Source organism: Bicyclus anynana, chromosome 13, assembly GCF_947172395.1.
Source record: "Bicyclus anynana chromosome 13, ilBicAnyn1.1, whole genome shotgun sequence".
Classification (NCBI taxonomy): Eukaryota; Metazoa; Arthropoda; class Insecta; order Lepidoptera; family Nymphalidae; genus Bicyclus; species Bicyclus anynana.
In genome coordinates this window covers 8,077,845-8,149,933 of record NC_069095.1, presented here as the reverse complement: position 1 = coordinate 8,149,933, position 72,089 = coordinate 8,077,845, and the positions used below count along the sequence as shown (strand labels likewise).

Below are 72,089 nucleotides of genomic sequence, written 5' to 3'. Positions count from 1 at the left end.
ATCAAAAGCAACATCTACTAGTAACATTTTACATAATTTTGGCTGGTGAGAGGCTTCGGCCGTGGTTAGTTAGTTACTACCCTACCGGCAAAGACGTACCGCTAAGCGACTTAGCGTTCCGGTACGACGTCGTGTATAAACCGAAGGGAGTGTGGATTTTCATCCTCCTCCTAACAAGTTAGCCCGCTTCCATCTTAGATTGCATCATCACTAACCTTCAGGTGAGATTGGTAATCAAGGGCGAACTTGTAAAGAATAATAAAAAAAAACATTTTCATCTAGAAACAATATGTGTAACACTTATTTAATGTGCGAAATGGAATTTTGACGAAGGTAAGCCGTCCCAAAGAAAACGAAATTCATACCGCTTGATACAAACATCGATTTCTCATACATCCGTACAAATATATCCATTACACTAATGATTATGAATGTGTGAGTTTTTAAAAGGTAACCCGGCGGGAATCGGCCTGTATGAGCTCTTCGCCGCTGATGGTGGTAACATAGACTATAAGTACAGGTGTATATTTTTAACTTAACAATATTTAATTTAATAAAAATTACTCATAACTTTTTTTCTTAAAGAATGATATAAGTTATTAAAACGAAAATTAGCAACTGACTTACAAAGGATTCTAACGAAGCTGCGTTGATAATTTCAAGTACAATAAAAGAGATTAATTAAAACAAATTCTAAAGACAAACTTTTCATTGACTCGAACAAAATTATCTTTCAGTGATTCAAAGCAAATTTTATCAACATAAATCATTACAATATTTTAATGAAGTCAAAGACAGATTCAAATGGGTTGTAGATACAATTAATATAAAGTCATATCCACATTATCAGAGCATCACTCAATGACTGATAAACACTTCAGTCATGACTGTTTGATGGCCTCCGTGGCGCAGTGGTGTGCGCGGTGGTTTTACAAGACGGAGGTCCTGGGTTCGATCCTCAGCTGGGCCGATTGAGGTTTTCTTAATTGGTCCAGTTCTGGCTGGAGGCTTTGGCCGTGGCTAGTTACCACCCTACCGACAAAGGCGTATCGCCAAGCGATTTAGCGTTCCGGTACGATGTCGTGTAGAAACCGAAAGGGGTGTGGATTTTCATCCTCCTCCTAACAAGTTCGCCCGCTTCCATCTTAGATTGCATCATCACTTACTTAATGTATCCGCATAGGTCATCATCATCATCATCATCATTATAAATCCATATTTGGCTCACTGCTGAGCTCGAGTCTCCTCTCAGAATGAGAGGGATTAGGCCAATAGTCCACTACGCTGGCCCAATGCAGATTGGCAGACTTCACACACGCAGAGAATTAAGAAAATTCTCTGGTATGCAGGTTGAAGGAAAAGTTGGAGGTGCATGCCGGACCGAATTCGAACCCACACCCTGCGGAATCGGAGGCAGAGGTCATATCCGGCTATCACGGTTTTCAGGTTGTATAGAGAACTTAAAACAAGGATTTACGTAGGACACTTAGTATATAAGCTTAGAGTAGCTTGAGAAAAGAGAGACCTTTTCCAAGGCCGGGCTTGTAGAGTTAGCTAGGTTTGGACTTTTAACAGTGAATATACATTCGTATAAGCATTACCTATATGAAAACGTTTTTGGTGGGAAACATACTTTTAAAAATATTTTTAATGTATTAATAACTTAATGTGTATGGCATTTAAATGTCATATTTTCAAAATCAGTGCAATGTGGTTTAAATTTTGGCCAATTATAAATTGCACAAAAACAAATGGCGGTGAACATAATATAATCTGCTCTACTTTTATGCAATTTCTTTATAAAGAGCACGTTAAATGTCACGATTGTTTTAATATGACCTGATTTTTTAAGTATTATCCATATGACATTATTAAAATTAATGTAAGTTCGTAATAACTTTATATGCTCCACATATTTCTGTGGTAAAGTTCACGAGCGTCTTAATTAACAGTAACTTTGTTGTTGTGACATGCATATAATAATATTGCAGTTAATAAATAATATTTCTTAGCTTATTGGTATTTAAAGTTTGACGACATCTTTTGGTAGTGCTGTGGTTTTCATTAGAGAGGTCCTGGGTTTGACCTAGCTCGGGTTTGTTTAGGATTCATATTTTTTTTGCTCTATTTACATCTAATATAACTAATATGACAGTTCTGGGATGTTTATATCAGTGACATACAGCACTAGCATATTGGGAGCACGCTACTATCTTCTACTACTATGTGTCGTATCAGTGGCGTGCATAAGGTTGTTGATCAGGGTATGCACTAGTCATACAATTTAACCAAACTGACAAAATGTGCATTGGATAAGCATAAACAAATAATTTGTTAGGGTATGCAGTGCTTAAGCCCTCAATCGCACGAGAGTTTTTTAACGGAGGTTAAAAAAGCGTTCAATTATAGTTTGAGGTTAAATGAAAGTCTATTTCCAACGTCCAAAATTGAAAATGCAACACTGCTTAAAAAAAAGCGTCGTGTGAACTTATACTTGGTAATGCATTTGTTGTATTTGAACGCTTTCTTAACGTCCGTTAAAAAAGCTCTCGTGCGAATGAGGGCTTAATGAATGTATGAAGGGCACGCCAAAGCTTCATATGTATAGTATAATACTAGTATGTATCTATTTGTCTCTAACTCGAACTGGTTCTGAGAGAATGTATCGCTCGTAATAAATTTAGTCAATGACCGCTATGAGCTCAGCCTCGCAGGATACGAAGTTATCAATCAATCAATCTATCTCCGCAATGGAGTCTGGTGTCGAAAACGATCGGTAGTCCTAGTTCATTACTCACTAATAAAGACTGTTTGAAGTAGGGTCGCCATTAAAGGAGATTTTATATTTATTGTTTGGTATTTTTTGTTAGTCGGTGTTGGTCGGATGACAATTATTTAATGGATGGGGATCGAACCCCTGAACTCTCGCTGTTGAGTTTGGTTACCATGGAGTTTTTGAGAGTTAATATTTACGGAGGTCCTCTGTTCGATCCCCGGCTAGGCTGATTCAGGTTTTCTTAATTGGACCTAGTCTAGCTGGTGGGAGCTTCCATGGCTAGTTACCACCCTACCGGCAAAGACGTACCGCCAAGCGATTTAGCGGTACGATGTCGTAAGGGGTGTGGATTTTATATCCTACTCCTAATAAGTTAGCTCCCCGCTTCCATCTTGGATTGCGTCATTATTTACCATCAGGTGTGTATTCAAGGGCTAATTTGTGAAGAATAATAAAAAAAATATAATAAAATCTTAAAGAAGTATTGAACAAAGTTGCGTAAATATCGCTTCGAAATCAGCTCGCTAACATATTAGACTGCATTGTCACTTATCATCAAGACAAGTGTTTAGTTATTAAATATTTATTAGACAAAGTCAAATAAAAAAAAAAATAAAGCTGTCTTCTAAAAATTTTTTTTTTTATTTTTCATTCGTAAAATTTTGTTATGTAGTAAAGGTAAATAGAGTAGCCAGTAACAGCAATTCTGCTTTGATGTTGTGCTTACTTCCTCTTTCTCCTCGTAAAATGCCAGATAATATAATAATACGCTCCGAAGGTATGCAGTGGGGTCTTATGTAACGGTACTAACAATTTATGAGTATGAGTACATAGCTGACATATATCTTGCCACATCATTATGACATTCTTGCAATAAAGTATTTCATTACAACATATTCTACATTTTTAGGGCAGAAAGATCTGATAAATGACCCGTGATAGACCTCTGCCTCCGATTCCGGATGGTGTGGGTTCGAATCCGGTCCGGGGCCTGCACCTCCAACTTTTCAGTTGTGTGCATTTTAAGAAATTAAATATAACGTGTCACAATCAGTGAAGGAAAACATCGTGAGGAAACCGGCATACCAGAGAATTTTCTTAATTCTCTGCGTGTTTGAAGTCTGCTAATCCGTATTGGGCCAGCGTGGTGGACTTTTGGCCTAATCCCTCTCATTCTGAGAGGAGACTCGAGCTCAGCAATGAGCCGAATATGGGTTGATGACGACGATCTGATAAACCCTGACTTTTAGACTTTTAAAAGAAACATTTTCTATTATTTAGTGATCGTTTTGGCTAAGAAAATATTTTTTTTATAAGTCTAACTGAAGTAGTTATTAAAATGGGTCTTGAGTAATCTTTGCTATGCTATTACGAATATGGCAATTTGAACCCCAACATAAAAAGTCATTTAGATAATATAAAATTGAAAAACCCTGGAATGTCATGAAATTATTGATTACACTTTCGATCTAGTCGTCAATATTCTCTTTCAGTGCGCTTTCATTTGAGACTCGAGTATATTTGCAGACATTCGGTTGTTCTTCCCCACTTTCACCCCCCACAATTTTTTATCGGCTCAACCAATCTTCATCTAATATGTCTAAGAACACTCGCCTGTAAGTCACCACAGTTTTAATACAAAAAAAACTAAATTGAAATCACTTCATCCATTCGGGAGCTATGGCGCTACAGACAGACAGACAGACACGCCAAACTTCTAACACCTCTCTTTTAGCGTTGGGGGTTAAAAATGGACTTGGTGAAAAATTTAAGTAGATATACTAATTCTATCTACTTGAATTTTTCATCAATTACATTTAAATTCACATTTCAAATAAAAGTTTAAGTCGTGTTTACCTAAAAGGATCGAACCATTTAGAGAACAGTATGGCATAGTTTTTATTAGGTAGTTAACTGAATTAATTATACTATAATGTAAAAATTGAGTCACATATAAGTTAGTATACACGGCATTACCACCCACGCGTATAAATAAATGTCGAGGTAGCCTAATGATCTCTATTAGGAACGCAATGTAAACGTTTAGTAACGAGGTCCCACGCGATATTAATACAACAGATTAAAATTTACCACAGAACATTCTACTAACTTTCAGTTTAATCTGTGACATACGCAGTTTTGCTTATAATTTATTGTCACAGGTTTTTCAAAGGATATTAAAAAAAAATGTTGAATAAGTAACTGACTAACTGAATTTAAATTAAAAAAACTAACGCTTTTAAAAAAACAATACTTTACTGGAAAAGCAGGACCTTTATGAGTTTGACTTGCACATCGCGGGTTCCATACGTAAGATAAACACTTTAGAAATCGAATTGCGCAGTTTTTGCCGAGCAGTTTCCAAAATTCAGTAAATATAGGGTATATTTACTGAATGTCAGACAGACATACGGACAGACAAACAAGTTCCTTTTGAGGTACGAAAACCTAAAAATATCGCTGTAGTACTTCCCCGGGAGAGCTTCCACACAAAAAGCTCTATTAGTTACTTTAATAGTTGCTATAATGGTTGAGCAATTAATAATTAGCCAAATCTGCCAGCCGTAGTGCAAAATACAAGGCCATCTTTGCAGTGTGAATAACAGTACACAATTTTTAAATCACCGACAAAGCGCTAAAATTTCATCATCCCGTTTATCATGACTTCTCAAAGCGACCAGTAGTTTCGCAAGCTGGGCATGGTCGTGCGTACAGACATACGCGTTTATCTAAATCTAGATCGAGACTTTTGTGGCGAAAGGTCAACGAACCCGATCTTTTGCAATCCCAGACCACTGTGAAATTGATCGGGATAGCGTATCGAAAGGAAGTTACAAAAGAACACATATAGTATCAATTAGCTACGGTTGAGTCTTGCGTGAACTATCTTTACAATGCAGGGTAAGTGGTCATTGATGTACAATGGCGGGCACTAATTACAATAATTAATGTATTTTTTTAGTTAGTCCTTGACTGCGATATCATCTGATAGTAAGTGACGATGGAGTCTAAGATGGAAGAGGGAGTAATTTGGAAAAGATACAGGTATATACTGTCTGTACCAGTGTACCCATACTTTTGATGATTTATTCGTGGCATCGTACCAAAACGCTAAGTAACTTGGCGATACGGCTTTGTCTGTAGAGTGATAACTAGCCACGGCCGAATCGTAACACCAGACCTGAGCCAATTTAGAAAATATAAAATCCTAAATTGAATTGTGCTGGGTATCGAACTCGGGACCTCTTTGGTAAGAATCATAACACTGCCTATTGTGTCAGAGAGGTCGTCAAAAGGTTATCTATCAATTACATAGTAACATAGTTAGCAGAGTATCTATGCGTCAAGGAGCCTCTGAAATTCTGATAAAAGCAAACGTCAGGCATTATTGTCTCACTAATAATTTACTTAATAAATAACTCTCAAAACTTACTTATTCTGAACCAACAAAGTTAATGCTGATATCTCTCATTGAAGTATTAATTAATAGTGGTAATAAATGTCTATCAGTGAAAGTTTCCAAGTAAAAGATTTTAAATATTTTTGGTCAACTATGTTGGCTTAAAACGTCTTTCATCATCATCATCATTAACATCCAATGGACATCCACTGCTGGACATAGGCCTCTTGCATGGACCTCCAAACAAAACGTTCTCGAGCCGCCAGCATCCAGCGGCTCCCTGCAACCCGCTTGATGTCTTCGCCGTGCCCATTGCCAGTTCAGCTTCGCGACTCGCTGTTCATCTGCGGATCTCCTCATTTGTGATTCGATCATGCAAAGAAACTCCAAGCATAGCTCGTTCCATCGCCCGCTGAGCTACTTTGAGCCTTTTATGAGGGCGTTAACGTCTATAATAACGCAATAATAAGTCCATAGCATCACGAAATCGTGACTGGTTACATGAGATGCATTACATAAGCTGCATCATTGATGTAATGATGCATCCTAAGATGCGCGAGCGCAGAGTTCACTGGTCAATGGCATTACCACAAAGTTCAAGGTTTAACGTCTTCATTCACTAAATATATGTTTAGTCTAAACTTGAAACTGATATTATAAAGAGGTAGTTGATGTTTGATGTTTGTTTGTTAATATTTAACTCAAAAACTACTCGTCCGATTATAAAATATACTAATATTATAAAGCGGTAAAGTTTGTATTGTAAGGGGTAAACTATGTATCTACTAAACCGATTTTGAAAGTTCTTTTATCATTTGTAAACCACGTTACTTGCAATTCTTATAGGTTATATTTTATCTCCGTAATCTCACGGGAACGGGTACTATGCGGGTGAAACCGCGATGGATTGTATTTTATAACCTGACTAGCTGACGCCGCGCGGTTTCACCCGCGTGGTTCCCGTTTCCGTAGGAACACGGGGACAATATAACTAAAAGCTAGCCTTCCCCGATAAATGGGCTAACTAACATTGCAATTTTTTTTCAAATAGGAATAGTAGTTCCTGAGATTAACGCGTTCAAACAAACTCTTCAGCTTTATAATATTAGTATAGATTAAGTATAATATAATAATGTAAATATACATAAATTCGTCGCAGATGTGTTGGCCATTGCGTAGGTTAACCGTTAGAACATCATAGCGAGATTAGAGCACGTGACCCAATAGACGGTTCAAGGTGAAGTTTACTCATCTTACCTACACGTAGTAAATTTGAACTTCTAGCGGTTGATGACCGGTAATTTGTATTTTTGTGAAGTGCCACGTTGTGAGTTCACTTGCCTTACTTATTTCGCAATTGTATCAGAGTTGGATTATTAACACAAGCTTGTACATATGTTTTCTGTGACATAAATAACTCGGAAAGGCGGATCGGATTTGGATGAAATTTGGCACTGGGGTACATTATAGACTAGTATAGCATTTTTTTTTATTCTTTACAAGTTAGCCCTTGACTACAATCTCACCAGATGGTAAGTGATGATGCAATTTAAAATGGAAGCGGGCTAACTTGTTAGGAGGAGAATGAAAATCCATACTCCTTTCGGTTTCTACACGGCATCGTACTGGAATGCTAAATTGCTTGGCGGTACGTCTTTGCCGGTAGGGTGGTGACTAGCCACGGCCAAAGCCTCCCACCAGCCAAACCTGGGCCAATTAAAAAAATCTCAATCGGCCCAGCCGGGATCGAACTCAGGACCTCCTAAATCCACTGCGCATACCACTGCGCCACGGAGGTCTTAAAAAACATACAGTGTTTTTATTCCAATATTCCCACGGGATCTTCTAGTAAAGATATATCGACCGAGCACAAAACAAAACTTAATAAAAACGGAATATGGGTTGATAATGATGATGAAATATAATATGGCTTATAAATAACTTGACTTAAGTACTGTCTCTTGTAGAATAAATGAATGGAAGTTTAATGCGAGATGAAAGATATCCGGAGAAGTTATTTATAATTGCCACTGGGAGAACTAAAATTTTATTTACTCGTATGAAATCTATACTAATATCTATACTAATCTATACTAATATTATAAAGCTGAAGAGTTTGTTTGTTTGATTGAACGCGCTAATCTCAGGAACTACTGGTCCGATTTGAAAATTTATTTCAGCGTTAGATAGCACATTTATCGAGGAAGGCTATAGGCTATATATTATCCCTGTATTCCTACGGGAACGGGAACCACGCGGGTGAAACCGCGCGGCGGCAGCTAGTAAGTAATAATTGCTCACCGGTTATTTTAGGAAATAAGGCTTGGCTAAGCTAACAAGCCTAGCTATACCATTAAGTCACTCGAACACATATCATGCTGAAATTTTTGATATAAATCTTGATTTATAGCACTTGCTAATTAGTCATTGTGAGAATTCCATGCCAAGGCCTACTCGGTGACGTGGACTGAAATATTATATTTTAAATTGGTCATTCATTACTTATATTATGATCTTTATCTTAATTGATATTTACAAATCATCAACGTACGTCGGTGAAGGATTTACGTGACGTAATAAAATAAGAAACTATCAAATTGTCTAACGATCTATTGCCTATGATGATAAATATGTACTTACTCGAGCGTCGTGGTGATCTTAGATTTGGTAGATTAGATGATAGGAATTATTATATTCTATTATAAATATTATATTCTATTTCACTGTTTGGAAAAATATATTTCAAACACAATATATTTATTAGTACGGCTTGTCGAAATCGTCAGACGATGTATTTTTTGTTGAGGAAATATATTCTTCAAAATAAAAAAAATCGTTTCTGGCTCTAGAACATATAAATATATCCGTTATTTTATTTTGCTTATTTGTAATAGTTGAAATTGTCAGATTTTCGAAATACACACTTCTTAGATCATATTACGTGCTGGTGAAATATATTACTCATCATCATCATCATTATCAACCCATATTCGGCTCACTGTTGAGCTCGAGTCAATAGTCCACCACGCTGGCAAAATGCGGATTGGCAGACTTCACACACGCAGGGAATTAAGAAAATTCACTGGTATGTTAGAATGCAGTTTTCCTCACGATGTTTTCCCTTCACTGAGACACGTGATATTTAATATCTTAAAATACACACAACTGAAAAGTTGGAGGTGCATGCCCCGGACTCGAACCCACACCCTCCGGAATCGGAGGCAGAGGTCATATCCACTGGGCTATCACGAGTCATACTAATGTATTAATATTTCTGTGAAGTTCCTTTGTCTTTCTGTCTAATATTTGTATGAAGGAGAAAGAAAAATCTCCTCGGCTCTCACACTATGACAATCAATTACGTAATCAAGGCTAATGTTATCACTACCATCTTAATGATCGTAACTTATACTTATTATTGATTATGGTAAATAAAAGTTAGTGTGTCAGCTAAGTTCGGAAAAGAAAACGACCAAATGGTTTTGCAATATCGTTTCGCATGACCGATTTGTAAAATAGGCTTATATGAGTTATACATATATTTAAATTCATTCATACAAACTCATTTTTTATTGCCAAAAAGTGTTGTAAATTCTATAAACATCCGACGCAGTGTGGATGTTTACATAATTATATAATTAATATTCATACGAGTATATATAAATATATATATATAAATATATATATAAGTAGATTACAGGAAATGAAATGACGAAAGTCTTAAAAATATGTCTATACTTGTTTAAAATAAATCTTAAACTCGCTAAATATTTTGTAACAGTGATAGAAAATAGACTTTTATGAGGGTCACCATACTTAATTACGCTGAATTAGGATTGCATTTTATTTTGAAAATTGCTTGTTCAAGTAAACTTTAATTTGCATAATAATTTGAGTGTGGAAATGCAGCCAGTATTCTGGCAACCATTCGACGTGGGCATGATATGTATATATAGGATAAGTTAGCATAAGTATATTTCTAAAAAAAAAAATTGAGCGTTATCAAACTTAACACTTTTAATATGTTTTTCTTGATTATTTAATACATATTCTAGGAAATATTCTGCCTTTCAAACTCAAATCAAATGTTAGAAATCTTTCTTGCATTCTCAAAATTCTCTCGCATTTTGCAAAGCTCTTATTTTACCTAAACCATTTTATTTATTTACCACCACTTATTTATTTATCACCACTTATTTATTTATGTTATATTTTTGTTATGTTATATGTTTGGACCCCTAAAACTTATATTTTATGAAAGTTTAAACAAATTAATGTCTTAAAGTATAGAACTGATTTCTCCAAAGTGTCTCATATTATAGAAATAATCCAACGAGGAAAGTACTTCATGGTCACCCTATTCTTTATTGACAATAGTGGTGGCTGTTAATCTCTGGTGCTGTTGCAACTCGATCTTAAGGCCGCGCAAATGTTAACCGGTCAAGTTTCGCTTGATGGATGCTTGCGTAATATCCACACTGATTATAATTCGCGACGAAAACGCCTAGATTTCCTCAAATTGGAGCAGTGGGAACGGATTTGGTTACAAAATACGTCTTTTTTTCTCCATTCATACCTATTATTAGTGTAAACGAGACTGGCGACCCAGTTGCAAATAAATAAACACCGGATGGTAACTAATAGTATAGAGACTATAGAACAGGTTCGCGCAACCTTTCCATTCAATGTTTAAATGTTTGTAATTTAGAGCCTCAATAGCTCAACGGTAAAGCGGTCGAATTCGGACTCATCACCGAGGGGTGGTGCTTCGATCCCCGTCCCCGACAATAGCCCGGGCTTACAGCATCGTACCGGAACGCTTAATCACTTGGCGGTACGTCTTTGCCGTTAAGGTAACTAGTTATGGCCGAAGCCTCCCACCAGCCGAAAGTAAAATTGGTTGCTGATGTGCTATACAATGTGCATTGTGCGTAGGCATCTCTACCAAATTCACAAATTAAAGTTTACTTATTCATCATCATTATTTTATCATCAGGCTTTCTGGTGGTACTTCCTATAACCACGATTGTCGATATCGAATGAATACGTTGATGATACACTCGAGCTATTATTCTGTGGTTATATATCACTAGGTACTTTGAACCCCGACGTATAAAATGGTGTTAACAGTTTGACGTGTCTTTTGCGTGTCTTTCTGTGGCATCGCAATTTAACGATCAATTAATTTTTTTTTGGTTAATAGCTTGTATTTGTTATTAAAAGGAATTTCTGATCTATAGTCGTTCCAGCTAATAATCCAGTCAAATAAGACTTTGAAGGTTACTATAATTCCCATAGAGCTTTTAAGAATTAATTGGACTGCACTATGAATTCATGAATGTCGGATTTTTTCAACATTTTATGTTAATAATATTGAAAGTATGATAAACTTTGACATTGTGCTAGCCACTCATGTCAGTGGCTGACTTTAAGTAGTAGAGACATCCGAAGTCAGCGAAAACTCAAGCCAACTTTAGATAACTTGTAAGCTTTGGTAGACCCTAAAGTTGATAATGGTTTAAGCCTATAATCATAGCGGAGCGAAACGACTACATTCAAGACTCTATCTGAATATTAATTCGAATAGAAAATCATCAATTTCGTCGTTTTCCTTAAGAAAAGTTTTAACGAAGGAGGAAGTTCAAGTTAATAATTGCCGACCTTTGTGTAAACCATTTCTGATTCCTTCGATTCAAATCGGGAACCATATAATTTTGTCGATAAAAAATGTTCATTCTATAACTTTTGCTTGAGTTAAGTTAGCCTGTTAGTGTTTTTATGCTAAGTATAAACATCAGTATTTTTTTAATTTCATTTTACCTACAGTAATTTATTTCTTTAATTACCCACAGTAATTAATTCCTTCAATTACCTACAGTAATTAATTTCTTCATTAATCAACCTTTTTCTAAAGATTAAGAAAGAAAAACGAAGAGAAAACTCTGTCTCCATAAAGCATATCTCCTCATTTCTGTATCGATCTCGATAGCTCGCTCCATCGCCCGTTGATTCATTTTTAGCCTTCTTATCTTAGTCACAGTTAGCGACCAAGTCTCGGATCCAAAAGTTATTACTGGCAACACGCACTATTCGAAAATTTTCGTCTTCAGGCACTGAGGATTTTTTTTCAACATAACAATTGAATCGACTTCAAAGACGTTTCAGTTTCATTTTAACTTCCTCGTTTTTTTGGAGTCGGTTAAAAATGCCTGCCTGTGAATACCTACTGCATACGAAATCTTTGTGTACATTTCCCTTAGCCCTTTAAAACACTGGTCGGTTTCAAAATCACGAAATAGTACGAGCACCTTTCACTGTGACTCAGTTATTCCTGCAAGTGTTATTTATTAACTGGTGAGTAGGTTACTGGGCGGAGTCGTGTGTTGGGCCTATTATATGGCGGAAACTTACTAGAAGCTTCGTTAGTGTTTAGAGTCTGCACAGTGTAATACTGTAACAATAATGGCTTGCAAGGGCTTTTAACAAAGGCGTAGCCAGACCAAATGAATCAAGCCCAATCACAAGGTATCTAGTGTAAACAGTTAAGGAGTTCCATTAACTGCCCCTTGTTTTCATCATCAGACTCCTAATGACGGTCACAACGTGCAAAGTCCTCATGAATACAAATTGTTAAGCCCAATTACAAGGTAGCTACTGTAAATCGTTAAAGACTTCCCTCGTCTGTGTTTCGGCTCCACCATCAGATCGACTCCTTCATCAAGTTGTAGTGGTTTAAAATGTTTAATGGAATAATAAAAATTTTAATAAAAAAAATACAACCGACTTCAAAACCTAAAAACGTACCCACTAAACTAAAAAGCGAAAAATAACATCATAATATGTTCTACCTGCTGATCAGTATGAAGGCGGTGCTAAGCCGGTGATGTATTAATTCATATCTTTATTTTGCAGACAATGTTGTTTCATGTGGTCCTGTCAGAAATGGCTTAAATTAAGACAACACCGGCTAAGCACCGACTTCATACTGATCAGCAGGTAGAACATATTATGATGTTATTTTTCGCTTTTTAGTTTAGTGGGTACGTTTTTTGGTTTTGAAGTCGGTTGTATTTTTTTTATTAAAATTTTTATTATTTTTCAATTTTTAGTGTAAAATTTCATCTCAAACGAATACATCAGACTCCTAATGACAGTCACAACCCATCTTGGTACAAAATTCTCAGCAATACAAATTAATCAAGCCCAAGCACAAGGTAGCTACCGTAAACCGTCAAGGGGTTCCCTTCATTGACCTTGGTCTTCATCATCAGACCCCTAATAACAGACACAACTCATCTAGGTAGAAAGTTCTCTGCAATACGAATTAATCAAGGCCAAACACAAGGTAGTTACTGTTAACTGTTAAGGAGTTCCCTTAATTGTCCTTGGTCTTCATCACCAAACCCCTAAATGACAGTCACAACCTATCTATGTGGAAAGTTCTCATTAAGACAAATTAATCAAGCCCAAACACAAGGTAACTGCTGTAAATCGCCAAGGAGTTCCCTCGTCTGTTTTATGACTCCATCATCAGATCGATTTTAAACCTTCATAATTTTGTATTTCTTAAAGGCACTAAATGGAAAAGTTCACGAACACACTAGACACCGATATAATTTTCGAAAGTTCTCCTCAATTTATCCAGGATTCCATCATCAGATCATGTCATGATGGCAATGGGACCAAATGGGGACTATACTGTTTCAAACAAAAAAAGAATTTTTGAAATCGGTCCAGGCGTCTTTGAGTAATCGGTGTACATACATAAAAAAAAAAAAAAAAATACCGACCGAATTGAGAACCTCCTCCTTTTTGAAGTCGGTTAAAAATAGGACTACCTCAGGAGTACATACTCTTTCAAACAAAATAAGAATTATTCAAATCTGTTCAGCCGTTTTCTAGTTATGAGGTTATTACATACAAAAAAAGAGACTCGAATTGAGAAACTCCTCCTTTTTTAAGTCGGTTAAAAATATTTATTGTGGGCTCTTCTCAGACCAAGGGGCTTTGGAAGTCTTGTAACTTTAATTTTAAGTTTCTTTTTAAATTATTATCACCATTATAAAATTATATCTATTATTACCTGACGTTTCGAAAGTGCTTGTAAACTAAGCCTTATTGAAATAAATGAATATTGACTTTCAGTTTGACTTTGACTTATCAGCCTATTTTTAATGGCACACACTACATGGCTACGATCCCTTCCTTATAGGAGAGGGGATTTGGAGCTTTTACCCACCACGCTCCAATACCGATTCACGAGCTTAAGAAACATTTGACTCTGTTACGACCGAAATAAAAAGAACCGTGTTGGATGTTGATGCGATTAATGCAGTTGATGCATTTTATTGTTTTGAATCTAGGTAAAAAAATCCAAAATAATAAATGAACATAAATTTGGCGCTGACGTTGAAAATCGTCGCCAAAATAAGGACGTTGGGTTCCATAATACAGTTTTGCACACTTTATATTACTTTATGTAGGTTAGTAGGTATTCTTATGTGTGTAAAATTCTGAATACCATAATATATAATTTATTATTGTACTAGCAGACGTCGCGCGATTTTTCCCGCGTGGTTCACGTTCCCATAGGAATACGGGGATAAAAAAATATAACCTATAGTAGGAACTCGGGGATAGTGCAGCTTCCAGTGTGTGTCAACAGTGAAAGAATTTTTGAAATCGGTTTAGTAGTTTCAGCCTACTCAATGCAAACACAAACAAATAGACGAAATAAAATTTTTATTTTGCTCTCTAATACTATAATATTACTGTTACTGATTAACCGACAAAAATAAATCTACTTGTGGGTTCTTATATACAACAAACTTCGCGTCTACGTTCCGCCGTTAAAAAATATTAAATTCACGAGTTCAGAAAGCCATAAAGAATTATAGTACCCGCAGACTTCACTGCACGGTTGCATTTCCCGATATGAGAGTGCAGACTCAATTCTGTCTCTAATGTAGAAAAATATCAGCTCCGATAACTTAATCCCGCATAACGAAGGATCTGGCTCAACGCCAATTCCTTATAGCGCAAGAGCTCGTGGCAGTTTTAAAGTAGGCTCATTTCAGTCAAATCTTTAGTTGTATTGGTTTTTTAGTTTAACATTACAGAAGTGTAAGACTGCTTTTGGAATTCAACGTTTCTTTATTTGTACAAATATAACGCAAGTCCAAACAATAAAATTAAACAAAAATAAGTAAGTAAGTAAAGAAATAAATATTAACTATTTCCAGCTCAAGATTAATTGATAATAACAGTTGAACTTTTGGCAGTACTGATTTATTGACAAAGAAAAAGTGTAACAATTAAAATAATAAAACTCTTTCTTCCTTTTGTTCACTGTTTTTTCGTCTGTTAGTAGTAGATACAAATTTAGGATGTTGAAAATATAAATGTATTCTTAAATCGACAAATATTAGTAGTTAGGTAAAAGTAAAAGTTCTTTTATATTCGTGTAGAAAAATACACGAATATTTTATCTAATATTATGCAAACTTTTTATATAAAATATTTGGTATATTTTTAATAAAAATATTTGTTAAACAATATTTACCTATTCAATTTAGTACATAGAAAAATGTTGTTTTTTGTTTAACCGTCTATGTTTTTTTTTTGTTAAACAGCGTAGACGTGCATGACAGACAGTTCATTAAATCACTTCGAGTTTCTGCCACTGGGTCCTCAACTATAAAATGTCAAACGTCGGTGAGGCATAGCTTACGGTTTCCGCTTCCTGTTACAGATTTTCTTGTTTTGATAGTATTAACAGGTAGCATAGAGCCCCAAAATATTATATTTCCACATTTCTCCCGGGTCGCTGGCTCCAATAAGTTTTATGCCCTTTTATTTATTGTCGTGAGCCGAGACATTTTAATAAGGTCGACTCACACGAGCCACATAAAACCATTATTTCGTAACTGACGATATTTGGATAATTATTTTCACACAATTAGGCACTTCGAAAAATGAGAAGCTTCTCAATTCAATACGTATGTTTTTTTTTTTAGTTTTTTACATCATAACTTCGTCATTTATTAACCAATTTTAAAAATTCTTTTTTTGTTTGAATGAGTAAAGTTTTTGGTACAATTTCATTTTCATGAAAATTGGTTTAGTAATTCTGTGTTAAAGTCAAAATAACTGAAATATGTCTTTAAAGTCGGTTCCATTTTTATGTTTAAAAGATATTGTGTTTGTTGTTATTATTAGGTTTTGTGTTTTATAATAATGACATATTGCTTCGTCATACAAGTAAAACAAAATGTATGAAGATAGGAAACACATAATATTGTTTCGCAAAGTTTACAGCTATAAACAATGTACTCATACCATGTAATTTATATTTACTAGTAGACGCAGCGCGGTTTCACCCGCGTGGTTCCTGTTCCCGTAGGAATACGGGGATAAAATATAACCTATAACCTTCCTCAATAAATGGGCTATCTAACACTGAAAGAATTTTTTAAATCGGACTAGTAGTTTCTGAGATTAGCGCGTTCAAACAAACAAATTCTTCAGCTTTATAATATTTGTATAGATTTTAATTAAACAAAAACGTCTACATCACCACTTAACACAATTCTCCACGTTATATAAATAGATACAAAATAAAAAAATAATGTTTTATTTTGTAATCTTATACATAGTTATTGTAAATCAAGGCCTTTATCTATTTAATAAAAAAAAAAAAAAATTTATTTCAGGCATACACCCATATTAAGAAAAACAAAAATCGAAAATAAAATTAAAAAGTCAAAATAGTATAGGTAAAATGTCAGAATAATATGAAATGTCAGTAAAAAACAGTATGGTCATTATTATTAAATCCGTTAGGTTAAGTTACAATTTCCGTATCGGCATGGGCACTGTAATATGTCTGTCACAGCAGTGACGGACATAAATACAGTCGAGCCTTGCCGCGATAGCTCTATGAATGAAATGATAATGATAGTATAAAATGTGACCCGTCTGAGTTTACTTTTATCTTTTGCGACCTAGTTGTTTCTCTAGCAGAAAGAAGAACAAGGAATTCCAAGAAGTGCGTGTATTGGCAATAAGTAAAAGAAAAATAGGCAGAAATAGAAAAAAATATGTATATAAAATATATAAAAATTTTAATGAAAAAAATTCAACCGACTTCCAACTCAAAAACTAACTTTAACTAAAAAGCAAAAAATAACATCTTACCTATGTGCTACCTTCTGATCAGTTTGAAGGCGGGGCCAAGCCAGTGATGTTTTAATTAAATACGTTTAAACTACAAAATTTCTGTGGTTATTCCAGAAACAGCTTTAATTAAAACACGACACTGACTTGGCACCGCCTTCAAACTGATCAGAAGGTAGCACATAGGTAAGATGTTATTTTTTGCTTTTTAGTTAAAGTTAGTTTTTGAGTTGGAAGTCGGTTGAATTTTTTTCATTAAAATTTTTATTTTTTTATTTTTAGTGTTAGCATACCTACTGCGTGTGTACAGTCACAACCTATCTAAGTGGAAAGTTCTTATCAATACAAAATTATCAAGTCCATACACAAGGTAGCTACTGTGAGCCGTCGAGGAGTTCTCTTCACTGTGCTTCGTCTTCATCACCAGATCCTTAATACAGTCGCAATCCATCTAGGTGGAAAGTTCTCATCAATACAAATTTATCAAGTCCAAATACAAGGTAGCTACTGTGAACCGTCGAGGAGTTCTCTTCACTGTCCCTCGTCTTCATCATCAGACCCTTAATACAGTCACAATCCATCTAGGTGGAAAGTTCTCATCAATACAAATTTATCAAGTCCAAACACAAGGTAGCTACTGTGAACCGTCGAGGAGTTCTCTTCACTGTCCCTCGTCTTCATCACCAGACTCTTAATACAGTCACAACCCATATAGGTGGAAAGTACTCATCAATACAAATTAATCAAGCCCAAACAAAAGGTGACAGCTGTAAATCCTTGACGAGTTCCATCGTCTGTGTTTCGGCTCCATCATCAGACCAACTCCAAACCTTCATAAAGTTGTAGTGGTTTAAAATACCTTATGGAAACACTAACAAACGTACTAGCCGTCTCTACAACTTTCGAAAGTTCCCCTCAATTTCTCCAGGATGCCATCATCAGATCCTGACATGAAAAAAATGGGACCACCCTGGAAGTAAACCCTACAAAACAAAAAAAGAATTTTCAAAATCGGTCCATAATTGACGGAATTATCGCTGGACATACATAAAAAAAAAAAAAAAAAAAAAAAAAAAAAAAAAAAAAAAAAAAAAAAAAAAAAAAAAAAAAAAAAACATACATACAGCCGAACGTAGAACCTCCTCCTTTTTGGAAGTCGGTTAATAAAATGAATATTGCTTTTCAAATAAATCGTATTGGTATAGACAATGAAAACAACGTATATCTATACTAATATTATAAAGCTGAAGAGTGTGTTTGTTTGTTTGATTGAACGCACTAATCTCAGGAACTACTGATCCGATTTGAAAAATTGTTTCAGTGTTAGATAGCCCATTTATTGAGGAAGGCTATATATTATCCCCGTATTCCTACGGGAACGGGAACCACGCAGATGAAACTGCGCGGCGTCAGCTAGTTTGTTATAAAATATCTGCTGCAAAAGTTTCCGGCGATTTGAGAACCTCCCCTTGTTTTGAAGCCATTAAAATGTGTTTTTTCAACAGATGAAAAAAAAACTATACATAAAAACACACAAACATATTTATCAGTCGAGCCTCTTTACTTTGAAAGTAGTTAAAAAATGATTTGTAGAACCTAGATTATAAAATAGTTGAGGAATATTATGGCAGGCATAGGTAGAGAAATAAAAAGTTAATTAAGATTTATTAGCGTATTTTATCTTAATGTTAATTGTTAGTCGAGCCGTGATAGCCCAGTGGATATGACCTCTGCCTCCGATTCCGGAGGGTGTGGGTTCGAATCCGGTCCGGGGCGTGCACCTCCAACTTTTCCGTTGTGTGAATTTTAAGTGTGCAAAATATCACGTGTCTCAAACAGTGAAGGAATCAGATAATTTCATTAATTCTCTGCATATGTGAAGTCTGCCAATCCGCATTGGGCCAGCGTGGTGGACTATCGGCCTAGCCCCTCTCACTCTGACAGGAGACTCGAGCTCTGCAGTGAGCCGAATATGGGTTGATACCGATGTTAAGTATAATATAATATTAGATTGTGGATTAAACTGTAATGAATTAAGTCTTTATTTTATTATTATGTAAATATAACTAATTAGCATAAATTTCATATTAAAATTTGACCATAAGGTGTTGAACCATTCTAGGCCACACGTGTTTATTTGCAACTGTGTTGTATTCACAAATCACGGACACCCACTCTATTGGGGTAATGTATACTTACAGGTTTAAGTACATGTAATATTTTTAGACATATTTTGCACTAATTTAAAGGCGTACACAAGGATTTAACTAGGCATTATACGTACAAAAAGGTAAAATTTCTCAAATCTGCCCTTGTAGCCAAGTGGCACGTCGATTCTCTTTCTACGATAGCAAACGCTTCGAAAACTAGAAAAATGTATGTGAATGACATTTGATATCTACAGGTCACGTGATCAAGATCTGTCTTTCCCATATATTTGTAACCGACTTCAAAATAAAAAATTTTAATAAAAAAAAAACCGACTTCAAAATCACATAAATGTATCCACTACACTAAAAAGCAATAAATAATATTGTATGTGCTACCTTTTGATCAATTTGAAAACTTGATCCGCAGACTAACCACACCACCTTCAAGTTCTTACTCAGCCAAGTTTTTATAGCTTGATGGCTGCGCGCTGCCATATAATCGCTTCAGCGTAAAGCGACCATAGCAAAATCTTCTCAAGAAATTTTTGCTCTGTTATTAGAATGCGTTTTCGATACAATATTCATAGCTAACTTTAAATAAAAATCGTGTGAAGCCCTGATCAGTTACATCGCAGTACTTGTGAACTTTACAAGTGTACACATTGGATTACTGATAAACTACTAGTCTAGACTACGAGTCGCAGGGACTCGCTGGATGCAGGTGGCTCAGTATCGTGAAGTTTGGAAGTCCCCACAAAAGGTCTATGTCCTGCAGTAGATGTCCATCGGACCATGATATGATGATAATGAAGTGGTTAAAGAATTTCAAAACAATTTCAAAGTCTGTAGCTCCAGAGACTCCTGTAACACTACGAATTTTACCTCTTTATAATATTAGTATAGATTAACATAAACAATTTGATGTAGGAGAAAGTCGAAGTCTCGTTTTACCTTTTTCCAGCAGTAGGTGCGATATAAGTTGATAATTTTTTTCATCATACCTAATATATACTCAGAGGCACAATTATTCGCCCACTTTAATGTGACGCGAGTATATTAAAGTGGGTGGATAATTGTGCCTCTGAGTAAATTTATTTAATTAACCAATGGCCCACCCGACTTCGCAGTCATACGGGCTGAATCAGTGGGAGGGCTGACCCGGTACTTTCACTTCGCGTGTTCCCAGGAATACCAGTAAGGAACATCGATTAAAATATTGCTTTAATTGTTATGGTAAAATATAAAGAAAAAAATAAACAACAAAATGTCTACAACAGATTTATTAAATACAATATAGGATTTCTTAAAACTTTATTTCATAAACTATAGTTATCTGACCATCTAGTACTTATACAACAATATTACCTAAGTTATATTATATTTAATTTAAATCTAAATAGATATTATAGAGATATCTTAAGTTTAAAATCTCAAACATCAAATAAAAACAATTGTCAATCTCAATAGTTAATAAATTATTATTATTCTTATAGGAACCTTTCTATATATTTCTATTATATAATATTCTTACAATAAACTAAAAAAATCTACATCTGTATATAATATTTTACGATCGAACTTATAAATTATATGCAAAAAATGGATTAAAAAAATTAAATCAATCTATACTTAGGTATAATAAATCTGTAGAGAGGTCAATTCTGCATATGAAATATATTTCCAAAATAACTATCAGGGGGTGATTAGTGATCGATACTGATACCAAAAATACAATCAGTAAAATTTTTGTCTGTCTGTATGTTCTTTATAGAAACAAAAACTACTCGACGGATTTTAACGAAACTTGCTATAATTATTCTTCATACTCGTAGGCAGGTTATAGTATACTTTTCATCACGCTACGATCGATACAAGCAGAGCAGTAAAGGGAAATGTTATGAAAACGGGAGAAGTTACTCCATTTTTTAAGCTTCCGTCGCCGTCGCATGATCCCTACCATAGGGGTAGTTGGATAGGGGTAGGGTAGGGGTATGGTAGGGGTAGGGTAGGGGTAGGGGTAGGCGTAGCAGTAGGGTTTCACGCAGACGAAGTCACGGGCGTCCGCTAGTATAATATAAAACTTGTAATGAAACGATATATTGATAGTGGAATATAATATAATGTAAACGCAAAAGTTTCATATTTGAAAATTGTTATATATTTTGACTCTTTGAATATTCATTATAATATTATGCGTCAGCAAGAAAGGACACTGATGAAATTTGTTTGAAATTATAATATTACAAATAAGACCTTTAGAGAATTACATCGAATTTTTGCGAAAGGTGAACAATGAATAGTTAATTTACTATAATTTTAATATTATAGAGATATAGTTTATATAGGTATATCGGAATTTTTTTCAGGCGACATATTCTGTTTTTTAAAAGTTTAATGTTGACGTGCTTTATATAAATAAACAAATAAATAAATACGTAATGTACAAGGTCAAAGCACAAAACTCCTTAATCGTAGTAGGCATAATCTTTATCGTATTTTGTGCTAGTAGGCAACGTTAGATCGACATCGCTCATGTTATGATCCAGACTTGATTCACTTTCCATGTACGTGAAATGGTAATCACCAACTGTCGCGGTCGTCTCGAGGGGGTGGCGGCGGTCTGGAAAAATAATATATGAATTATAAAAAAATACAATATTTATTTTAATTTTGTAATTTAAAAAGTCAAAAAAAAAAGCAATATAGCACATCACTATAAACGTTTCGCAACACTATAAGCCGCGGCGCCCGCGCGTCGTGCATAGTAAGTCAGTAGTAGTTCCTATAAATGGCGCCCAACGTGGGGCGCCATTTATAGGAACTAACCACGTACATTATTACGTACTAATCAAGCACGTTATCACGGAGCACGAAAGGCTATATTTTATTCTCTCACATTCCCATGGGAATAAGAACTACGTGGGTGAAACTTGTACACTTTGTAGCATGAAGCTATTTCTATAATATATCAGAAGAGTTTCTCGATAGGTGGGCCTGAAAATGAACATGACCAAAACAAAAATAATGTGTAATGCTCATGTATCGCATCGCACCACCCAGTTATGTTCGAGAACGCTGCACTCGAAATTGTCACCGACATAGCTCAACGAGTTGCGAAGCTGAAATGGCAATGGGCGGGGCACATAGTTCGAAGAGCCGATGGACGTTGGGGTCCCAAAATGCTGGAATGACTACCCCGCACTAGTAAGCGCAGTGTTGGTCGACCCCCCACTAGGTGGACTGACGACATCAAGCGAGTCACAGCGATTCGCTGGATGCAGGCCGCTCAGTATCGTGATGTTTAGAAGTCCCTACAAAAGGCCTATGTTCTGCAGTGGACGTCCATCGGCTGATATGATGATGATGACGATTTTTATAAGAAGGAAAAAAAACATGAATAGTTGACTAACCCGGGTGTGTTCCAATTGGTGTCGTCGCAGGTGGCTGTCGCCGGTGTACCGGGTTCCTGTCTGTGACAAATTGATTTCAATTCGATAATAAGCTTTACCTCTGACCTCTGCCTCCGATTCCAGAGGTTGTGGGTTCCAATCCGGGGTATGCACCTCCAACTTTTCAGTTGTGTGCATTTTAAGAAATTAAATATCATGTGTCTCTTCCCTGCGTGTGTAAAGTCTGCCAATCCGCATTGGGCCAGCGTGGTGGACTATTGGCCTTACCCCTCTCATTCTGAAAGGAAACTCGAGCTCAGCAGTGAGCCGAATATGGGTTGATAACAAGTCTCAATAGCGTGGAGCCGTGATAGCCCAGTAGGTATGAACTCTGCCTCCGATTCCAGAGGGTGTAGGTTCGAATCCGGTCCGGGCATGCACCTGCAACTTTTCAGTTGTGTGCATTTTAAGAAATTAAATATCACGAGTCTCGTCGAGGAAAAACATCGTGAGGAAACCTGCATACCAGAGAATTTTGTTAATTCTCTGCGTGTGTGAAACTGCCAATCCGCATTGGGCCAGCGTGTTGAACTATTTGCCTTAACACTCTCATTCTGAAAGGAGACTCGAGCTCAGCAGTGAGCCAAATATGGGTTGATGGTGAAGTCTCAATAGCTTCATGGTAAAGGCCGGCTTTGACGTAGCACAGCCAGGTCACGGCTTCGATTTCCGCCGTTGGACTATTGTAATCTTAGAATTAAATATAAATTAGAATAAGAATTCTCTCCGGAAGTTTTTGACGGCCTCCGTGGCGCAGTGGTGTGCGCGGTGGATTTACAAGACGGAGGTCCTGGGTTTGATCCCCGGCTGGGCCGATTGAGATTTTTTTAATTGGTCCAGGTCTGGCTGGTAGGAGGTTTCGGCCGTGGTTAGTTATCACCCTACCGGCAAAAACGAACCGAATAGCGATTTAGCGTTCCGGTACGATGCCGTGTAGAAACCCAAAAGGAATGTGGATTTTCATTCTCCCCCTAACAAGTTAACCCGCTTCCATCTTAGATTGCATCATCACATTCCATCAGGTGAGATTGTAGTCAAGGACTTGTAAAGAATAATAATAAAAAAAATGTTTGATAAATTAAACGATTAACTCACCCTATGTTAGTTAATGTCAACGTATCCATAGCCCTCAATCTATTGGCGTAAGACCTCCAAAGCTTGACACACAGTGGAGTGAAAACCGTGCACCAGATGAACCCCAAGAAGAAGCCGCAGAACCACCATCCGTGCTGCAAAAATCATCATCATTAACAACCGTATTCGGCTCATTGTTGAGCACGAGTCTCCTCTTAGAATGAGAGGTGTTAGGCTAATGTACACGTCCAAGTCATGTCTAAGTCCACCAAACTGGCCCAATGCAGATTGGCAGACTTCAAACACGATGGGGATTAAGAAAAGGTATGCAGGATTCCTCACGATATATTTCCTTTACCGTTTGAGATACGTGATATTTAATTTCTTAAAATGCACATAACTGAAAGTTCTAGGTCCGGATTAGAACTTACACCGTCCGAGTCGAAGGCAGAGGTCATATCCACTGGGCTATCCCGACCTTTAAAATACCGTCTTTAAAAATACCGTACTCTAAGCCTTCATTCGCACGAGAGCTTTTTTAACGGAGGTCAAAAAAGCGTTCAAATACAACAAATGCATTCCCATATATATGTTAACACGATAGCGTTTTTAAAACGCGACGCTTTTCTTCGAGCAGTGTTGCATTTTTCACTTTTGGGTGTGCGGCATAAACCTCCATTTAACTTCATACTACGAGTATATTTGAAAGCTTTTTTAACGGAAATGAGGGCTAATGAATCTTGGACTATGGACAATAGGTGCTCATGCATGTGTGAATACACCAATAATTCAAAATAATTTACCAGTAACGTTTCTTGAAATTCGTTATGTGCCCTCATTCGCACGAGAATTTTTTAACGGACGTTAAAAAAGCGTGTACATATACTTGGTAATGCATTTGTTGTATTTGAACGCTTCTTAACGTCTGTTAAAAAACTCTCATGCGAATGAGGGATAACGGATGCATTTAATAATATGTCTAAAACCTAATAACAGAATAACTGATTTTTTTATTGTTAACACAAAGGCCGAAATAAGCGTTGTTAGCGGTGCATACCTAATAGCAAAATGTTCACAGTTTCATTAAATTTCATTTACGATATTATAATGCTTTTATCCTGGGTTCGATCCCTGGCTGGGCAGATTGAGATTTTCTTAATTGGTCCTTGTCTGGCTGGTGGGAGGCTTTGGCCGTGGCTAGTTACTACCCTACCGACAAAGATGTACCGCCAAGCAATTTAGCGTTCCGGTACGATGTCGTGTAGAAACCAAAAGGGGTGTGGATTTTCATCCTCCTCCTAACAAATTAGCCCGCTTTTATCTTAGACTGCATCATCATTTACCATCAGGTGAGATTGTAGTCAAGGGCTAAATTGTAAAGAATAAAAAAAAAATCCAGAGTAAGATCTATTTTCGTTCCAAATTCCTTCAGAATGGCATAAAAAACATTGTCTGCGTGTCCGCATTTCCTCACGATGTTTTTCCTCCACCGTTTCGGACATGTGATATTTAATTTCTTAAACATGATTAATAAATAATGAAAATTGTGGGTACAAAGAAAAAAATCTTAGTTGAGCTAGTAAACAAATCGGCAAAAAGTATAATGATTTCTTTTCGTTAATCCTTACCAATGAGGAGACATATTTGGTACAGACAAGGGTCCTGAGGGCCGCAAATACAGTGAAGAGCGGGCCACATCTGGCCGCATGTTCACGTGCCGCCGTGAGCACGTGTAGCATGTAGAGCTATAGTACGCGCGTTAACAACTGAGTCTTAGGGCCATAAATCATTTCTCTATATCTATCTCGCTTGCACTTATGGGTCTTATGGAGCCGTCTAGTGAAGGGTGTAACAATGAAAGACATATTATCGATAAGTAAAGTTTATTATCGTATCTTGTTCACAAAATTAAAAAAATTAACAATATTTGATTTAATATAATACATATTTCATATTATATAATTATTAACTAAATAAAATTAATCTTCATCTGAGTCTTCATCATCAGAATCTTCGTCTTCTGCCAAATTTATTATAAGCGGCGCGTGATCTCTAATTAGAGCTTTTTGTAAATCTTTGTTTTGAAGTTCTTCGGCATGCCTAACACATTTGGCCCAGTCTTCTCGTGTGACATTTTCTATGGCTCGGTGGAGGTGATTTTCGACATCTGCTATCTTGAAGGTATTATTATTCTTCGCAACTTCTCCCTTTACTTGTGCCCAAATTAATTCTATTGGGTTATATTGACAGTGATATGGAGGGAGCCTTATTACTTCATGACCTCGTTCATTTGCCAGATGGTCTAAAGCGTAGACCTTCTGCGGGTTACTGGCTTTTACTTTTCTTATTAATTCTTCAATAATTTCGTTGCTGGAATATGGAATCTTTTTCTTTGTCAACCATTCTTGAATTTCAGCTTTCCTCGTGTTTCTTGTGGGTATCTTTTCCAACTGTATCGAATGATAGCTTGCGTTATCGACAATTATAACTGAGGGCTCTTCAAGTAGATTCAGGAATTCGGAAAACCATGCCATATATGTTTCGCCATCCATTTCTGTGTGGTAATCAGCATCCTTTGATTTCACCGCTTTAAATATTAGCTTCGCATCTGGAACGAAGCCAGTCCTTGCAGAACCCGCATGGCAAACTATTAATCTTTGGCCTTTTAATTTAGAGAAGCCACTTTATTCGGATCACTTTTCAATTCATTGAGAAACAGGAATACGTTGTGAATCAGTGTTCGAGCTTGAGGGCTAATATCGCCATGTAATTTCTTCAGATCAACGTTAGAAAATAAAGTATCCATAGTGCGCAACGAGTAACACATGAATGTATTTATTTAATTGCAGTAAACACATTTATAGCAAAAAAAATACGCAATGCAATTACATTAGAAACCGACCAATCAGAATCGTCCAAATCATTATTGACTCATCATTAGCACGTGCGCAGGTAGCCGTTTATCGATAATTAGGGTGCGCAGGTAGGCGCGCTGCACATTCCTATCTTTTTTGACTTTTATGACCGGACGACTCAGATGATAACGCGCATACTATAGTAAGTAAATCGACAAAAGTCAAGTACCTATAATGATTTTTTCTTTTCATTAATCCTTACCAAAGAGGAGACATATTTGGTAAAGACAAGAGTTCTGAGGGCCGCAAACACCGTGAAGAGCGGGCCACATCTGGCCGCATGTTCACTTGCCGCCGTGAGCACGTGTTGCATGTAGATCTAGTAAGTAAATCGACCAAAGGCAAGTATAATGATTTATTCTTATCGTTAATCCTTACCAAAGAGGAGACATATTTGGTACAGACAAGGGTCCTGAGGGCCGCAAACACCGTGAAGAGTGGGCCACATCTGGCCGCATGTTCACTTGCCGCCGTGAGCACGTGCGTGCGCCAGCCGGCCGTGTGCGACACCAAGCGGGATATGAAAGTTGACAGCTTCTATAAATCATAATCAAAGTTCATTTATTTCAAGTAGGTAAGCTTAATTTACAAGCACTTTTGAAACGTCAAGTTGGACGTTTCAAAAGTGCTTGTAAATTAAGAAAGACTTTAAAAGATTGAAAGACTCTACCACCAGTTTGGAAGAAGAGAAGTGCTGAGAAGAGCCGGCAATAGACTTGACAATTATGACACATTATTAAAATTTTAATTGTTAAAATCATTAAAAATTGTACTTATACCTCCTTGAAGGTGGAAGCTGATCCAATGGCCTCCAAGCATCTTTATCATCAGAAATTCATCAATTGTGTTACTCCACAATTGACGAATTCCATAATGATAATGATGTTACTACATCAACTTGGTAGGCAGTAAATGTTTTCGATACTTATGCATACCTAAGTTTGAGCAATTTAAACTTAATTTTTTTTTAGTTTTATTTAAACTTTATTTCCAGTGTGTGGTACCTATGTGGTGTGAGTAAGTCGTATATTCTTCAGTTTAATGATTGCCATAACACAATCTATACGCTTACTTTGGTTACATGCCGATTTATGTGATGATAAACAGTGCAGTTCGAACATTGCTATTTGTTTGCTTAAGGAGAATATTAATAATTTAGTTAAAAATGTGTCTATTATTAAACACCAGGTATAATTTTATTAAACACCAGATAGAAATATTTTCTAGCTATAAACGCCGGTGAGGTAAATAATATACTTTTTATTAACCCATTTGGCACTTAGCTCGGTCACGTCCAAGCCACATAAACACAGAGTACACATGAAGCAATTAACTTGCTACGTGGATTCCATTACTTGAGTCCGCTATGACTTTTAATTTTGCTGGAGTAATAAGCAAATATTATGTAAAATTACTTTGTAGTGCAAATTCAAAATGCGTCTTTATTGCTTTGGATCTATTATTAAAGGAGGTTGGCGAAAGTGGGAGTCACATTCTGAAGTGTCGTAAACTAATACATTAATTAATATTAATTAAAACTATACAAATACACCATATTAATGACTAATTTTTTGCAATTTATTATTTTACTTATCTTTGACATACCCTACATAAACTGACATTATATTGACGTAAAGGCATCATTAGAATTATTGTTTTGCATGGTTTATTCTTTAAAATATTCAATGTACCTACTAATTAATTAATCACTATACAAATAAGTGTGTGAATGGATTATTGTAAATTACAATGTTTTTTATAATGATATTGCAAGCTGTAAGGCGGAATTTGGTGTTTGTTTCAATAAGATCTGACTGTAACCTGAATTCGCAATAAATAAATTTTGATTTGATTTGATTTAAGATGCTTGTAAAAAAACATTGATATTTTACATAACGGGAACCAAAAGAAAAAAAAAAGTGCATTATATTAACAAAACAAGTCGTTCTCAAAAGCGCCTTGTCGTATTTATGAAGCAATCACGCAGTTGTATGTCAGTGGCTGTGTTTTTCACATTTATGTATAGATAGGGTACCTACTAATAATTTAAGGTATATCTTTTCTCCCTGCTTTTCAAGACTGCTTACCATTTAATTTATTCTTAATTTAATCACGATAAACAACTATTTATAGGTTTCCATTATGCACGCTACCTCTATTAGCTAGTCCAGTCTCCTTTTGTAAGTACATTTACTTCCTATCTATTATTATTAAGGGCATAGAATACCACAGCAGCTCTAGCTGCAGCTTTATGCTGACCTTTATTTGGACAGTGTGTTTTCTTTTTTTTTTGGGCTTTACCTTTTGGGCGATGACGTCCCCTTGATTGTCGATGTAAAACTGCGCTGTATGTATGTGACTGAGCGAGATGTTCAATTTCCTACGGAAAGGCATCATCTGTAGTTCCAACTCCGTCAATTTGAAGACCAACTCTGTCCGCAACTGTTCCAGAGGCTTGATGTTTGACAGATGTATTCTTTGGGTTCTTGTTGCTGAAATAACAAAAATACTTTGGCTCAATTACTACGGTAAGTACATATTATATATATATTTTTAACTAGCGGACGCCCACGAATTGTGCCGCATGGAATTCAGTTTTTCACAAATCCCGCGGGAACCATGGGGTTTTCCGGTATGAATATCCTGGATGTAAATCAGAGTAAAAACTATTTCCATTCCAAATTTCAGCCAAATCGCTTCAGTAGCCGCAGTGTAAAAGAGGAACAAACATACTTACACACTTACACATTTTCACACTTGCACACTTACACACTAACTTTCACCTTTATAATATTAGTATGATAACCATTGACATACCAAGCAGATGGATGGATGGTGGTTAAAAAATCATCACCTATAAACAGAGCAACAATTCACAGAGCATGAAAGAGATACTAACTACCACAAAGCGCCGCCCTGTAGCTATCAAACTGAAGTTATTACAGTTCCTTTCGTGTTGGTGCGGGTGACAGTTCGTTTACTCTTGAAAGTTTGCCGCGATTCACGATAATAGTACCTACTTATTATAAACGTCATACAGGCGACTGTCACCGTACCCATGCTATTTGAAAAACATTTTAAGTCTCATGTGCCTATTAATTAGACCAGCAACCATACCTTTGAGTCAGAAATACAGTATTGCTATGTTGGTGGTAGAGATAGTATGGTAGACCTTACCTGTACGAGCTTTGTACGAAAATCTCTACCACTAAAAAATAGTGCCTCGAGTCTAAGTTTATTACCGAGTTATGTCATTTTATATTAAGTAGGTTTGTTTCTGATTTATTCTGTTACTTTTCTGGTCATAGATTTCCAATGAAATATTTGATTACTTTAAAGATTTTTTATTTTTTTGTAGAAGATACAAGCAAAGGACACTAAATTAGAAATAAACAAGGCAGCGCAAAGGAAGGGGCGCTACTAAACTTATCTAGCAAGTTTACTTCCAAGAGACTCTTAGAAGCTTTCAGATTAATACGGAAGCTCCTATCTATTAAAACTTTTAATGTAGGGTGCCTGGTATTACAGCTAAAATGGATATTTAGTTTGAGAAATTTCTTCTTTATTTTCTTGAATTACTGTATGTGAAAGTATTTTAAATGACATAATCAGTATAAATATTACAGGTAATAAAAATAGTAAACATAAAATTGAAAATTTTTAAAACCTCCGAAGGTCATGAAATTATTAATTACAATCTCGATCAAGTCATCAATATTCTCTTTCAGTGCGATTTCATTTGACACCCTACTTGAGTATATTTGCAGACATTCGGTTATTATTCCCCACTTTCACCCCCCAGAACTTTTAAACGGCTCAACTGTGTCATTTTCATCGAACAAGTCTAAGAACACTCGCACATAAGTCACCTTTCATACAAAACAAACTAAATTGAAATCGCTTCATTGACAAGCTCTTTTAAAAATTAAGGATTAAGTCATAATTTAATTTAATCTAATGGTGGTAGTAATAGTCGAAAACTTAAAATTAAAGTTACGAGGGTTCCAAACGTGCTTTGGTCCGAGAAGAGCCCACAACAAACTCAGCCAAGGTTTATTTTTTTGTTTACCACCATTTTACAAACTTATTTAAAACTAAGCACACAGTTGTATAATATAGTGTAACACCAAGCTTTTTTATCATTTATAAAATCATTAACACTATAAAAAGACTTTCCTAAAAGCTTGCGTTTAATAAATACTTTGTACTTTTTGTGATATGATATTTACCTAAACTTTCTAACCTTCCAGCGGTGTTCAAATCGCTCACTTGAACTGCAACGTTCTCCAGTTGATCCACAAACGATGGCAAATCCTTACCCAAAACTGGTCCATTGTATTCCATTCTGAAAAACAAAACGTTGCCATCAAAAAGTTTTAATTTAAATTAATAATCGTTTACCGTTTAATAGCATAATCGTTTAGTACTAACTGAATCGATTAATCCAAAATAACTTTTCAAAAGTTTGTTGTTTTCAAATTAAACTATCAAAAGCTCAATTTGTATAACTACTGTGCCATCTTGAAGTGCTTGCAGGCAGTGATCAATAATATTTAATAATTAATTGGTCGTTTTATTTAACATAATAAAATATAGAGATTTGAATGTTTAAGTTACATCAAACTCATTACGTTTTTAGGATAACGGGACCTACTCTTTCCAAAACTTCAATAATGTCCAATAAATTATTAACCCTTCACAGAATCTTACAACCCTTACTTAGTGCTGGCAAGCCAAAAGAAAACAAAATATTAAGTTATTTCCGTGCACAATTGCACATACTGTTATTGTTTTCTAGATTCATTTTTTCAAACATGTGTCACGTAATTTAATTGCAAGATAGAAAATGTATGTTGAAGATAGTTTCACACATAACATATTATTTTGTTACCTGTATGTTGTCAAATTAACATCAGACACAAAAAGTATTCTATTTAGCAACTTGTTGAAATTGTCCGATATTGTCTTTAGAAAGCCGACATCGATGGACTTTGTTAATCTTTTTAAATCATCTTGCAAATCGTCCCACTCGAAGTAAGACGTTTCTTTATTTACGTCTAATATTTTGTCCAGCTGAAACACAATGTACGCAGGCTCATTTTTTTCACATTCTCTGGAAATAAAACATTGAATAACAATTACTAAAATCGTCAAATCAAATAATGTTATGATGTTGAACGTTTAAATATTCTACGGTCTATCCGATATAGCAGAACGGCAAACTCTAATTTTACTCACATAATTCTGATATATGGCATCTATTAAATTTGGCATAAATTTCTCGGTAGTTTATAATCTAGATTAGTTAATATATTATATTGTTGTAAATTGTAAAAGAGCCTCAATAGCTCAACGGTAAGAGCGGTCGGACTCATCACCGAGGGGTGGTGGTTCGATCCTCGCCCTGGCAGAAATACAGTCTTTCCTGACTAGTTGGAGGGGAATGGGAATGAGCTTATAAAAAAACATACATACAGCCGAACGTAGAACCTCCTCCTTTTTGGAAGTCGGTTAAAAACGGCAATTATGGCAAACCAAAACATGACCTTTTCTGAAAATTTAACAATTTGAGCTGATTTTCAACTTTACCACTACGTAAACTACTTGATTAATTTAATTTTGAAAACGTCAATATCAAATGGCAATACGATAAGTACTTTTCGTTCAATGAGAACGTTATTGTATGAAACTATTAGTAAAATAGGATCTTCTAAAATGTATTGTAATAAAAGTAATTGATATAAATCGTTACACAAAAAAAGCTTTTTTGTAACAAATTGTATTTACGCTAAAAGCTTTTTTTTGTACAAGAATAACTTTTTTGTTACATAATTTGTTACTTCAAAGGCTTAAAGAATATTTGTTAAGCGTATCGTGTACATTTTATTGGGTCTTTGTTAATGTAATTTATCTTGCCAGACGTTTCCCTTTGTAAAGTTCTCCAGAATCTGGTGAAATCTACACTTGTTACACAAAGTTATACTGTATCATATCTCTTTTGTATTATTTAATTTTAAGGTAAATTAAGCCTTAACTGGGAGTTCACCTGATGTTATGTTCGAACCAATCATGATATTAGCGAGCTAATTTGAAATGGGCCTTCTTAGCCCTGCCAAATTGCTTGCTTCTTACCAGTAAAAATGATTGTTTCTACATGGCATAGACAATAAAAAAACCCATTACCAAATGAAGCTCTTTCGCACTAACTTTTAAGTAGTTTTTTATCATATTTATAGCTTTTTCCTATTTGCTACAATGCTATTAAAAATGGTTTGTTGGATTCAAAAATTGTGTAGTTTGTAGTTTAAGAATCCGTAAAGCTACTGTTACACATGCTCATTTCAAGCACGAAAGCATGCTACTATTGCAGTTGCTACTTATTAGCATGTGTATCGCAACATTGCTAATAAAAAGCATGCTTATTTCGAGCTTGCTCGATAATCAGCATGCTCATTCGTGCGATCACAGTCGTGTGCATCATCAACAGTCGTGCAATTTATGAGCATGTTATTTGCTGCGTGGGTGGAAGGGTATTGAGTATGCTAGTCGATCAGCATTGTTATTCTGTATTCTCTTTATCTTCATCACTCCCTGTCTAACACGATACTATAGACAGAGAGCGATAGATACAAATTAGCATGTGTAATTGGAATGTTTGCTTTGAGCATGCATATTCAGGAGCATACTTAAAAATAGCATGCTTATTGCTAGCAAATATAAACTGATGATAAGCATGCTCGTATAGAGCATACTTAATAGCACGTTTTTAGCATGCTATTTTAGAGCATGTGTAACAGTACCTTAAAGTAAAAACAAATTATCTATCATGTAATAATTACTATAATTAATTTTTTATCTACTTATTTAAAAAACAAACGCACTTTTTTCATTGAGAAATATTTCTTCATGGTTTAATATAATAATATCCAAATTTCATATACCTAATATTATTACGATAATGCTAAGAATATTATACTTTATCCGAATTTCTTTACGTAAAAGCTTTTTGTTGTCGCTTTTAACTTTTAAGGATATTATGTTTAACCTAATATATCCTATTACTTTATGCCTTTACACAAAAGCGTTGTACACTAAGAGCAGGTGGTAGCCAGATATACTTCATTTTAAAAAGGCTGTAGGTTTGTTAGCCTATGTTTTTTTAATAAAGAACAAACTCGCGCTATACTCTGGCAAATCGTTGACGACACACCCATGATATGCGGGCGACGGAGGAAAAGACTGTGCGGGTGTGAAATCGTGCGGGAAAGTGAGGTGCAACAGTCGTGGGTTTTTCTTTTATAACTACACGCCCCCCGGCCCGCGCGGACCATCCGGAGCGTTACGATCGAAGTTGCCAAGCAAGACAACGATCTGGTGCTAAGTGTAGATGTTGCCTCTGGTGGAACGCGCTTGCCTATTCACTGTCATCTTAAAGATTGCTGGTGGGAGGCTTAGGCAGTGGCTAGTTACCAGCCTATCGACAAGCAATTTAGCGTTCCGGTACGATGTCGTGTTGAAACCGAAAGGGGTGTGGATTTTCATCCTACTCCTAACAAGTTAGCCCGCTTCCGTCTTAGATTGCATCATTACCTACCATCAGGTGACATTGCAGTCAAGGGTTAATTTGTAAAAAAATGCCCAGGTTGTAAGAATTAAGAAATACTGACTTCGGGAGAAAATTCCATACCCTAGCCATGCGTATAAGAAACAAAGAAGCAGTTTTCTGTTATGTGCATTTTAAAAAATTAAATATCAAGTAGGTATCTCAAACGAGAATCCTGAGAATTTTCTTAATTCTTTGCTTGTGTGAAGTCTGCTAATACGCATCAGATCCGCGTGGTGGACCATTAGACTAACCCCGCTCATTCTGAGAGGAGACTCATTCTGAGTATCGGTTGTTAATGTTGACAGCCTATCTAAAATGAGGTATGTGTGGCTATTGCAGGCGCTCTGTCTAATCAATCTTTATCCAAAAGCGTTTTACCTTAAAACATTTTTGATAGGTACTTCCACGGTCACATTGTATAGATCCTTGAACAAGACATCAAAAATCCCATCACTATTAGATAGAAGAGGGGATGGCCGATCCAGAAGTGTTGATAAGGTTTGATATTGCTCCTCCCATAAAATTTGACATGCATAAACCTAAAATACAAATTATTTTATAGACAATCCTACTAATATTATAAACCCGGATGTTTGGATGTCTGTTACTCTTTTCCGCCTCTACTACTGAAGTGATTTGGCTGAAGTTTTGAATGGAAACAGATTTTACTCTGAATTAACACATAGGCTACTTTTTATCCCGGAAAATCCATGGTTTCCCGAGATTTGCGAAAACTGATGATTTTGATGATATGAATGTTTGTTACGCTTCCACGCCTCGGCTACCTGAACCGAATTAGCTGAAATTTGGTATTGAGATATATTATAGCATGGATTAACACATAGGCTATTTTTCATCCCGGAAAAATTCATGGTTTCCGAGGGATTTGTGAAAAACTAAATTCCACTCGGACAAAATTAGCATTTAGCATTAGCATTCCGTAATTCAAAGAAAATTTATCAATTAAGGTATTTTTAGACTGTTCGAAAATAAACTAAAATCTGCTTTTGATATTACTGTTACATGAAATATTCTTTCCATATTCATTTATTTCTAATAACCGTTATATAACAGTCATTGTTTAATTTACGTTTAACAAAATTGATGTTTTGGATAATTTAAAACTTAACTCAATTTTAGAAAACACAACTAATGTACTCTTAATGCAATTCCACCTATCCTCGACAACCCATAACTCCTCCCAAAGATCGGGACGCCAACGTCATTTAAGTACATAACTTATTTGATGAGAAAAGTTTTGTTCAAAGGAAGTTATAAAAATTGTAGGTAAGTAGTTAAACATCAGAGAAAGAATTGAAGTATCCCCTACTTGGAAACAAACATTATTTTCGAGTTCCTACTAAACAAGGAAGAGCATAAAACGACGTACAACAAATTGCTATTATTTTTTTTTGGTGCATCAAGGAAATAAACCTAATTTAAGTTAAGTCAACAGTTTTTAAAGAAACAGACAACTAAGCCTTTTTTTATTTAAGAATAGAAATTGAATAACATAATAGATGTTATTCAATTTCTATTCTATACATTTAATATTATTATTAAAGATTGTTTCAGCAGATAGTAAGTTGTAAGCTCAACTTATTAGTAGATTATGACAATATTTTGTTTGTACCAGTGGAGCTACAAAAAATATATAATTAAGTGGGTTCCTAAATGTATTACAATTCGTTAAATCTCGTTATCGAACACTTTTGTCTAAAAAACCGTGAAAGCCAGACCTTCGTTAATTTATAAAAAGCTTTGTTGTAAACTCGTACTTCTACCACAGATAAAAAGAGGTAAAGTTTGTGGTGTTGTGGGGATAATCTTTGAATCCACTGAACCGATTCTTTTACCACTGGAAAGCCACGTTATTTGTGAATTTTGCATGGTTTATTTTATCCCCGTTTTCTCAAGGAAATGTATAAGGCACACTTTTTATACTACTAGTATTATAAACGTAAAATTTTGTATGGATGTTTGTTACTCTTTGACGCCGCAACTACTGAACCGATTTGGCCGAAATTTGGAATGGAAATAGATTTTACTCTGGATTAACACATAGACTTACATTTCATCCCGGAAAAATCCATGGTTTCCGAGGGATTTGCGAAAAACCAAATTTCACGCGGATGTAGTCGCGGGCGCCTGCCTTTGCCTATGGTAGGAGCATGGGCTAACAAACATTCAGCTTATATAAAATGACACAGGTCTGGCCTCCACAGGCTCCCGCTTGATTTATCGAAGTAAGTCATAGCTGATGTACCTATTGACAGTTAATGAGTGACAGTTCAAGGAAAAATTGTGTTTAGTTTTTTTTGCGTCATTTAAACCATTCTATAATTATTGTTCTATAATTAATTAGTAAACAGGTTTTAGGTTGATTTTGTCACTACTGGACCCTGTTTAAAAAATTCCTATGATTATTATAATTGACTTTGGACATACCAGTTTTTTTATTGGTTATTTCCTCTTCAGGAAAAAAATGTTAAATTTTAGTAAAAAGTACAGAAGTATATACCTCAGCATGTCCAGAGATGAGAAAGGTAGCGGAAACTATACTCCAAAGTATGATAGACACGATACAAAGACAAAATGATGATCTGCAAAAACAAACAAAATAAATATTAAATATTTCTCTAGGTATATAAATCATGGCTAAAATTCTCCTGCTAGTAGTGCCTTTTCAAAAGTCAGAAAAGTAAAAAGTCAAAATTCATTGATTTCAAATAGGCTTAGTTTACAAGCTCTTTCGAAACGTCAGGTAATAATAATATAAAACTTAAGATAATGGTGATAATAATCATTCGAAAACTTAAAATTAAAGTTACGACGGTACCAAACGCGCCTTGGTCCGAGAAGAGCCCACAACAAAATCAGCCAAGGTTTTTTTTTTTATTTATCCCCATTTTACAAACTTATTTAAACTAAGCACACAGTTTAACACCAAGCTTTTTTATAATTTAAATACACATTAACACTATACTAAGACTTTACTAAAAGCTTGCGTTTAATAAACACTTTGAACTTTTTGAGTGCATTCCAGTGGCTTCATGTGGTAGTTTATTATAAACGTATGCAATTGCCCTTAAAAGAATTACTATTTTTTTGTAATCTAGTGTGGTGTGGTGTGTTTCGATAACCGAAGGTTAGAATTTTTGACTCTCTGATGTCCCCCCTTCTTTCTGCCGTGCAACTTTTCCCATCAAGATGAGCTGTAGGAGCTCGTATCTCTCGTGCCATATATGAGACTCTTCTAAAGTTTGGTCAAGATGACAGTCTGTAAAAGTTCGCTCTTTAGATTGACGCGTCGCAGAATCTGTAACTTTATTTTTAGTTTAGTAGTTATTTAAGTCAGTTAAAACTAATTAATGTATAAGTGCCCAAGTAGGTGCATGGATGAATAACTAAGTTAGTTTAAGTATATTTACAGAAATCTTATTCATGTGATCATAAGTTCCTCGAGTTAAAAACAATCCATACAAATGAACTATCAATCCAACGATATTTATACTAGATGAAATGTGCATTTCATCTAGTATAAATATCGTTGTTTAATTATAATTATATAAATTAAATAGTATAAATTTAATCGTTTATTAAACAGCGAACGTTATTTAAACAAATAATAACTAAATATTGTCTACAATGACGAGTTGTGTGTTCAGGAAGTGTAAAAACTATATATAAATAAATAACATCATTATCAGCCCATATTCGGCTCACTGCTGAGCTCAAGTCTCCTCTCAGAATGAGAGGGATTAGGCTAATAGAGCACCTCGCTGGCCTAATGCGGATTGGCATAAATATAATAATATATCATCATTGTCAACCCATATTCGGCTCACTGCTGAGCTCGAGTCTCCTCTCAGAATGAGAGGGGTTAGGCCAATAGTCCACCACGCTGACCCAATGCGGATTGGCAGACTTCACACACGCAGAGAATTAAGAAAATTCTTAAAATGTACACAACTGAAAAGTTGGAGGTGCATGCCCCAAACGGATTCGAACCTACACCGTCCGAAATCGGAGGCAGAGTTCATAACCACTGGGCTATCACGGCTCTTGATAATATATTACATATATAATATATGACATATAATCGTACATAAATATATAATGGAATTAAACACAAAATTGCGCATGTGTGCTCTCAGTGGTGTAGCTAAAATCCCCTATATTGATCACATTAAATATATACTTACACTTGTAAAGTTCTCTTGGCATGTATTTTAGCATTACCGCAGCCGCAACACATTGCCAGCAATATAAGTAACATCACAAACCCGATAATAGAATTGCATGCTGAGGAAATACAAAATTAAGGTATAAGAATACATTAACGCCATTTAGTATATTTCCACTAATTTGTTATACACAATGATAGTGTAGGTCAAGATATATGTTTGTTATTTATTCCAATTATACCAATAAATATCTAAATTATCAAGGTAAATGTATTCATAAATATTTTTTGCATGGAAACGTCCAGTGGTTTTTTTTATATGGCAAAACGATGGTCAACATAATACGTTAAGGTTAGTTAATAGATTTTTATCCTTTTAACAGTATGTTTGTATTTATTTGTGTTCTAATAAAGATCATAATTTGTTACCTAGTACAATGATCCATCGCCACAATTCATATTTATTTAATCTATCCAATCCCAGATCCATTTGCCGTGCTAGACTATGCAGGCCGGATGTAAGATGCCTGACTATATCGTTTAATACCTTTGCAGAGTTATGTACGATTTGTCTACGATTTTCTATATCACGAAGAATATCTGGAAAATAAATTTAAAATTGCTTTTTCTTGGGTTTATACAATATTATACATTGTTTCATTATTTATTTATTTATTTATTTATTTAGAAAGGAAAACTTACAGCCAAATACAAAGATTATAAAAGTAACAACATAGAAAACAGATTATAGCCAATTACAAGGTTTCGCAAATAAATTTTACATGTATACATTTCATAGCAAGCTCGCAAGGAAAACATACTTCAATAAAACATAATCCAACATAAAAAAAAAGAGATAATGATAATAATAATAGAGATACAATAATATAAAAGTCGAAAGAGAAAACAAAAACAACAAAACTAAATTGATAAGTAAACAAGCTAGCTTAACATATACAAGTTAAAGTACTCTGTGGCCAGTGATTTACGGATACGGATTTTATATTTGTTACCTGTTCTTATTCTTTCTGTTTGTAATGATATAGCAGTAGGCAAAGTTCGAAATTCTTTCCTTGCGACTGATATAGCTTGTGTTAAGTTCTTCACTCCTAAATTGTTTAATTCTAATAGTTGTTTCTCTTGAAGTATCTAGAAGTATTGATGTAATTTTCTTACAATTTGTAGATATTAGCAGTTATACTCTTAAGTGTATACTATTTTACAATCTTGCGGAAGCTATCCGTATTGAAATATATAGAGCATTAGATGCTTTTATAATTTCAAATAAGGTGATTTGTTTATAAAAACGAGCCAAATACGATGCTTAAATTGCATTATTCATTTGTGCATGAATGTCAGAATTAGAATATCTTTTAAGGAAGTTATTGATTAAGAATAGAATATGAAATGAGTCACTCACTGAGTCAAATTTCATCATTATATGCAACGTATTCGTTCTAAGAGTGTCACAGAGAGGGATATCCTTCTCAACACAGTGTTGTCTTAGGCTATCCAATTGTTGAGCCAAATCATTAATCTTTTCTGATGCCGCTGTTGCGAGAAGACTAGCTTTGGTGCAGGACTCTCTTAATGATGACACCTTTATTGATAAATCTTCACTCTCTGAAAAACGGATAAGTTATTCTACTTTTTGACATACGCCGGCATTTGATTGAGCATTTACGGCAATATTTATAAACATGGATTAAGATTAAAATTTCAAATTCCTTCAAAGTAGAAGTAAGTTAGAAGTACTGATCAAGCCCACCTTACTTTGAAGGAAATTGAGTTTTAAATCCTAATCCATATTTATAAACAGGTGTTATACCTGATATAATATCTGCCAATGAATCTAGAACTAAATCAATACCACTCTCGGATGCTATTGCCTGTTGTATTGGTTGTCCCAAAAGTGTTGCGACGTCTGCAATAAAAAAAAAACCTTTACCTTAACATTCATGCAAGTAAAGAAGAAAATAAAGACGTAACGTTTATTGTAAAATTGTGCCACACATCATAATGCCTAAGTAGTAAATGCCATTGTAGTGGCTGATGCCTCGACCACCTGGGTAAAGTAGTGGTGGTGGTATTAAACTCCACTCTGTCATGTTTGCTATAACCTTAAAAAGGTGATACATAATCCACGCAATACGCTGATTTTCAGCTATTACCATGATCTAAAAGAAGAAAAAGAAATACTTAATTGCACATAAAAATAAATGAAAAAAGACCTTAATAAAATAACAACGTATAGATCTATTTATAGGTCTAGATTACACCACGGATATGCATACCCATGCACTGACATTAAACCATAATATTAAATCTAAATTAAGGTAAGAGTACGACTATAAAACATCACCGCAAAGTAGTATTAGGAAAATCTAAGAACACAATCAATATAGGGACACAAAAGATCTCCCTCACACCCAGAGGCTATGTTATTATGTAAATAAAATGTACATTTGTATTCGGAATACCGATAAAGATTGGGAACAAGGGAAACACGCACTGGTACTGCGGAGTTTTATTGCGCCTCAAAATGTCTATAGGAGCATCTATAAGATACGGATATAATGTGTCATCAGCGTGTCTTTCCGGAAACTTCAGTTTTGCCCTTTGAATTATATCAAGGGGTCTTACTTAACGACGGTGGGCTCGTTAGGCCACGGTTACGTAGGGTTGAACATATTTTGTGGACAACATTTTTTTATTTGTTTTCGGCGTCTTGTAAAAGATTATCATCATCATTGCTAATGTAAAGTTCTGAAATTAAATTTCGTGAAAGACTTCTGATTTTTTAATGTCCAAATTGATGCTTACTCGTAAGTTACACTGGAAAAGTAATCTTGAGAATAGTTAGATAGCTATTAGCGTAGGTACCCAGGAGATTTCATACTGCACAAATATAGGTGTCTGTTTTGCCACAATTTAGTAGTCCGAAGGAATGGTACATCAACTCAACAAGAGCAGTTATGGAGGTCCAATAGTTTTAGGCATGAAGTTAGCAAAAGTCGAGTCCAGCATGTTCCTCAGGGTCAAACCTTGAATTTGTTATCCTATCTAACTAAACTAGACTATCTCCTATACATCAATGAGATAGAACCTTCTATTACTGCAAATTTATTTCAAGGTTATACTAAACTAGTAGCTGCCTTACTTAATAATAGTGATTTTGTTTTGATGATGTTACATGTATCTTTAAATATCTTTTAAGATGTTGAGAATTTGCCATAAGTTGATAGCAGGTACTATTTAAACCAGAATATTATGCTACAGAATTTCATTTCCACATTTAAAAGATTTTGACAACCCTAGTAAATACCTCTGAAATATTTGGGCAAACAAAAATTTTTGCACAGAGTTCATGATAGTTTGGTAGCTTATAAATTGTCAAGAGAGATGTTTACGGCAACGTGCGTATAAAAAGGGTCTTGTCACGGATCGGTTACTTTTTTGTTTATATTCCTGTAAATATCGAAGGTTCAGCTATTTACCGACAGAAATATTACAAATGATTTACGACTAAGTACCTTTTCTTAGTATATTAGGAAATTGTAGCTTATAATAGGTCCCATACGAAATATTTTAAATAATGGACCCTGGATACAAGATTTCAACACTTACAAAACTGTAAAAACGAGAGTATTACAACCTATTTTTCAAGTTATTTTGATTAAATCCTATCCAATTTGTGAATAATGCTAGAACAACCAATATAAAATTTAATGAAAAAAAATTTAGATACATAGAATTGACTTTATTACCAACTAGCTGACGCGCCTAGCCGCGTCAGCTAGTTCGAGCTAGTTCGTAGCCTTCTTCGATAAATGGGCTATCTAACACTGAAAGAATTTTTCAAATCGGACCAGTAGTTCCTGAGATTAGCGCGTTCAATCAAACAAACAAACAAACTCTTCAGCTTTATAATATTAGTATAGATTATTCAAAATGTCAAGGTAAAATTTGACTTGATATTGATATAATAGCTTGGCAACTTTGTTCTATACTTCCGATGTTGCGCGCGGGGCGTTTGTAGCGATAAATGAAAAATCCGCGACTGATGCACTTCACTTCCCCGCGCGCACGATTTCACACCCGCGCAGTCTTGCCGCCCGTTGCCCGCTTAGCATGTGTTATCAATGAACTTGCCAGACTATAGACTTCTCAACAAAGTAAGAACTCCTCAAAACAAACAATGCTAAAGGTTTACTTCTCAAATCCTCGTTGTAAGCGTAGAACACCATGTCCACCGGCGGCACCAGGCTCTGATGCAACTCCTGTGCAGCCGTGGAGAGCCAGGATGCTGTGTCAGCACAAGCACAGCTTATTATGTTGCGACTCTCTGCCACTGCTATTCGGGACTGCTCATTGCTTAAAACCATCCCCGATATAAGAGCACTGCAATATATTAAATAAATTAAGATAGATAGGTATATTCTTTATTGCACATAAAAAAAATATAAAACAATATTCATCAAGTAACAAAATAAGTAGTTAGAAATATGCACAAAGGCAGTCTTATCGCTAATAGCGATCTCCTCCAGACAGCCCGCAATGTAAGAATCAAGTAATAGTAATAGCTACTTATATATAATATAATACATCATTAACAACCTATATTCGGCTCACTGTTGAGCATGAGTCTCCTTTCTATTAAGCCCACCACGCTGGCCCAATGCAGATTGGCAGCCTTCACACACGAAGAGAATTTAGAAAATTCTAGGTATGCAGGTTTCCTCACGATGGTTTTCCTTCACCGTTTGCGACACGTGATATTAATTTCTTAAATATTAACATAACTGAAAAGTTGGAGGTGCATGCCTCTGACCGTATTCGAACCTTCACCCTCCGAATCGAAAGCAGAGGTACAATATATAAATCACCACCTTCGAAGACAGATTATTACCTACACCTAAACCTACTTGAAAACTTTCAAAGGCTTCGAAATATCTCCTAAAAGAGTTACCTAACAAAATGATAAAGGTTGACGTATTGGATATTACCTTGTAAATAGAATAAAGAGTTGATACGTTTTTTTGTACTTAACATACAGAAATCACTTTTTTATTACGTTCGTTAAATGGTACGCTTGAGTACGGTTGACACAAGTCTGTACCTAATAATGCCGGGTGAACTGTGCTTGTGTCCTGACATTACTGCGGCCTAGTCTCCAGGAAATGTCTCCGGAAATATCGATTTATCTTTTTTTTTAATTGGGACCAAGGAGAGCCTGTTGTCAGCTAAACGAACCCAAGAGCCAGGTGACTCAAGTGCTGGCACTTGACCAAAATCCCAATACCGAAATCTGACCGAAAGGTGAAGCTTTGCTATTCAGAGGGGTAGTAGAACCAGTATGTCGAGTATGAGCTAACAATAATATGGCGTATAATATTTTTTGAAAAATTTTCTTTAAATTTTTTATTTTATAAATATTGTGTAAATAATTATTATCTTGTAAATCAGTATTAAAATAATAAAGTTTATTTTGTTAAAACACAGATTTTCTGGCTACCTGCTATAAAGTCTTTATTTTCATAATACTTATACGAGTAAGTATATGAATCCTTCCTTTAAGCCTTGACTCGTTTGGCAGTTGGTTCTAGGAAGTTCGTATTTGTCTAAACGATTCTTTTAGTACCTCATTTGCATACATAAAACTCGACTTTGAGGTTGATGTCTACAAATATTGTAAAAAAATATTGCATACAACCAAATAAAAAAAGTAAAATTACGAAAAACTAGGTAAGTAAGAATACTGACACATTAGCTTAAGTACTGTAATGTACCAATATGTTTGAAACAATAACTAAACTACGGGTTTGTTGTGGTATACTAAGTACATATTATTAACTAATTAACATAATTTGATGTCAAGGTTTCAAAAAGATCAATGGATTTTTTGTTTCATTTGATATCTTGAAGAACTAAGTTCCTTTTACAGATTTATTTGTGTTATTTTTAGTTTTAGGCTGAATAAAAGAAGATTCTTAATTTTAATTTTTCAATGAATAATATTAAGAGTATGTATTTTATTTTGAATTAATAAATTGACCTCCTCCATTTTATAAACAATAAACAATATTATACACATTTAACAATAAATGTGTATAATATTGTTTTTATTCAATAAATTTTAATATTCACTTGACTTTTATATCAATTAATGTTAGTTTAGTTTAGATTTTGATTTTACAACGAATCGTACAATTCGTTTAAACATATTGTTACTAGCCATGTAGGAACAAATCTTCAGAATTGACCCGAGCTAGGAATCGAACCCACAAACGCCCGAAATAATTACCCGACTTAATTAGGTGGGTGGTTACTAAGGTGTGGTTATGGGTATAAGTAATTTATTTTATTTTAGCGAAAAAAAATGGATGGTTTTGCTTACAGAAGGAAATTAACGCGTCATTTTGACGACAATTTTTTAACACCGGACATGTATGAGGCGAAATTTAATATTACTAAAGAAGTGATCATACAATCACTTCTTTTGTAAAATATTGTTAATCCTAGTTGTACTTTACTTTTATTTGAGCGTCTACTTTTTATTTTAAACGGATGAAGTTCTTAGTTAGGCGGTATATTTTTTGATAGATTTTTTTTGTATCTAACCTGATTTCTATATATATTTATTATATTGTATGTTGTACATCTTAATTAACATTTAGATAAACAGACATTTTATAAAGTGATGAAAGAAGACGCAGTGTTACAAAGAAAACATATTTACACACTTTTGAGACGTAGGAAGTCGGTTTTTCGAAAATAATTTCTTGTATCAAGCGTACCTACAGCGCTAAGTCATATCCCTACGGTAAAAATAAAAAGGATATTGTAATATGTAAATGTAAGCACTTACCAGCATATAAGTAAGAAAAGGAACGTGAAAATCACGAGGACCTTGTCATGGCAATCTGGTCTCTCCGACTCCAGGAATAAGGTTCCAGATTCAATTTCATCGGTGCATTTCGATTTAGAAAACAGCGATATTAAGCTCAATATGAAGAGGTACAATGGAATGATCAAGGCGAACACACCGAACGTTATAATAAACACCAAAAATGTAGACTCCACTTTGATTGACTGTAAAAATAAAAAAAAAATAAACACGCCATAGAAATTTAAATTGTTTCGTGAAAAAAAATAATAATCGCTGATGGGCTTTAACCGTGGCTTGTACCATCCTGACAAAGACGTACCGCCAAGCGATTAAGCGTTCCGATACGATGTCATGTAGAAACCGAAAGAAGTGTGGATTTAATCCTCCTCCTAACAAGTTAACCCGCTTCCATCTTAGATTGCATCATCACTTACCATCAGGTGATTGTAGTCAAGGGCTAACTTGTTAAGAATAAAAAAATAAATTAAACTTAACATATAAATAAACTAAGTGTACACTTAAATTAAAACCACTTTTTTGACGACATCAACTTTTCGAGTCATTGTATGATAAAACAAACAAACAAAAGAATTTTCAAAATCGCTCCATAAATGACGGAATTATTGTTGGACATACACAAAAAAAAACATACATACAGCCGAACGTAGAACCTTCTCCTTTTTGGAAGTCGGTTAAAAAATTCCTACAATTTATGTTCTTGTGATTTTTATCGTAAAATAATTGGCAACATCTCAAATGACGGGAGTATAATCTTGACCGATACGTTTGCTTATATCTTGGCAAATTCGTTCGTAACACTCCCGATGGTCCGCGCGGGCCGGGGGGCGTGTAGCGGTGAAAGAAAAACCCACGACTGATGCACCTCACTTCCCCGCACGCACGATTTCACACCTGTGCAGTTTTCTTTCCCCCCGTCGCCCGCGTATCATGGGAGTGTCATCAACGAACTGGCCAAGCTATAATTGACGACATTTTGTGTTTATTCGTACGATCGTAATTATTCGTAGTTAAGAATTATACCAAGATAATTATATAAATTAATATTTTTTATTAATAAATCAAATTAAAGGCACCAGTATGGTCAACAAAACATGTTCCTTCGCCCGCGTCTAATTATAATATTTTTAATTGTAGTTTATCATAATTACCCACCTCCAAAAAGAAGGAGGTACGTTCGGCTGTTTGTATGTTTTTTTTATGCATATCCAGCGATAATTCCGTCATTTACCTATTTATAGCACTGGCTTGGCACCGCCTTTAAACTGATCAGAAGGTAGCACATAGGTAAGATGTTATTTTTAGTTTCAGTTAATTTTTGAGTTGTAATTTTTTTTATTAATTTTTTTTTTAGAATTGTTTTCCAATTCAGTCTGTTTATAATATTTAATTGGTTCCGGTCATTTGGAATATTTTTGTTTGTATGATATCCATTGACCTTGTAGTCATTTAACTATTGTAATTTGCATAAACTAGACCTGTTTATCGGATTATAAATATTAATTAATCACAAACAATACTGTATAATTTTTTTTATTAAGCTTAAATAGCTAATGGGCCAAACTCAAATCATGAGTTTCTAGGTCCTAGAAAGTTCTCAAAAAATTTGTTCTTAAAATTAAATTTGGACGTATTAATCACTCGTACCTAAAATTCAGTAGGTCTATTACGTCCAATAATATTCAGAAATCTTATAAAGTGAGAAGTGATTGAAATAACGCAAGACTAATCTAATAGTCTCGTTCACATGTGCCATTTAGACCAAATCCAACGCAAACCGGAGTACCCATTTTCGGACGTATTTTCAACCCTCGCTAAAAATATAAATATTGATTTTATAACTACAAACACTACGAATTTTTTTAGGTAAGTTTCTCTTCTTTTTGAATACTTTATTAGATTAGAAATATCTGAAATAGTTTTTGAGCTATAAGTCAAAAACCGAACCCTTTCGTTTATTTTTAGTTAATTGTTTATAACTTTTGCAATTTTTGCGAGCGGGCTTACAAGTTTTTCAAAAACTATCTTCTTTCAATTCCGAATCGAATGACACCTCAACCGTTACTAAAATTATCTACGTCTGAATTAAATAAATAAAACTTAAAGCTTTTCATATTGATACTGTGAACTCTTTAACAGGTCCATACTTAGATACGCGATGTACAAATAACTAAAGTGCTAACTCCTACGTATTTCGAACGCTTTCAAGGAATTCATTCATTCATAACAAAGATAATCCGTACATCGGCACTGACGTTTTAAAAGGATCGCTTCCTGCTTCCTGGAATTGGACACCGCAATAACTTAATAAGTGATGAGTGCTAACACCCTGACGGCGCCGATTTGGGCGATAGAGGTTCAAATAAACTAAAGTTAGACGCTTCAACTTATAGATACTAATATTTTGAAATAGGTTAAAGTTTGTGAGTATGTATGGTTGTAAGAGGAAATCTCTGGATCTACTGAGCCGATTTTGATAATTATTTTACCAATCTAAACTAGCAAAGAAAGCTAGCATCTTCACCGATTACTTTAATGTATATTTTATTCTCAATTCGTGCAGAACTGGAAACTACGCGGTGAAACCCTGAGGCGTCTGCTAGTACTTGACATAGAGGTTTGAGTAAAATGTTAATTAAGGTACCACAAATAATTATCTTTGTAGATGTTTTTGGCAGAACTTGTTTAGGAAAGCCTCCGCCATGTTTATAGTCGAAGTTCATTTATTTCAATTAGGTTTATTTTACAAGCACTTTTGAAACGTCAAGTTGTGTCATGACTTAAAGTTATAATAGAAAATAAAGTCAAAAACTTAAAATTAAAGTTACGAGGGTTCCAAACGCGCCTTGGTATATGACTGTAATTATTTTGCAATACGTATAATATAATAATATTCTATTGTTGCGTTTTAAAGGTAGGGTTTGATGAAGCTATCTATGAAAAAATATCTGTATTTACTAAAATGGCATTAAAAATATTAGACACTTTTCATTCGTTTTGATTGTCTTACCTACACTGAACTAGAAAAAATCATGTCATCATTATACGAGTATATGAATAGAAGCTAGAGGAAAGGGTAACAGTTTCAAAACTTAATTTCACTAATTTTGTCCCTAACAATTTATTTTAGCATTGCTCCCATTATAATGTGCACGTTTTTCCTTAACGGCCGGTCCGGCTGGACTGTTAACTAACTTGGCAGCGTCAAAAAATTCAAATCCACTGAGTTAATTTGGCATTAGTACATTTTTGTTTCACTGAGAGTAAAAAAAAAAATAATAAATCGAATGAAACTTCAAATACTTGTGTCTTTGTGTTTCGTGGAAGAATTTTATCGTCGCCCATCGTGATGGTGTACCTACACGCTATACTCTTGGCTGACGATGGCCAAGACTGTGGTACTTCGACCAATAACGGATTTGGTATAACCATAGCTTAATATAAAATGCCAAATGAGCTCGGTGGCTCGTATTTTTTATCATCGACGTAAAAAGAGGGGGTTTACAAATTTTATTTGCCTATTTCTGAAAATCCATGTAATTTTATCTGTCTGTAGCTTTTAAATAACTAGTCCTGTTACAATGCGGTATTTTTTTATGAAAGCTGATATGATCGAAATGGTCGAGGTGATTTTCAAAATTTTTAGTTTTAACTTGTTTTAAAGAAGTAGCGAACAACTAGGATATTTTTCTACTACATTAAGTTACTGTTTTATACTAGAAACTAGAAATAATCCGTTATGTTTGCTGATGAATGATTTGAGCCTGAGCAGCGTTTTGACTTCAGAACAATGCTTTAATCCCTTAAGCAATACTGTCGAAACGGATTGGCAACTATTAAATCTAGCGCGAAGTGCACAGACTGAACGTATGATCTAGTGCACAATCTAGTGTTTGCAGCTCAGTAGCCCAATACAGTCAATAAACTAAATAGTTATAATGTAGTGTAAGGTAACATCTAGCTGAAGGTAACGTCTAAGATAACTTTCAAAATTGTATTGATAGAAGCTTCTGAGATAAAACTTTCGGCATCATCGCGGTGGAGACTTACTTCATAAAATTTCATGTTAGTGAAATGTGATGTAGTTGGCTACCTAATACAAATCCGAAATATTAACCTTTTAAATATAGGATAGAAGCAGGCGGTCTCTACGACTGCACGACGTGCAATTGCATTGCAATTGCACGTTGTAGAGTCCACATCTCCTGAGGATGCTCCGGTTTTGGAGTGAAACGTACGTAGAGAGTATTTTGTTGGACCTGGGTAACGTTGTCGCATGGGTTCGTCGGCTTTTCGCGGAGGATAGCAAAATAAATAAATCATTATATATATTAAAGTGAATAATCGACTGAGAGCCTTATTTTATAAGATAACCTTATTTTATAAAGGGCTGACAAACTGTACTGTACTATACAGTGCAGTACAGTACAGTTTGTCAGGTAAATATGGTTGCCAATTATGGAGTTTGGGCTGTGTTAGCTTTAAAATGCCACAAATGTTAACATACATTTTTTTTTTAATTTTTTTGTAAAAATCGTAGACAAACTTCATTTTGATAATATTCCTGCGTACAGTGCAACGACTTGATTATATTGTACAGTACAGTCAGAGTTTGTTGTAGGCTCTACTCGAACCAAGACGTTTGGAACCCTGGTAAATTTAATTTTAAGTGTTCGACTAATTATCACCATTATCTAATAACATTACCTGACAGTTCAAAAGTGATTTTTAACTAAGCATAATTGAAATACATTTTTAATATTTTTTTAGTCCATAGACTTGATGGTCTGTCAATCAATCGGTGGAATTATCTTAAAACTTGTCAAATAGTTGCTCCCCGCTTAGCATTTGGAACAACTTTTGTGCGCTGTTTTTATGAAACGTAAATGCAATCTTTGCCTAATGACTATGTATGATATATTTGTCGCTAATACTGTAGATATACGAGTATGCCGCTGGTATAGTGTAAAAAAACTGATCACCAAAGAACCCCATAACACCAAGACAAAGTACTAATGTTATGCACTTTGACCTCGCTACTGTGATACTCTTTCCTTATTACCTGTCGCCTTGACATTCTTAACTTGGAACACTTGTAAGTTTTTATGTAGTATGCTGCTACCATTGGTACTTGCAATACCGGCATTTAATGTATAGATTATATAAAAAAAAAACAGTAAAAAAATATATTTTTATATATAACTTTGGTCTTTAAAAAAAAAAAGAATATTTGCCATATCTTTTAAACATGACCAATATTCTTATTCCCCTCCAACTAGTCGGGAAAGACTGTATTAGGAGTGGGTACGACAATATACTAACGGGTCGGGGATCAAACCACCCACCCCTCGGTGATGAATCCGACCGAGTAACTATTGCGAATCAACTCGATTTTCCGACTAATTATTAAAGGAGAATGGGAATATTGGTTATATTAAAAAGTAGGTTTATATGACAAATGTGCTTCAAAAAACATTTTTTATACTAATTATATATTTTGGCTAATTTATCGACCCAATAAATTCCGCGATATAAAGATTATGTCCGTATGTTATTTATAAACTGAATTTAATAATAAATTAATGCGAAAAATAAACTTGTGATATTGCATCCATAAAGATTTTTTCTCCGAAAACAGATAAATTTATCCAAGTGAATTATTTATAACGGTTACGAGATAATGTTTCATTCCTAAATGATGCTATTACTCACCCACTGATTGCTGTTGAATTGTTTGTCTGACTATACGACCGACATCTGCTTTTGATATGTCACTAATAAATACGGCTATTTACTAAGAATAATTTACACCTATTGGTATGAGAATGTAGTCAAAGAAAATGTGGTCCGCTACACATGGCTTAGTTTATACAAACCAGAGCTGTTTTAGTGGGATATCGCTAGGTTTGGTTGGGCGGGAAGAATGATTTGAGTAAAAAAGAGGAGTAGAACGTCCTTAAACCTACATCCATCGGTCACAAGTCCGGGACTTCGCTCAAGGTTCTGTCATTCGAAGTGTTCGATTATTGGTAACATTCATTAACTTTTTAGACCCAATGACAACATTTATTGAATGTAAGCCACATTCAATAAAATCCGCTTCTGATGTCAACCCGTCTCCAATAGTATAAATCTTTTTTTAAAATACAAATCACTGTTAAAATTTTGTACAAAAATCCAGGCTTCCCGTTACATTTTCATTTACGGGTCTGCGACCGGGTCAGGGTTCTATAGTGAGGAACCTCCTCACAATACGCGCCGTCGCAAGGATTATTGCCTTCTGTGTACCGTACACAGAAGGCACTAATCCTTGAGACGGCGTGTGGCAATCCAACAGTCAAGCGAGAGGTCATGGGTTCAATCCCCGCACGTTAGACTAATGTCGTAGCTCCAAACACGGGATGGTTATAAAAAAATATGAAAAGGTTATACTTTGTAAAGAAGAAGGCTCAAAGTCACTCTGCGGGCGACGGAGCGAGCTATGCTTGAAGTTTCTCTGCGAAGTCGAATCAGAAATGAGGAGATCCACAGAATAACCAAAGTCACTGACATAGCTCAGCGAGTTGCGAAGCTGAAGCTGGGCAGGTAACATATTTCGAAGGGCCGATGGACATTGGGGTCCCAAGGCACTGGAATGGCGACCCCGCACCGAACCACCACCGGTTGGTCGACCCTTCACTAGGTGGACTTCGGACATGAAGCTTGGAAGCTGCTGGGGGATGTTTGCAGCTCGAGACCGTTTTGTTTGGAAGTCATGCAAGAGACTTATGTCCATGGACGTTCATCGGCTGATGATGATGATGATACTTTATAGAAAAACTAGATGACGCCGCGCGGTTTCACCCGCATGGTTCCCGTTCCCGTAAGAATACGGAGATAAAATATATCTATATAAATATATCACTGAAATATTTTTTCAAATCTAACCAGTAGTTCCTGAGATTAGGGCGTTCAAACAAACAAATAAACTCTTCAGCTTTATAATATTAGTATCTTCGTATAATCATCACATATTTTAATGTCATTACATACTTTACACTTTAACACTGCACATACTCGGAATATAATATGCTTAAATTGGTAACATTTGAAATTTGAGATGAATCTACTTCTGTGTTTGTTGCCAAAACTCTCCCTAAAACTAAATAGTTTCGTTAAATATTTCACATAAAAACCAAAATTAAATAAATATAACAAATCACTGTTGACCAATGTTATCAATGCATAATTTTAAATATATAAATCAAATTAAAGTGTCTGTCTGTGATTTCAACATAATTGTTTTATAAAATTTTTGTCTGTCTGTTTGTCCTGGCAAATCTTGGGAACATTTTTTAACTAAACTAATTGGACCTAAATGGGAATGGAGGTTCTTGATAAACATATGCTACTTTATATCCCGAAAATATCCACGGTTCCCGCGGGATGTGTGTAAAACTGAATTTAAAGCGGACGAAGTCGCGGGCGCCCACTAGTAGTTGAAAAAGATAATCCTTAGCCAAATCATTTACTACACTTGTCTCTACATGTTATACTATAAATATTCGAGACAGTGTCAAAACTTTGTACATTGAGATATCCACATATAGCACAGAGGACGTTTAATTTATAAATTCAAGATATCTAGTTCCATTTCAGTGTGTAATAGGAAGTGGATTAAGACAATCGTCTCTTGATATTTTTTTTTATATTAGTTTTTATATTACTGTGATAAATAATGTTTAGTTATAGAGGAGTATTTTTTATTACTTTTGTTCTTTTGTTTTGTAAAAGTTCATCGAAGCTAGCGCGTGAGTAAACTTATATATTTTGATATTCCACCTAATTTTCTTAGTATTTTTTTATTACATAAATAAAAAGATAATATTAAATAATCCTACTAATATTATTTTTTAGTTTGTATGGATGTTTGGATGTATGTTTGTTTGGATGTTACTCTTTAACGCCGCTACTACTGAAGCGATTTGGCTGAAAATTGGAATGGAAATAGATTTTACTCTGGATTAACACATGGGCTTATTTTCCCGAAAAAATCCATGGTTCCCGAGGGATTTGTGAAAAACTAAATTCCTCGCGGACGAAGGCGCGGGCGTCCGCTAGTAATATAATAAAGAGAAAATTTGACTGTTTGATTGTTTGTTTGTATTGAATAAATTCCGAAACTATAACCGATTTGAATAAATCTTTCACTCTTTGGAAGTTACACTATTCCATAGGTGCTATAGGCTATATTTTATACCCGTGTTCATACGGGAACAAAAACTACGCAGTTGAAACCGCGAGGTTTTACTAGTAAATATCTTAATTTCCTTCAGTTAAGTTTATTATTTGTACAAAGATTTATAAGACAATTAGAGCCAATCAAGTTGTATCTTGCCAATTGAGTAAAGGACAATGGTCTGGTGTTTGTTGATAGAATTCATAAGCGTCTACTAATGTAAACTATTACAGTTTGTAGAAAATAATTTATTTAATTTTATGAAACAGAGCAAAAGGTCTAATTAAGCCCAAAAACTAAAATATATTCACATCAATTACATTTAAATAATTGAGTATGGCAACCATACTATTTATACGAATATTGCATATATCGGACAACTAGGGACGCGCACGATACCGAAAAGCCAGTATCGAATCGAATAAAATATCGTCATTGAACTACACGTATTCAATGACATCAGTTTAATTTCAGTAGAACAAACATATAAACTAATATTTATGACGAATTAATATAATTATTTTGAAATATATATAAAATATTTTGATTTTCAAACAAGAAATAGTAATTAATTTAAATGCAATCGGTACACCTATTTAATTTAAATTACTTATTTCTAATCATGACAAAATACTGCTAAAGTTCACTCTTACTTGGCGGCATTTTACATTTAAGTAATAAAATAACCAAAATGTAATAGTCAAACATGTTAATAACAATTATTAACAACAGTAAGCCATATGATATATTTTAATAATCAAAGGAAAGGAACAAGTGTTTACAAACGTATTTATTGTTTAAGTATGTTCGACATGATTTTAAATAAAAGTAAAAATAGTAAGTAATTTCCTGAAGATTACTTATTGATTACAAAAATAACAGTATCGAAAGGAGATCGATAATCATTAATCGATACTATAAAGTATCGATACTTTTACGTGTACCTATGACAAGTCATGCACTATCAATTCAACTGTGAACTGTAAGTCAGTTGTCACATCGCGTCGTAATTTCGTTGTTTGCGTACTTAAGCGTCTTGTAAATCTTGTTGCATTTTTCCGATACTTATCAAATGATTTTCTGTACCTACATTCTTTTTTAACGACCGCTTATGTTTATGGACACCGATTCTCCCGCTAAACTACTGACTTAAAACACTATTGTATTAAATTCCACGTTGATTTTTAGATTTAATTATATTAATTTTTATAAAGTATGTATATTATCCATGTCTAAGAGAAAAATGGGGATCAAACCTACTTTTTATGTTCTTCGATCGAACCCAAATACCCGGCTTCATAATCGTGGAATAATTAAGACTTCAATTTAAAAAGTAGGTCTCTATTCGTTGTTGACAAAACATAACCTCTAAAACTCCAAACATAAATATCTCGAATTCCAGACTTCACATAATATTAAACCATAAGAATAAATTGTTAAGAAAATAATTATCTATCATTTTATATTTTTTTCATTCATAGACGCTTAAAAAAAATGTCAGCAAAAATTTGTTTGGAAATAGACCATTGTCCTTTATAGAATACTAGCTGACGCCGCACGGTTTCACCCGCTTGGTTCCCGTTCCCGTAAGAATATGGGCATAATATATAGTCTATAGCCCTACCCGATAAATGGGCTATTTAACACTGCAAGAATTTTTCAAATCGGACCTGTAGTTCCTGAGATTAGCGCGATCAATCAAACTAACAAACACACAAACTCTTAAGCTTTATAATATTAGTATAGATTTTGCAGTTTGGTAACTTGAATTTGAGAAAATCATTTTGAGAATTGAGGGCATCATGCACCTAACGTAGCATCAGAGAATAATTTGGACACCTTAGCATGCAGCTGCATAAATGAGATTATAAAAAGCTTTACCTTAATTTGATGAGGACGCAACAAAGTTTACCTCATTTTGATGAGCAGTTTTGTCGACAATTTAAGTATCTATACTTAATAGGTGTTTTATAGAGGTAAAGTTTATGAGCTAGTACGGGTAATCTTTTAAACCGATTTTAATAATTCTTTTAATTTTTTTTTTATTATTTACAAATTAGCCCTTGACTACAATCTCACCTGATTGATGACAAGTCTAAGATGGAAGCGGGCTAATTTGTTAGGAGAAGGATGAAAATCCACACCCCTTTTGGTTTCTACACGACATCGTACCGGAACGCTAAATCGCTTGGCGGTACGCCTTTGTCGGTAGGGTGGTAACTAACCGCAGCCGAAGCCTCCCACCAGCCAGACCTGGACCAATTAAGAAAATCTCAATCGGCCCAGCCAGGGATCGAACCCAGGACCTCCGTTTTGTAAATCCACCGCGCTTATCACTGCGCCACGGAGGCCGTCGCTGTAGAAAGTTACGTTAACTATAGAAAGCTACATTATTTGTGAGTATTATTTTATTCCCGTATTCTCACTGGAACGGGAATTATTACGTGAAAGAGTGCAAGATTATCGCATAAAATTTTAAAACTTTCCAAGGTCAACTAATTGCATAATGACTTGCAGGAGGTCACGTCTTGCCAATCGATACAACACTATAAAACTTTTATGTAATATTTGACTTTGAATTACTTGCAGACCTTGGCCGTGGTTATATTCCGGGTAAAATCTAGGTCAAAACACGGACAAGAACTTTATTCAACTTAAATATTATTAAACTTTAGACAAAATAAATATTGGAAGAATAAGTTTCTAATATACTTTAAACGTTACGTCATAATAAATTGGTTAGTCTAGTTTAGTTTGTTAATTAATGAAACTAAATGAATTTTATGAACTAATAGTTGAAATTATATGACCTTTTTTTGAGAAAGAATATAATATGGAACCTAAGCTAACTTTTTCTAATAACTATACAAATAATAGGACCTATTATACAGAGTGCTAAGGAGTATTTGCCATAACTAAGGGGTTATATTCTTTACCAAAAATTAATTAAAAATGTTCAAGTAACATTGTTCTAAAATTAATATTTTCGGGGTAAATAATATTTCTTTTGTAAATAGATCTTAAAATGTGTCCCTTATACGCATTAATTTTGACGTATTTTAAAATGCAAGGATAGATAAAGGCGTGTGTTACATGGATAATCGGAAGTATTGGTAAAGGATAAGGATAGAACACAAAAAAAGGAGAAGGAATTTTCCATTTTTTTTGCAATTAGTACGTACAGTGCTTACCCTAGTTAAACACCTTGTGCACGCCACTGGCTATTAGCTAATTAAGAGACATGCCGATGTACCATTTGTTAGTAAGTATTTGTTGCTTTCAGCGGACTACATAAAACCTTGCCCAGGACTGAAGTCAGAATGTCTCAAGAAAAATATTCAAGAAACGATCCCGTACTTCGTGAAAGGCATTCCAAGTCTAGGCATCAACTCTACAGACCCTCTGTTTGGAGAGCCAGTAGAGCTAGACCTGCCTGGAGGGCTCAAGATTAAATTCTCCGACGGTGTCATAAAGGGTTTTAGGAAATGTATTGTAGAACATGTTAAGTAAGTATGTCTAGTATGTAATAGTAAATATTCATTCATTAACCGACTTCAAAAAAGGAGGAGGTTCTCAATTATTTATTTTATTTTTATTTATTTATTATTATTATACACAAAACACATTTCAATTAAGCCTAACCATAGTGCAACACAAACCACAGTTGGTTTAATTTTTTCGACGCGTAATAATTATAGTTATTATTTGTCAATGTAAAGACGTGTCCCTAGCATTTGTTACGCCAAGTTTCACGCTGTTACGGGGCTTTTATTTCAACATCTGATGAGCCATCGTAACACAACTTTTGTCAGTCCACCACTAGAATTAAAAATTCAAAATTGGTTAATAAATGACGATGTTATGAGGTGCCCCATTAGCTTGAATTTTAAATTTTCACCCACTTTTGCCCAATTTCAATAAGCGTATCAGGGTAAGGTGGACTGACAAAAGTTGTGTTATGATGGCTCATCTGATGTTAAAATGAAAACCCCGTAACAAACTGAAACTTGGCAGTACAAATGCTAGGAATACCTCTTACATTGCCCTATCTATATGGTCCTATACCTGAGGCATAGGTTTTAAAGATTTAACATCTGTATGAAAGACTGGAATATAGATATCTGCTTGGCAGCACTAACATGCTAGTACTTACACCTTTCAAGCTCTACAAAGAGTTATTTTTCTAAGTTATATTGTACCAAGTATACTGTATCAAGTAACAGATAGAAAATAGAAAATAATGTTCATTTATAACATGTTCACAGAAATTTAAAATTGTAGATGAAAATATTTTCAGGTACGAAGGCTTGGAAGCACAACTCAATCTACGTTGCGGTTTATCTTTGAAAGGAAAATACAAAGCGTCTGGCAGAGTTTTGATCTTCGCCATCAATGGCGATGGAGATGCTAGGATAAAGTCTCGTAAGTGTTATACAAATATTCCATTAGTATCAGATTCGATAATAGTAATTTGGAGATTAAATGAGTTGACGGTTTAAGGCAGGCGTCGACACATCCACATCATACGAATCGGACATAGATTCATGCGTATGACTTTCTATACAATCTGTTTGAGGAAATGTATGATTCCAATTTGTAGACGTCTACCATTTATTAGTTGCTTTACTAATTTTATCATTATCAGCCAATCTTAGCCATGCATAGCTTACACGTATTTCCCTGTTCTAAGCCCTCATTCGTACGTGAGTTTTTTTAACGGACGTTAAAAAAGCGTTCAAATATAGTATGAAGTTAAATGAAGATTTATTTCCAACGCTCTAAATCAAAAATGCGACACTACTCGAAAAAAAACGCTGTCGTGTGAACATATGAATTTGGAAATGAATGAATTTCGAATTTTTAACATAAGGATATAATAATTATATCTATGATTTAATAATTGTTTATTTTATTGCAGCGAATGTTTCATTCTCCTGCAAAATTAAATTCGAGGATAGGACACGTGAGGGAGTGATATACCGAGAGATTAAAGACTACAAAACTACATACAGTTATGACGACAAAGTATCATTTCAATTTACTAATCTATTCAAAGGAAGCCCTGAATTAAGTAAGTATATTTTAAAAAAATACTTACATAATTGTAGTGTAGCACATGTGTGTAGTGGATACTACATCCACTAATCTATAGGTATTTTTGGGTTCTGGTGTTATATTTGGGTTTTTTAAACCATGTAACTTTTTGCTATATTACGTTGTAATATAGAAAAAATTCTATATTACAGTAACATTTTCTCATTTTTCTGCAATAATATCCCATTCATGAATTTTAACAATTTTCACAGGTGCAACAGTTTTGACTTTCATCAACGAAAATTGGAAACAAGTTCTGGACGAATTCGGAAAACCAATTACAGATAAGATCGTGGAAATCGTGTTCGATATCATAAAGAAATTCTTCCAAGTAATACCCAGAGACGAGCTTTATGTTTCTTGATTTAGATTTAATAGGTAATGAAAACTAATAATTATATGTTTAACTAAGTTATCAAATTGTCATAAAAATGTTTAGATTAAATTATTATTAAACGATGTGCCAGAATTTTACTTTTAAGTGTAATAATTATTTGTTGATTGGTTGATGGTACAATTTTTTATTCTATACAAGTTAGCCCTTGACTACAATCTCACCTGATGGTATGGATGGTGATAATGCAGTTTATAAGATGGAAGTGGGCTAACTTGTTAGGATGAGGATGAAAATCCACACCCCTTTTCAGTTTCAACACGACATCGTACTGGAACGCTAAATCGCTTGGCGGTACATCTTTGTCGGTAGGGTGGTAACTAGCCACGGCCGAAGCCTCCCACCAGCCAGACCAGGACCAATTAAGAAAATCTCAATCGGCCCAGCCGGGGATTGAACCTAGGACCTCCGTTTTGAAAATCCACCGCGCACGCCACGGAGGCCGTCAACTTCCACCAGAAAATGAAAATTCTTTGATTTTGCAAAACAATTTTTTTTTTATTTTACCTACCGTGAATGATTTTAACGACGTGACAAGTAAACAATTCAACGCATGTGTGTTTGTCAGTGAATGCTGAACTTGCTTTACTAGAACCCATTCAGAATAAAATACTCCAGACGGGTTCTAAACCAATTCTGTATAACTAGTAATGAAATTATGGTAACAATATTTTTAAATTTTAGAAATTGTGAGTGGTTTTTATTGACGTGACAACGTCTTATAATTCGATGAAGCCCGCTGTACGCTCGAAAAAAGATGACGTCATGCGTCGTTCTCTCGCTCTAGGGTTGCCAACTTTTTTTAGTAGAAATAAAGTATATTCTGGTCTATGGAGGTTATTAAACAGTATTTTGGAACAACCAATTTTCTTTTGAAAAATGCAACCATTCCATCAGTATTTTCTTATGACGTTGACACGTTCAACTATCGTCAGTAAACCGACTTTACGGACAACAGATTTTTTATAATTTAATATTGCAGTTCTTTTTATTCATAAATAGTACAATCAATTATTTATACTAGTTAAGACAATAATATTTAACTAGGCTAAACTTATTATAAAAATAAAATAAAAGGAAATATTATATCTAAAACTATAATCTATCTTGCAGCTCTTATTAATTCTGCTGTTTTTCTGAATTTTCTTCTTTGTACATTATTAAGTTCCGTGATTAGTAAACAACCCAACTCATATGTATTTGGTAAATGATCGATTTGTTGCGAACTTTTAATAGAAAGAACACTCAATATAGAATAACTAGTAAAAATCACGACGGCTTGCTGTACGTATAAAGATACGACACAATACTCGTAGGTATATTCATTGAATCCTTCACATCAATACTCGTTTTGAATAACGTAATGTCGCGTGCGTGGCCTGATTTAGAATTCCACAAAGTGTTCACTGTTCATCTAATTAGTTGGTTTTAACCTCGCGCTATTTTAAATGCTGCTTAGAATTAGAAAAACTACGAATAGGTAAGTAAGTTACTTTTTTCCAGAGATTTCATTAAATAGAAACAAAAGCCCTTTTGTTAAGGCAAACAAAGTCTTTTACACGAAAATAAAAAGGGTTAGTTGTTAGTAGTTAGTTTTTCCATTATCTGATGTGTACAATAGTGAGGCTTTGGGCAGAGTGCCCGATTGCTAAAAGCATTTCAACTAAAACCTTTGTTCCTATAAAAGTTTCGTAATAAAACTTCTACAGAGTCATAAAAGGCAGTAATTAAATAAATACTATTATCGTTAACGTACAAAAAGAGCATTTATTTTTTGGCATAAACTAGTTTCACCAAAATAATGTGGTGATTTATGTGTTTGAAAATATAGTAAGCTAGCAGACTTCCCGCGGTTTCTCCCGCGTAGTTTCCTTTCCCACGAGAATACGGGGATAAGATTAAGCCTACGACACTCGCAAAGAATGTGTCTTTCTATTAGTAAAATTATTTTTAAAATTGGTTCAGTAAATCCAGAGATTACCCCCTACAAGCTTACAAAACTTTACCTGTTTATAATATCAATATAGATTTATAGTAATAATGAGCTATTTTTAACCGACTTCAAAAAGGAGGAGGTTCTCAATTCGGTCGGTATTTTTTTTTTTTTTTTTTTTCTTAGCTTAAGTCCTATCTACCTTTTTACTCACTTTGGGAATGACATTTGACCGCGAGGTTCTGGGATCGAATTCCAGCTTGGTTAAATTTTATATATAACTAACTGACGCTGCGTGGTTTTACCCGCGTGGTTCCCGTTTCGGTAGGAATACGGGGATAATATATAGCCTTTCTCGATAAAGGAGCTTTAAAACACTGAAAAAAAATTTCAAATCGGACTAGTTGATCCTGAGATTAGCGTGTTCAATTAATCAAACAAACATACCAACTCTTCAGCTTTATAATATTAGTATAGATTTCTAGATCAGTTGAAGTTTGGTCAGGAGTTTCGGACATCGCTGGTTACTTTACTACAACTCTGGTAGATTGAGTTTTTATTTATTTTAAATTAGTCCGTAACCATCTTAGACTGTATCGTTGTATATTTATAGGGTTAATTGTCTAGGTCTATTTTGCTACACCTTTGAATAAAAAAATAAATAACCAAAAAAATGTGTAAAAACTGAAATCATTACCTGTAAAAACGAATATGGGAAAGTGAATTTCCCTTTTACAATATCCTTGACAAGACCTGAAGGAAATTTTCGTTTACTTTAATATTTATTCTGTACAGAAAGTAAGAGTGTAAAACGGTTGTAATAATTATTTGGTTGTAAGTATTGTGTTAATGTTAATACACGAAGGATTAGAAGGTTAAATCTTCAACTAATTGAAAACTTCAGTAATAAGTACTTTGACAGACTTAATGAATTTGTAAATAATAAGTTGGTATAAAATATTACTCACCAATGGGATAGTCGAAAAGATAAACCGCAGAAAAGAAATTTGACATAAAACTGAAAGGGTGAAAACCTTCGTCCAATTTGAATTTTGGTATAAGATATGTTTGCGTTTGAGGTAAACTTCCAAACTTTATCTTACTATCGACGTTTATAAACCAGTCACTTGCGTCGGTCTCTTGAATTGTATGTTCTGTGATAACATCTAGTGTTATATTCATTGGTTCTGTGTATGAATTTGGTATGCTCGTTGTAATTGGTATGATTTGTATTGATGATGAACTTGACGACGACAAAGATTCTGTAGATGTTTCAGTAACAACAACAGGCTGCATTGTTCTTAAGTTACCTCCACTTTTTAGTTTATTATACTTCTCTAACCAAGATTTTAACGCCGAGGAATCATTTGTAGATAGAGAATTACGTTTATTTATATAAGTGCCTAACGTCCTTACATTTTCAGATTCTAAGCTTTCCGATTTTTCCATGCCATGTTTTGAATGCACTAAATCGAAGCAGTTCTCCCATATTAAATTCTCAGGTTCCTTCGAATTGTAAACTTTATTTTGCACATCAATGTTTTTCTCTTCAAGGAAATTCGCTTCGAGTGTTGAAAGTAATTTGCTGTTTCCTCCGTCTTGATCGTTTTTGATTTTTTCACCGGCAATCGGATGGAAAGTCGGGATTGCTCGGAAATTTTCTTCTTGCGCTTCGAGAAAGTTGCTTGCTACGTCGGGACTGAGGACATTAAGATTGTTTCCGGCAGAGGCCGCCGGCGTCACTTCCGACGACGTCCGGATTTGTTGGATTTGCAAGGCAAAAACAGATTCCGTAGAATCCCACTGCAACGTCTTTACTTCACTGACAGCGTTAGCATCCGTCTGCGATGAAACTAGTTTTGCTAACAAAATTGATAAAACAAAAGAGGTTATATACATTATTAAATATTTGATTGTACTGTATTTTTACTGTCCACGTCGTATAAATGTTAATATCGATGGAACACTGCGGCGTGGAACATTGGAAAAGGGATTTGTAGCACTTAGCAGTCTGCCGACTCCACTTACTGGATTATGAGAAGTGTAATCGAACACAAACTGTTTTTTTTTAATAATTGTGTAATATTTCTTGTTATTTTGTTGTTTTTGTTTTCTGAATGTTTATTATTTAGGTAGGTGTAACTTTATTACAAGTATATTTTAATATTTTTAACAAAAATATGAAATAAAACCTCCATGAATTTGACTTACTTAAAATGAGAAATATAGGTTACTCTCGTTACTCGTAGACAATTTGAGTAATATAGTATCTAATTAAAAATATTCTAATTATTCTCAAAAAAAGAGGTTATTAGAGGTATTTTTTAGCGTCGTCCAGGTTTACACGCATTTAAAAAAAAGTGTATAACTGGAATATTTTTGTAGTTATACAAATCAGTAGCCATATAATTGATATATATAAATATTTTTTTAGGTTTTAATATTTTGTTAGCTTTTCCATCGTTTCAATCACGTTAATAGGCAATCTTTCTGAAGGAATATCTGGAATATGGAAGGATAATATCCTTTGTTAAAAGGTGTTATCTATTTTTTATATGCTGAAGTATCTGTATGGAAATATTTGATGACAATCAGCTGAGCAATGAAGGCGTGCCTAATAAACAAACAAACTCATCTCACATACTTTAAAAGTTATATTGCTTCAAAAATAGTTACAATTATAATGTATCTAAAAATTTTAATTACTCTGTGGTTAGAAACCGCCACTGACCGTAATTGCTGCCTTAATTGTCCGATTGGTGTTAAGCTGACAGTATTATAAACTCATTATATTAGCGAGTTGTACCTAAAAAACATTTTTGCATAAAAATGACGTGGTTAATTTGCATTTTCATGCACATCAAACTCATCATCATCAACATTATGAACCCGTATTCGGCTCATTGCTAAGCTGAGAAGGGTTAGGCCAATAGTCCACCACGCTGGCCCAATGCGGATTGGCAGATTTCACACACGCAGATAATTAAGAAAATTCTCTGGTATGCAGGTTTCTTCACAATGTTTTTCCTTCACCGTTTGAGACACGTGATATTTAATTTCTTAAAATGCACACAACTGAAAAGTTGGAGGTGCATGCCCCGGACTGGATTCGAACCGACACCCTCCGGGATCGGAGGCAGATGTCATATCTACTGGATAACACTGTTCAAGTAGTCTCATACTGCAGTCATGTTTCAAATGTAGACACATACTGCTATATAAAATACCCCATGCATTTATCTTTGTAATATTTAGGTCACTTCCCGATGTTCCATACATTTGGCACGCATTATCTCTCCACAAGAATAAATCCGAAAATCCTTACTTTTAAATCTAATGCAGAATTATTGTACGGCAAACTTTATATAAATTTTCGAATATAAGCTTTGGAATGTCTATTATCCATCTATAATATAGTATAGTATAGTAATAGTAAGTCTGTCAGTCTGTTACTTTTTCACGGCTAAACCGTTGAACCGATCAAGATAAATTTTGGTATTAGGGTAAATGGGACCTTGGAGCAAAACATAAGGTTTTTTTGATCTTAAAATAAAAATAGGGGGTGAAATAGTGGTTGAAAAATTGAATCCTCCATTTTTTTAACATAGTTACAGTTTTAAATATTTGTTCTAAAATCTTAAAAAAAATACGAAGTATAATGTGATTCAACATTTTTTTTAATTCAATGAAATAGGGATTCACTGAAATAGGGGTTAAAAGTTTATATTGATTTCCACGTGGATGAAGTCGCAGGCGTCCGCTAGTATCTTTATTATGTATGTATGCTGTTATGCAGTAAGATCGTGTTAGTCGTATGTAGGAAACGATTTTGTAACATGCTTCTTCTCGATTAACATCAACAACTAAAGTATACACTAAACTTGACCAATGGTCAAGTCGGTAAGTTTTAAGTAGGAACAGTGGTGTGCACAAGGTTTTTAACTAGGGTACACTACAGGTACAAATTGTACGAAATGGAAATTCCTCCTCAAACATAGGTTCATAATGAATCCGTAGGGTATGCATTGTGTTTATACATTTACGAAGTGCACGCCCCCGTGTACGAGGTTTGAAAAACTTGCACAACATAGTAACTACGAGTATATAGTTTGAGACTTCTTCCCTTTATATCAAAATACAGATAATATTCTAAAGGTCTCTTCACATCTACGCGAGATGTATGAATAATTCATCGCACTAGACTAGAACGAAGCCGTATTGAAATGTATTTTATATAAAATGCCATATTTCCGCACTTTACGTTTCACTTTTGAGCTTGGGCGGCATCAGTACAAATTGTAATGTTTAGAAATTGAAACTGAACTTTTCACGTACGGTAGGGTGAACAACTTAAATTAAATTTTGTTTTGCTACTATCTTTACTAAGGATGCCAACTCTAGGTGTTAGTATAATTTATCTATAATCTCAGGAACTACTGGTTCGATTTGAAAAATTCTTTCAGTGTTAGATAGCCCATTTATTGAGGAAGACTATAGGCTATATATTATCTCCGTATTCCTACGGGGACGGGAACCACGCGGGTGAAACCATGCGGCGTCAGCTAGTCTACTTATGAACTATATTATTACCATACTTCTATACTAAGTATATCATTAAAAAAATATACAGTATGATTTCAACTAAGAATTGAAACTTATTTATTTTATTAGGATCCAAACTTAAAACGTACGAATTAAGTGAAACGTAAAACCATGTACGTACGAATAGTAATGAAAGATTCAAAATATATTACCAATAGTCTGGAAACACAAACGACCGAGGATATGTTTTTTTTTATTAGTTATACAGATATGTGTCTTAAATAGCATGAAATAATATTAAGAGCTACATACAAACTTTATATTTGTATCGGAAACAAAAAATATAGGTGATCAAATCATCTCTTTTAAGCCATCTCTTGCCTCAGAGGTCATCAAACTTACATAGTAAATAAATTTCTTCATACTAGTGTTAGCAATTTTTAATATTGGTCTAATAAGTCATGATACTACGTCATGATACGGTACATTGAAGTATCTGAACTCTGAACTTAACACTAGAAACTACACAATAAATTTATGTTTAAAAAACGATGACACTTTTTAATTTACTCTCCGAGGCATACGTTAAAGTAAAAAACTAAAACTAACATTTGTACTTAATACCACGGAACATAATATTTTATTTATGAGTCCATTAGACACTAAGCAGACATTATGTGGCTTCCGTTTCAATATCATAAATACAAAGTCTTAACTATTTCTAAAGAATACACCTAAAGTTAAAACGACACAAGTGGAAGATTTAGGTGTACAGCAAATTGGACTTTAAAAACCGAAATGTGAATAGAAAGAGCGATCCGATTCGCTTGTAGGATAAAATAAGGGCGCGTGATCGCAGTGGGGTATGTATGTGTGTTAAATCAACACGCCGCTTTTCTTTGGGGCGAGGTTTTCCGAGATTTTTTTAAGGTAAATTGACAAGTCGCAGATGGTTGAAGAGAAGCAGGTCAGCGGGTCTCGGCGTGTCATGTTCACGGCACCAGGGTCGCATCTGAGACTTGCATAGAATAAAAATGACAGTGATCTCTTTAGCTAAGCAAATGTTGTAACACTTCGCTACTCTGTGGTATTAGTTGGACTAAGAATAATAATGAAGTCAGGCATGTAGATTCTGCATATTGTAATATGACAATACATTATATTCTTTATTAGTACGGAAAAAAGCAGTAACACTAATAAAATAGGTGTATAAATCGCAACAAAAATTACAGCAAAATTTAACCGAATTACATAATGTGTGACCTGAATTTTATGTTATCTTGAAAGTATTTTTAAGTCTATTTACAAGACTAAATTGATAATACAACCATAGAGTTCGATTATTTAGATTATCTTTTAAATGGCTAGTAAATCCACCGCTACTACTGCGCCACGAAGGCCGTCAAAACTGCTAAATAATTTAAAAATGTAAATGATCACTATTGATCAATGAGTCGAGAACAACAAATGCTATCAGAGTTTGACGTACATACGTAGATAGCGTTTTATGTTCTGTGGTAGGTACTTACAGCTTTTGATAATTTTTTTCAGTACTACAATTTTGACTATTGTAAGCTTTCCCTGTTTCTGGGAAGTAAACAAGGATAGCCAACTATTTTACAGCTACTTACATTTATATTGCCGCAGAGTATACTACAGTTTACTCGACCTTTCGAAGTCCAATCTAGAAGTGTTTCATTTCGTTTAATTAAATGCCCTGCCAATTCCAGAGCAACGTCAGAAACTAATGAATTCCTGCATAAGCCTAGGTACCTATGTGGAAATTATCAAAGATTTATAGGCAATTTCCGTTAATATCTCAGCTCTAACTTAGTTTCGAAGATTTCATTTTGAATATTGCTCAATTAGATCTTGAAGATGGATCTTTAAATTAATTATAGCTGGCTCGCCCTTTATAATTGCTGCTCTACGATTTTCTGTTTCATTTCAGATGGTTGAAGCAATAGAGACAATTCATTAGGTTTTATAATTGGGTTAAATATTTATTTTAATTTTAAAACTGTATTCCGTACTTTTACCTATATAGATCTCATTTCTGTGGAAATATCGGAATAAAGGGTAGCATATTATGTGTCATACTAGACTATAATAAATCTTTGTGTCAAGTCTCACCCAGATCCGTTCAGTTGTTGAGATAAAAACTCGTTAATTTTCTGAAACTTTCCAATAATCTGCGCAATTTTCTTCGTCCTCAAGTTATTTCGTGACCAAGGGAAATATATAATATACCATCATCATCATCATCATTCTCAAACCATATTCGGCTCACTGCTGAGCTTGAGTCTCCTTTCAGAATGAGAAGGGTTAGGCTAATAGTCCACCACGCTGGCCTGATTCGGATAGGCAGACTTCACACACGCAGATAATTAAGAAAATTCTCTGTTATGAAAGTTTCCTCACGATGTTTTTCCTTCACCATTTGAGACACGTGATACTTAATTTCTTAAAATGTACACAACTGAAAAGTTGGAGGTGCATGACCCCGAACCGGATTCGAACCCATATCCTCCGAAATCAGAGGCAGGGTTCATATCCACTGGGCTATCACGGCTTTTCATAAATATATATTTTAATTAATAAATATATTTTACTAAAAACTTCCTTGTTTCTTTAACGAAAATATGCAAAAATTGCTGAAATTCATTTGAAATTTGCGTTTAGAAACATTTATATAACAAAAGAACAAAGTATGTTCTATCTTAACAGAAATGTGGGAAATAACTTAGCAATAATCTAAACACGTCCTACCTTTGATGCTGTCTATTTGCTTCCTTGTAGACGAACTTTAGCCTTACCAGAACATAAACAAATACTCGTAGTTACACAGGTCTCAAAGATCTATCACATATATACACACATACACAAGATCATCAAATTCAATGAACTTCCATTTCGAATAACTTAAGGGTGTAAAGGGGAGGTTAGTACCAGTCTGCTCAATAGCCACCTTCACCTGCTCATGGTGAACCCTGCAGGTTGATTAATAAATGGTGGTATGACCATTCTATTGGTTAAACTTTAACTGTCACAGTCGTCAAGCACCAGTAACACCGATGCGAAAAATAGCCCTGTCAGGTGGGCAGTAGGAAGATATGCCTACTTACAGAAAAAATTTGGTGGAGCTTAATGAAATAGAAATAATTTATACGGAATATAAAACGGTGAAGGAAAAACATCGCGAGGAAACCTGCATACCAGAGAATTTTCTTAATTCTCTGTGTGTGTGAAGTCTGCCCATCCGTATTGGGCCAGCGTGGTGGACTATTGGCCTAACCCCTCTCATTCTGAGAGGAGACTCGAGCTAAGCAATGAATATGGGTTGATTATGATGGTAAAACGACTAGGGTATGCAGTAGGTACTCATGCTTTTATGGTGTAGACGTCTCTGGTGATGACCAACCCGTTTGCAGAGTGTTGCTTCACTGTAGTTTTTGGAAGTCTCCATCCGTATCCGTAGTGTTTGGAAGTCCTATATCCGACAGTGGACGTCCATCCATGATGATGATAATGATGAAGTAAGAAACCGAACAGTACTTTAAAAGAGATGGTCCATTTCAGGTCTTGTACCCCGTATCATTAAAATTTAAAAAAATACAAGGATTTTATTAAATTTTATTAAAGTGAATAAATATAACTATATAAAAAGAAATAAATAAAATAAAAACCCAAGTTTTTGAGTTAAATCAAGATGGCGCCTATATAGCAAATATGACATGATAATTGACAGCAAACGTCAAATTACTGCATCGAAAACTTCATCTATCCGCTATTATTACCCTTATTAGTGTTGCGAAAGAATTAAAGTAAATTCGTAGATTTGTATAATCAAAAATAGTTAAAAAAAATATCTTCTTTTATTTGCGCTAGAATACTGATCCTGGATTCCATACAATTTTGGACCATCTCCTTTATAATAACTCATTATAATAATTCTAGCATTATAAACTTTAAATCTGGAATTTAGGAACTAATAAAATAGTCTTCCAAATTCCGTCCATCTATACTAGGCCCGTATAAACTAAAACTTTTCCCAAATCCCTCCATCAGGCATTTCGGTTGCGCCCGAAGTTTTATTTATGGACAAAGTAAAATTTAGAGAATGCGGTGATCCTAGCTTCCACATAAAATAGTTAGAGCTTTTAATGGGAATTTCATAAAACGAAAATGGTATATTGAGAACACACACTAAAGCGCCTATGTCTAACTTCATAGCTAATCTACAGACAACATGTATTGATATTTTTTCATGACCATGTACATAGAAATTTAATTAAATAAATATTTTTACCATCAGCCTATTTTAACAGGCCAGGTTTCCCTTATAAGAGAGGAGGTGTAGACCCACCACGTTGCTCCAATTTTTTGTTGCTTGCTCCCATATCATGGGAGTGCATTTTAAAAAGCCCATCCGTCATCGTACGTTTCTTAGCTAGTCATCATCAGACATTTGAGCGTGTGCAAAATTTCATCTTAATCGAAAATCGGGAAGTGGGTCAAATTAAGATTCCAACGGGGCGGGGATCGAACCATTACCCCTCGGTGATGAGTCCGACCGCTCTAACTGTTAAGACATTGAGTCTCTAACATAGTTAGTTACAAGTGAAGCTAATAATATTCTTTACTCAGATATAAGCGTATTAATTAAAAAGGGCACCAACGCGACAACTTAACGTCCCGAAACCTCGACTTATGCTTACCAAGTAACCACAGTTCAAATAAGTGTGAGTATATACGAGTACAACAATTTATTTCGTTTCTTTTCGATAACCTATAACATTCTCCTTTGTACGAGAATTATGCAACAAAGTAAATAGAAAACGTACCAGCTCAGCAGCTGACCTCCTGAGAAATACTGCTCGCTCGGCCAGATAATCCTCCTTTGAGTCGGGCACACATTATCACAGTAAGGTTACGTTCAAACGGCATACACTGCTGTCTTGTTTTCTTGTTCAAATCCCATGCAAGCTACATAAACCGCGCACGTCTCGATACTAGGAAATCAGTAAGCATTGCTTGGATCTTCTCGGACCAAGAACCCTTTTAGAACCCTCGTCACTTTAAATTTAAGTTTTCGACTTAATTATGAAATAACTTGACGTTTCAAGAATGCTTGTAAAGTAAGCCTAATTGAACTAAATAAATTTTTGATTTTGCTTACCCAATAAAAATATCCCTATTTAAATTATTTGTTGTCTTCTCGATAGTTCTTTAAGTTAGAGAAATTACCAATTTGAGGGTAGTAGTTAAAAAACTTCCTTACCACTCGAATGCGAGCGACCGGCCGGCTATTGAGACTCGTTAGTAAAACACGGGCGGGGCTCGAACGCAGTATTTAGTTAGATTTTATTTGGCAAAAAACCCGGAGACCACACGGTATTACGTGGTATTCGGCTCTTTTCAGACTTCTCGTATTAATTTGGTTTAATCTTGCTGTGCACTACACTGTCCGCGGGGGCTTGTAGGGGGTAGCGATGCCCCGCACGCACGGCTTCACACCCGCGCCCCCGTCACCCGCACATAGTGGAAGTGTCATCATAACTTATCCAGCTATAGACATCGATTTGTTATTATCAAGGCTACGACCCAGTGCAAGTGTCTGTAAAGTCATTGTCAAGGTGTTCTGGCGAGACAGCTGTCTCCTAGTGCTAGACTGGTTAGCAGCATCGAAGATAGGTGATTACAAATTCTATGCGTTTTTGGTAGAATTAAAAAAAAACATCCCTAATAGAAAATGAAGCGATATTAGCTTATATTTTTTTTGTATTTAGGTCATCATCGTCATTACCCGTATTAGCCATATTTAGCTCAATTTTGAGCACGAGTCTTCTCTCAGAATGAGAGGGACTAGTCTACTAGTCCATCACGCTGGCAATGCGGATTGGTAGACTTCACACACGCAGAGAATTGAGAAAATTCTCTGGTATGCAGGTTTCCTCACGAGGTTTTTTCTTCACTGTTTAAGACACGTGGTACTAAATTTCCTAAAATGTACATAACTAAAAAGTTGGAGGGGTATGACCTGGACCGGATTCAAATCTTCACCCTCCGAATCGAAGGCGGAGGACAAACTTATTTGTTAGTTCTATAACATATTTTCAAAAGTGGAATGCAAACGGACAAACAAAATACGCAAACTCTTTTTCAATCTTTTCCTCTTATAAAAGCTGTGACAAATTATACTACTTTAAAAGTTTTCACTTTCAAAAGGATTTGTGCTTTCAATACCATGCTAATAGTGTTTGTAGAAAA

The 72,089-nt window shown here is 34.8% G+C and overlaps 2 protein-coding genes across 4 annotated transcripts; one reads left to right on the top strand and one right to left on the bottom strand.

Annotated features, from left to right (window-relative positions):
- Positions 1-20,886: 20,886 nt before the first annotated feature.
- LOC112043117 (prominin-1-A) lies at positions 20,887-63,259 on the bottom strand. 2 transcript variants are annotated; one of them, XM_024078397.2, is made up of 18 exons: positions 62,246-63,259; positions 61,975-62,030; positions 45,600-45,823; positions 42,945-43,132; positions 40,560-40,655; positions 40,152-40,354; positions 39,745-39,880; positions 39,161-39,331; positions 38,751-38,850; positions 37,067-37,148; positions 34,924-35,084; positions 31,831-32,052; positions 31,169-31,284; positions 29,241-29,431; positions 27,318-27,476; positions 24,046-24,179; positions 22,912-22,967; positions 20,887-22,121 (listed from the first exon to the last, which is right to left on the bottom strand). In XM_024078397.2, exons 1-18 carry the CDS (start codon positions 63,174-63,176, stop codon positions 21,967-21,969), a joined length of 3,381 nt encoding a protein of 1,126 aa, XP_023934165.2. In that variant the 5' UTR covers positions 63,177-63,259; the 3' UTR covers positions 20,887-21,966. The 2 variants fall into 2 exon arrangements, with proteins under 2 accessions (XP_023934165.2, XP_023934166.2); XM_024078398.2 differs by having other exon boundaries at positions 21,938-22,121; positions 22,912-22,971.
- LOC112043118 (protein takeout) lies at positions 53,209-59,724 on the top strand. 2 transcript variants are annotated; one of them, XM_024078400.2, is made up of 6 exons: positions 53,209-53,428; positions 57,140-57,362; positions 58,154-58,278; positions 58,775-58,927; positions 59,163-59,328; positions 59,598-59,724. In XM_024078400.2, exons 1-5 carry the CDS (start codon positions 53,356-53,358, stop codon positions 59,312-59,314), a joined length of 726 nt encoding a protein of 241 aa, XP_023934168.1. In that variant the 5' UTR covers positions 53,209-53,355; the 3' UTR covers positions 59,315-59,328; positions 59,598-59,724. The 2 variants fall into 2 exon arrangements, with proteins under 2 accessions (XP_023934168.1, XP_023934167.1); XM_024078399.2 differs by lacking the exon at positions 59,598-59,724 and having other exon boundaries at positions 59,163-59,419.
- Positions 63,260-72,089: the final 8,830 nt, after the last annotated feature.

Bases quoted from the DNA above. Each gene is read 5' to 3' on its own strand.
- LOC112043118 (XM_024078400.2), top strand. From the start codon at position 53,356: ATGTTTAGTTATAGAGGAGTATTTTTTATTACTTTTGTTCTTTTGTTT. The intron at 57,363-58,153 runs GTAAGTATGTCT...AAATATTTTCAG, and splicing joins TGTATTGTAGAACATGTTAA to GTACGAAGGCTTGGAAGCAC. The intron at 58,279-58,774 runs GTAAGTGTTATA...ATTTTATTGCAG, and splicing joins AGATGCTAGGATAAAGTCTC to CGAATGTTTCATTCTCCTGC.
- LOC112043117 (XM_024078397.2), bottom strand. From the start codon at position 63,176: ATGTATATAACCTCTTTTGTTTTATCAATTTTGTTAGCAAAACTAGTT. The intron at 45,824-61,974 runs GTAATGATTTCA...TTATTTTTACAG, and splicing joins TCCCATATTCGTTTTTACAG to TCAATCAAAGTGGAGTCTAC. The intron at 40,355-40,559 runs GTATAACACCTG...TCCGTTTTTCAG, and splicing joins ATTGGCAGATATTATATCAG to AGAGTGAAGATTTATCAATA.